The sequence below is a fragment of the Mytilus edulis genome, chromosome 5 (genome assembly GCF_963676685.1).
Source record: "Mytilus edulis chromosome 5, xbMytEdul2.2, whole genome shotgun sequence".
NCBI classification, from domain to species: domain Eukaryota; kingdom Metazoa; phylum Mollusca; class Bivalvia; order Mytilida; family Mytilidae; genus Mytilus; species Mytilus edulis.
This window is the reverse complement of record NC_092348.1, coordinates 66522199-66582033: the sequence shown is the minus strand read 5'-3', so window position 1 is coordinate 66582033 and position 59835 is coordinate 66522199. Positions and strand designations below refer to the sequence as shown.

General features: G+C 31.5%; 5 protein-coding genes across 10 annotated transcripts; all 5 read left to right on the top strand.

Annotated features, from left to right (window-relative positions):
- The first annotated feature begins 5728 nt into the window (after positions 1-5728).
- LOC139525199 (surface protein P113-like) lies at positions 5729-6235 on the top strand. The gene has a single exon (XM_071320389.1). It carries the CDS (start codon positions 5729-5731, stop codon positions 6233-6235), a length of 507 nt encoding a protein of 168 aa, XP_071176490.1.
- A 4771-nt stretch (positions 6236-11006) lies between these two features.
- LOC139525197 (uncharacterized) lies at positions 11007-11564 on the top strand. Its single transcript, XM_071320388.1, has one exon. It carries the CDS (start codon positions 11007-11009, stop codon positions 11562-11564), a length of 558 nt encoding a protein of 185 aa, XP_071176489.1.
- A 6247-nt stretch (positions 11565-17811) lies between these two features.
- LOC139524268 (uncharacterized) lies at positions 17812-27915 on the top strand. Of its 3 annotated transcripts, none has more exons than XM_071319001.1 (6): positions 17812-17951; positions 20657-20885; positions 22952-23011; positions 24102-24188; positions 25098-25238; positions 26385-27500. In XM_071319001.1, the coding sequence occupies exons 1-6, from the start codon at positions 17929-17931 to the stop codon at positions 26499-26501; spliced, it is 657 nt and encodes a 218-aa protein (XP_071175102.1). In that variant the 5' UTR covers positions 17812-17928; the 3' UTR covers positions 26502-27500. The 3 variants fall into 3 exon arrangements, with proteins under 3 accessions (XP_071175102.1, XP_071175104.1, XP_071175103.1); XM_071319003.1 differs by lacking the exon at positions 17812-17951 and adding an exon at positions 17975-18179 and having other exon boundaries at positions 26385-27915; XM_071319002.1 differs by lacking the exon at positions 17812-17951 and adding an exon at positions 18066-18179 and having other exon boundaries at positions 20654-20885; positions 26385-27493.
- A 3959-nt stretch (positions 27916-31874) lies between these two features.
- On the top strand, positions 31875-40821 carry LOC139524267 (uncharacterized). Its single transcript, XM_071319000.1, has 6 exons — positions 31875-32053; positions 32706-32914; positions 35071-35136; positions 36757-36843; positions 38425-38556; positions 39656-40821. The coding sequence occupies exons 2-6, from the start codon at positions 32873-32875 to the stop codon at positions 39863-39865; spliced, it is 537 nt and encodes a 178-aa protein (XP_071175101.1). The 5' UTR covers positions 31875-32053; positions 32706-32872; the 3' UTR covers positions 39866-40821.
- Positions 40822-45748: 4927 nt separating this feature from the next.
- LOC139522487 (uncharacterized) lies at positions 45749-58984 on the top strand. 4 transcript variants are annotated; one of them, XM_071315984.1, is made up of 4 exons: positions 45749-45856; positions 49540-49678; positions 50571-50853; positions 58799-58984. In XM_071315984.1, the coding sequence occupies exons 2-4, from the start codon at positions 49589-49591 to the stop codon at positions 58840-58842; spliced, it is 417 nt and encodes a 138-aa protein (XP_071172085.1). In that variant the 5' UTR covers positions 45749-45856; positions 49540-49588; the 3' UTR covers positions 58843-58984. The 4 variants fall into 4 exon arrangements, with proteins under 4 accessions (XP_071172085.1, XP_071172088.1, XP_071172084.1 ...); XM_071315987.1 differs by lacking the exon at positions 45749-45856 and adding an exon at positions 48432-48500; XM_071315983.1 differs by lacking the exon at positions 45749-45856 and adding an exon at positions 48436-48556.
- Positions 58985-59835: the final 851 nt, after the last annotated feature.

Sequence of the window (59835 nt, the reverse complement as noted above, 5' to 3'; positions counted from 1 at the left end):
ACGGAATTTTGTGAAGTTTAGGTATCCAATACAAACAAGGTAAGTCCTCCGATTTGTTGTTCAATGCAATGTTCATAGAAGCCATGAAGGACTTATGATTCGCCAAAATCTCATCCTTGTCAAATGATATGTTTTTGTATGTGGGATTACCTGAGTGTTCATTTATTCCTAATTCTTTTTTATAAGACACTCGTAGTAATACGATTTACATACAAAGACAATATTATTTGAAGCTTTGTCCGCAGGAACAACAACATACTTATCTTGAAGAGATGATAGACATTTCACAGCCTCTTTGTCACTGAAAATGGACTTAGGTCGATCATTCACACAGTTTTTCAACTTATGAATGCGACGTTTTATCAGAGACCTGATTGTTTTGACCCATTCTGACAAAGTGTCCAGTTGCACTTCTTCTCGCTTTTAGAACTACCTCTACATTGTAAAATGTCTGATCTTACAAAACACGTATAAAAAGCTTTTAAAAAATTACCTGATGCAATACAGTGTCTAGAATCTGGATAATTTTCTTGATCAAATCTTTTGCTGTTCTATATTGGTATGATCGTATCTTTTAATCGTCTACACTTTATTCTTTATATTGTCTCTACATTTCTATCGTACTTACAATGAAGGTGTGCTACGCCGATGTCCACAACGATTTCAAAACAACATAATATGTTTTCTCTAAGTATTTTAAACCTAGGGAAAACATAACCTTAGCAAAACGTTTTTGCATTTTTTTTCTTAAATGCTCTTTACATCTTAATTTTTTAAACCACTTTAATACTTTTAACTCCTGCGTCACTGATGAGTCTCTTGTAATCGAAACGCGGGTCTGAAGTACAAAAAATAAATCCTGGTATCTTAGATAACTTTATGAAAAAATATTTCATGGATATGTTTTATAATTCTAAAAGTTGCACAGTCTACAAATGTTTTGTTATAGATGTCATTACGTTCAAATGATTAATATATATAAGAAGATATATAAAGAAAACCATTATAGGTCAAAGTCTTCAACACGCAGCATTGGCTCACCCTGCATAGAAAAGTATAAAGTACCCCAACAATTACTACACGTATAAACCATTCAAACTGGAAAACCAACGGGCGTATATATATATATATATATAGAGTCTATAAGAATCTACCAACCAGTATTTATCGGTATTGTTACACAATCTTTCAGACTCATATATATATAAAAACTATAACACAAATTCCCATACGTTTCGGCCATTACGGCCTTCTTCATTGGAATAAATTACAACATTGAAACAACAATTACATTGCTTGGATACATTACGTTATAATAACTTCTATGACGTTCATTTGCCGCGTTTTTCGCTTTTTTAATATAAATATTTTTATTATCGTTCATACATTGTGTTGAGTCCTTCAGGTTCTAAAGTTTTTGATGTGAAGGACTCAACACAATGTATGAACGATAATAAAAATATTATGATCAAATAGAATCCACTGACATTAACTATGCCGTATATATGAGTTTATTGTAACAACAAAAGAATAACAACACAGTTATGCTTATCAATTCCAGATTAAATCAGTGATTCGTGTAAAAATATTCTTTCCGAAGTTCGGTGGTTTTATCCGGGTAATACTGTCACTTTCTATAAAAACCGGTCGCTATGATACGGCAAAGTGTGTTGAAATGGTTTTATCATCACACAAGGTAAATCTATATAAACAAAATTGAAAATTTTAAAACACAAAATAAACAATACAGATTGCTGGAACTCAAACATTGGAGTCCATGTCTTTAAGTTTAGGTCTATAATTATGTGATTCATAGCTTGTATATTAAGCGAACATCTAATAATTCGAAATGTACATCAGTTGGAACGACACTCCACGCAGGAACTTTAAAGTTACCATTTTGATCTTTTACGAAGTTTTTATTTAGTTTTCTGTGTTGTGTTTTGTGTACTATTTTTGTCTGTTGGTCCCTTTTTGTTAATTTTGTCATGTCGAAAATACATAGAGATATCCGTTCTTGTCCTATTGTTTACAAGTATTCTTGCGTTTGTTTGTACTTTTTTCCTGTCATATAGTGTCGTCGTTTTTAACCCACCATTTTTTTCTTAAATGTCCTGTTCTATGTCAGGAATATGACTGATGTAATCAAATAGTCCGTTTCTATGTATGTTGGCGTTTAAATTATGCATTATTAAATATTAACAACCAATTTGGATTTTTTCATTGTGGACATATTTGTTTAATTATATCTGATCTGCTCAAAATAACTAATATACAGTTTTGTTGCAGATGATGAAACTGACAATACGACATCTCCTGAATTTCAAGATTCAAATGATAATTCGGGAATGCCATTTCCTATCAAAACAGATGTGAATCTTTCGGGAGAAAAAACTTCGACAGTAGTCACAATACACCAAGATGCAGATGCTAACATTGATGATAACCAAAATGCTTCAAATGATACACATACAATAAATATCAGCACAACAGGTGAGGATTTTGAGAAGATAAAAGACTCTCAAATGATCCATAAGTTAATAGAAACCCAAAACAGAACTAAAATAAGTGTTTTACATCCTATCCAACAAAACAAAAAGAAAAAAGAAAAAAAATAACTCCTTATCGGAGTTTTTGTTCTATCATGCAGATTGGTGTCTTTTTTATGTGGTTTGGTCGATTATTTTGAAACTATGGTAGAAAGAGACAATTTAGAGCGCATAATAACCCATATGCACTATTTACATATAAGTTGATATTTTTGAAATCGTTGTTCATCTCTTCTTTAACAATGCAAATGCACCAGTACACTTGGTACAATCTAAAACCTGATAATAAATTGTTCAAATAAGGCCTTCGAAAATAGTGGAATTATTTACTTTTGGAGTGTCAAAAACTCGTTGGAAGTACTTGATAAATTGCATGCATATATTGGTAATTTTGAATCTGTTCAAAGTTTTGATTTTTCTACCCTATATACCACATTGCCTCACATTCTTATTAAGAAAAAAATCACACACCTAAGTAAATGGGCATTTAAAAAGTCAGAATGTGAATATATATGTACAAACTCTTTTAGGTATTTTTTAGTAGCAATAAACAAAAAAACTATGTCAATTGGACATGCTTTGATACTATATCTGCCCTTGAATTTATACTAGATAGCATTTTTGTTCGCTTTAGAGATTCCGTTTATCGTCAGGTTATCGGAATTCCAATGGAAACTAACTGTGCACAACTTATTGCGGACCTGTTTTTGTATTGCTATGAGTTACAATTTACGACAAAAATCAGCAAAGACTCATCGAAACAACATCTGATACACAAATTAAATAAAACTTTTAGATATTTGGATGATATTTTGGCTCTCAATAATGACGACTTCAGTATGTATACTATAGAAATGTATCCTGTTGAACTTACTTTAAATAATGCTAATACTAACAATGACCACTGCCCTTTCCTCGATCTTGATATCTATATCATTAATGAAAAATAATACTAACATTTATGATAAAAGAGATGATTTCTCATTTCCTATCGTTAATTTTCCATTTTTAGATGGTGACGTTCCCTTATCACCATCTTACGGTATTTATATATCTCAACTTGTACGATTCGCTCGTGTATGTAACAATGTTTTAGATTTTAATGAGAGAAATTTATGCATTACTGAAAAATTATTACACCAGGGTTTTAGATATCATAAACTAGTCAAAACATTTACTAAATTCTATCATCGGTATAAGGACATCATTCGTAAATATAGCTCAACATGCAGACTTCTTATACGTTCAGGTATTTCACATTCAATATTTTATGGAAATATTATTTATAAAGCACAAAAATGTCAGTATTCACCTCAAAAGCTAACGAAACCTTTAAATAGACTTATTAAGAAGGAATATAGTTCAGTGATCAGGTCATTAAAGATTGCATATTTTGGCGTTAATATTGATTCGCTTATAGGGTTTTTGCATAGAACTAAACACATTTATTTAAAAACCAGTTGTTGGCATGATACGGGCTATGTTCTTCTCATATATGTTATGATGGTATGATACTAAACCCCTCACGGGAATGAATGTGCCTTATATTCATATGATGAAGACATCATTTTTCAATCAGTTTAATTGAAGTCTTGAGCTGGCATGTCAGTTAACTGCTAGTAATCTGATGTTATTTATGTATTATTGTCGTTTTGTTTATTTCTTTGGTTACATCTTCTGACATCAGACTTGGACTTCTCTTGTAGTAAATATTAATTTGCGTATGGTTATGCGTTTACTTTTCTGCATTGACTAGAGGTATAGGGGGAGGGTTGAGATCTCATAAACATGTTTAACCCCGCCGCAATTTTTCGCCTGTCCCAATTCAGGCGCCTATGGCCTTTGTTAGTCTTGTATTATTTTAGATTTTAGTTTCTTGTGTACAATTTGGAGTTTAGTATGGCGTTCATTATCACTGAACTAGTATCAGTATTTGTTCAGGGCCCAGCTGAAGGACGCATCCGGGTGCGGGAATTTCTCGCTACATTGAAGACCTGTTCGTGAAATTCTGCTGTTGTCTGCTCTATGGTCGGGTTGTTGTCTCTTTGACACATTCCCCATTTCCATTCTCAACTTACTTTATCATCATAAATACATGTTCAAGGATCAAATTTGTGTATTTGCGCCAGACGCGCGTTTCTTCTACAAAAGACTCATCACTAACGCTCGAATCAAAAAAGGTAAAAAAAACCATTTAACGTAAGAAGGTGAAGAGCATGGAATACCACTATTTCTAGAAGATTTGATACAAATGAATGAAATGATAATTTTTCTTTTTATTCGCGTTTTGTCTTATATCTTGTAAAGTATGATGGATAGATAAAAACTTTAAAAATCTATCATGATCAGCTCGAAATGTTCTGAAATGAGTCAGCATACAAGTATATAAATATATCAGTTTTTTCTTTATAGTTATTAGGACCAGTCAATTGCAATTCTTTTTTTTGGGAAAAAACTTTATAAAAACGTTAAAGCGAAACAGTGATCTGAAAAAGTATCAGCCATAAAATTATACAACAAATAGATTGTACTCATGCATAATATTTTAGTCTATTTATTGGGAGTGTTCATTTTTAAAGATTTATATACGTTTCTGTGTGTGTTACATTTTAATGTTGAGTTTCTGTTGTGTCGAACAGCGGTATACTACTGTAGACTAAATATAAACATTAGGAGCGCCTCGGGTTTTTCATAGTCTCCTTTGACACATACCTTAAACTCTTGTTTTTCGATTTTGAGAACTCGCGATGAGTCTGCAGCATATGCAAGTCATCAATTACAACAAGAAGAAAATTTACACTTATGCATATAAATATACAGGACGTCATCGTGTCGTCATTTGTCTTTTTGCCTGGGCGTTTTTTTGCAACAAATTAATTGATATAAAATATTAACAAACATTTGGAATGTCGATAAAGATATCGTTCTATTATGCAAACAGCATGTTTTTGTTCTCATAAGATATGAACAGTTTTGTTTGTAGATGATAAAACTGACAATGCGACGTCTACTAGATTTCAACAAGATACAAATGATAATTCTGAAGCATCACATATTTTACCAATCAACAGATGAGAATATTTTAGTTAAAAAAAAATCCGCAGAGCCGAATATGCATGCAGAAGCAGGTGCTAAGATTAAAAACGATAATAATGCTTCAGATAGTACCAATATGATTGATGTCAGTGCTAAAAGGTGAGGATTTTGAAACAGATAAAAATGAACCACAGCACAAAAAGCAATCAAAGGAAAACAATGTCCATAGGGAAAAGGATGAGCCCTATATAGAAAATTCTGAAAATAATGTGGATATAAAGAATATAACTGAAGGCCAGAAAGACAATATTAACATGACTAAGGATTCTGTAATCGACGAAGATGAGGATCAAAGCGCAAGTCATGTACTAAAACCAGAAGATATACAGTCAATTGAAAAATCTGATGAGAAGGACGATGAGAAGGAGGATGGTTCTTCACCAAATCTTAGCGGTTTCCACAAAAATCATGGGACAAGTTTGCCAAATGAGTCAGATAGAAAAATAGATAAAAACGAAATCGGAGATAAAATGCACGTTGTACCAACAACAAATGACAGTAACGGTTTAGTTAAAGCAAAGCACTGTTCTGTACAATCTCAACATATTTCTGATGCTAATTCGAATAGTTCACAGCTTAATGATCAATAATAATAATGAATCAGATTCAGAGTATTGACAATAGACAAACGACGTCTTCGTGAAACGCGAATACAGAACCTTTACAAAAGATTTCTGGGTCAGTTGAGAAGAAGAGTGAATTATCAGAGAAAGATCGGCATTCTACAGCTTCTTGTTTGGACGTTACATTTTGTATTTGTTTCTCTTGACTTTTGGTGTATCTTACTGGGCCATTTTAGGCCAATTGTTTGCTAAGAATCATAACATAATGTAGGGCTAAGTCCTTATAATTGAAAACAGAAATAATCATAAAATATTGCATGTTTTCTTATAAATTAATTTATTTTCGTTTGTGTTATGATTTCACTTGGGATTTTCGTACTAAATTATAAATATTTTCTGTATATTTCCAAATCAAATTATTAACATAGTAAACATGAGCTTTGTAGAGTTCTTAACCGACTTGACATTAACAAAACATATACAAAAAGTATAAGCACATTTGACAGAATACTCACCACACATAAACATGAAAAATTAAAGCATGCAAGGTAAATAAAAATATTGAGGAAGAAATCACATTTTACTATAGCTTTCTTAGCGACAAAGCACTTTAAAATAGAAATTTGCTTTACCAGCTTCAGAGTAAATATCATTTCATGCTAGCAACAAGGTGTGTATGAATGTAGGCGATGTAAAAAAAACTAGCAATATGCAATAACTATCTTACAGTAAATTGGCAGCATAATGCTTAAATTTTACTTAATATCTTAAAAACCCTTTGCAGAAATAAGCATTTTGCAGGTTCTATGGACAGGATCAAGAATTGGTGTCTCTCACTTTATGTGGATTGATGAACGAAAAAAGCATATGTGTAGCAATTTTTCCTGATGATAGCGGGAAAGGGGGGATAAGTCAAATGATAACCGGAAGTTGTGATAAATTCGGAAATCCACATGTCTTCTTTTCACTTTCATAGACCATCTTATAAATCTTATATATAGGTATAGCTTGATGTAAGTTGAAGAAAGCGTAACATCTCAATCGATTCTTTGGGACACATATTGTATCATAGAAGTTATTACATGTTCATTCAATATCGTTTTAACACCGAAATTAAAAGCTAAAAACCTCGAGGGTCGTTGCATTTTCAGAGTTAGAATAAAATAATTACAAAAAAAATACTTACCTGGGGTTTAGCTTTCGTTTTTTAGCTCACCTGGCCCAAAGGGCCAAGTGAGCTTTTTTCATCACTTGGCGTCCGGCGTCCGTCGTCGTCCGTCGTCCGTCGTCGTTAACTTTTACAAAAATCTTCTCCTCTGAAACTACTGGACCAAATTAATCCAAACTTGGCCATAATCATCATTGGTGTATTTAGTTTAAAAATTGTGTCCGGTGACCCGGCCAACTAACCAAGATGGCCGCAATGGCTAAAAATAGAACATAGGGGTAAAATGCAGTTTTTGGCTTATCACTCAAAAACCAAAGCATTTAGAGCAAATCTGACATGTGGTAAAATTGTTTTTCAGGTCAATGATCTATCTGCAACAACAAAAGAAAGAGAGTTTTTAACGACCTCAGCTGGCTATACAACCCTTGCACAATCAACTGAATTTTGCAGGAATCATTAATAGGATAGATTGCCCTTATATGATAATTTTTTATTACCTTTTTGTTTTTTTTGGCAAAGTGGGGGGGGGGGGGGGGGGGGGGGGGGTTTGAGCAACAACAAAACTACTTCACAACTTTCTCATTACTTTGCATTTGTTGTTAGATAAATTTTACAAAAATTCTCCCCTGAAACAACTGTCGAATTTAAACAAACTTGGTTTAAATCACCACTGGGATATCCAGGGACCACTGTGTATGATGACCCTGCCTGCCAACATGGCTGAATTAAACATAGGTTTCAAATGCACTTTTTAGTATTATATCTCTGAAACTTAACGACAGTACAACAGTTGCATTAATCATGCAACAATTGTAAATAAAAATATCAGGTGAGCGACACAGGGTCCTTGGACCCTCTAGTTTAAAATGTCATATAATGTTTCGTCCGGTTTCGCGGTGTATATATCCATTTAACGTGTAATTTGGAAGCAAGAGTGACACCCCTTTAACTATATTTCATTTCCAACAGCAAAAAAAGCATCCTTTTATGCAGCACCAAACAGTATTATAAACAACAAAAAACCCAGAAATTGTCATGATTCATATGCTCCACTGATTTGTCTTTGGTTCATACATGTATGTTAACTACATGTATATAACCAGCGTCCCCTCCCAACACACCACCATCCACCCACACACTCAACCCACAAACCACTCAAACTTCAAATTGATGTGTAAATACTTTTTTAAAACTAATTTCATTACCATAAGCTGCTTTAAGATGGAATTAAAGAAAGAAAAAACCAGTGATGACACCTTCAGGATTCAAATTGCTAAGGGGGGATTAATTAAAACACCTATTGGTGATTAACTTTACAATGCATTGCTTGGGGATGTATTTCTTATGAGTAATGATTGGTGATAAACCTGTCCACAAAACAATATAACAGTGGAGAGACTTATGGCTAGAGTTGATTGTCAGATAAAACATGGCCCAAATATCAACATCACAACAATTGAAAACTCTGTTATGTTTAGAAATAATGATACTGTAGATTAGTTAAGTATCCAAACAGAAGAGAAACACACCCAAATCATTGAAGCTGCAAGAAAAGACAGAAAAGTGAATATTAATATTGCTAAGCAGAGAAAAGATGAACTACACGAAAATCGTTGTTTGATTTTAGCACAACGAGCTGATTGTGTAAGAAAGAAAAACGATAAAAGAAACCAAGAACGTGAGGAAAGACTAGAACATATGAGGGAAATTGGCATTTGGAATGATAGCGATAAAATTTATTTAGAACTTGGTAAATTAAATCGAAAAGTGGATAAAATCAGGGCATTGAAAAAGCAAATGAATGCTTTAAAAGAATTGGTCAAAATTGAAAAGGATGCATAATAAATATTTGGTCCAGTTTAGCTCGAAGGGTAAACAACACAATGAAAATATACTAGCAGATCATTTAATACAACTTTTGGAACTTAGGAAACAGCAGGATACTTCAACAGACAACAATACTTTGGCAGAATTTTAAAAAAATCCATCCACTTTTACTTGAAAACTAATTTGTCACAAAAGGTATGACTTGGTTCAAAGGACACATGCAATGTGGAAGGGAAGAATCTTGTCTTACAAGAATGGCTGTTTTGAGGTTAATACAAGGATGAATGGCAGTTCATATTTTGAAAACTAACAGTTATTGTCACTTTAATATATTATCCCACCAAGTCATGATTATCTGTTTTATGAATATTCTTCTTATTTTTGCACTGCTGAAGTTTAAATCCATAAAAACTGTAATCAGCCAAAAGTGCACCACCATGTGGGTTTTTTGTGAGCAAAAACATATGTTTGCAACCATGCATGTACATGTACATGTATTAGAATATTTGTACATTTTATTTACAAATGTAAAGAATTTTACATATATATATCATACTAAAAATGGGTACTGCACTTTTTCAGCTAATTGCATATATAGGAAATATGAACAAATCAGAACTGATAATATTTGGATTGGAAATCTGTGCATGTTCGCCACAAGAATTATACTGCCTATTTCCCCAAAAAATGTTGGACATGGGACCTTTGAACATGTTAAAGTTGCAATAAAACCACCAAGCATGTATTTTTCACGTAATAACATATTTGTTCATCCTTTAAAAAATGCATGACTGATAATTTAAGAAATTTCAATTTATTTAAAATGTATATAATGAAAAGAATAACAAATATTTTTAAAATGAAATTACAAAAAGTACCATGAAGTCATACACATATTTTCTTAATCAACAATATTAAAAATAAAATGAATATCTATGTTTGATTAAATATATTTTACTTAATATTTTTCCAATTCATCATAAAAATTTAATAGATTAAAGAAAGAAGAAAATGAAAGGTATATGACATATGTTTATTTTACTACCTTTTGTGTTTTATTTTATCCATAATCTCAAAATATTTCAATATTTATTAAAATTATAATGATAATTACAGGTCAAATACTGGGACCATGAAGAAGGAGAGGGAGTCTACATATCACCTGCAAAAAGAAGAAATTGTTGTTGATTACAAAGATGGCAGCCTTAAGTTTATAGGTACACATATGTATACAATGGCGGACAAGATAGAAGGTGTTGATTGTCGCTCTTAATTTTTTTTAGTTTAATATGAAACCAAGAAAGAATTCTGAGTTATGACCGTGTACTATCATTAATATATTGGATATTGAACATTTAATTCTACACAAAAAAGCAAGTATGAACAACAGAGCCAAGTAATTAACATATAATGATACATTGAAATTGACCATTGTTTACGATTGTAAACAAAAATGGCGGACCCTGAAAATCGCATTGTAAATAACTCATTAGTGGACACTCCTGTTGGAAATTCAATCGAAAGTGCACGCCAAGTTTTATATGGATAGCATCTAAACTATGTACCTTTCAACACACCAGCAAATCTGCATGGCAACCCACAACAGAAATTGGTTTTCTCCGATCAATCCTCTCCCCAATGTCGAACGCACAAAATACACAAATCTGTCTAGAATCTATATTAAATGACATTTATACAAAACTGTCACATCTTGATGCTTTACCGTCGATTGATTAACGTCTAGGGGGGATCGAAAGCAGATTCTCATCATTAGAGACAGAACTTGCCAAAGGCAAGCAATATATGAAGCAAATAGAAGGCAGAGTAACTGGATCTGAACACGTAGTTAAAAAGATTGAAAACAGATTTTGCTTTATAACGGAGGAATTCGATAATATGAGACAAGAAAATATGGAACTAAAAGAAAAGCTTCTCGAAGTTCAGTCAAGGTCGATGAGGGAAAATCTTCTTTTTGGTGGTATACTCGAAGATCCGAGGGAAAAAGATGACTATGATAATATTGAAACGGAAACAGTCCTTAAGAAATTTATCAAAGAAAAACTTAAGATAAACGAAGAAATCAAATTTCATATTGTTCACCGCCTCCGACCACGCAATGACGCTAAACCAAGAACCATAGTAGCTAAATTTGAAAGTCGAAAGGATAGAAACAAAGTTCTTAGAGCTGCCCCTGCTAAACTGAAAGAAACATCTTTCAGCGTCTTTGAGCAATATCCATACGAAATGGTAGAAAGAAGAAATGTTTTATGGCCTATTTTCAAACGAGAACAACGTCTAGGAAATCATGCACGTCTTAAGGAAGACAAGTTATACGTCAATGGTTACAGAATATATCCATGAGATGTAATTGAAGCTCAGAAAAATGCATCCAATGTACCCAACAACCCTTCGCAAGACAACATGTATCCATCTCAACAAGGCAGTCAATTTCTAAGGGAGCACTTTGGCTCACGAGACGAATCAAGAGCAGGTTTTGGCCGTCCCCGACCATGTAGGACAGGCAAACAAGAGGACAGTTGAATTTTAAACCCAGTATATGTAACAATTCTCACTCATTAAATATTTCTTGCTTAAATGTATGTGGCCTAACAAAATCGATTAATATTTAAAGAATTTACTGATTTGATTGAACTAAATGACATTTTTGTATGTATTGAGTCAAAACTAGATGATTTAGACCAGCTTAACTTGCCTAAGGGATATGATTATTTTACCAAAAATAGAAAAAAATTTGAACGAAAATCTGGAGGTATAACAGTTATTTTTAAAAAATGTTTAAAAAAAATTCTTACATTTATTAACACAGACTCTGAGTTTGTACTTTGGGTTAAAGTAGATATTCCAATGCAATTAACTAAAATTATGTTTGGTTGTATTTATGTACCTCCCGAAAATTCAAGGTACTCCTCCAAGGATGCCTTTGATGAAATTGAAACAGAATTAATTACATTAAAAGATCAAAGCACTGCAACTGCACTACTTTGCGATTTTAATGCCAGAACAGGGTCTCTTTGTGATTATATTATACCAGACGATGAACTTTCAAAAATTTTGAATTATGATGGAATAGATGAGATAGATAGATGTTTATATGACTATTACAATGTTTATATAATGTATCCTTACAAAGATCGTCTGAGGACAAAGGTCGCATCAATGTATATGGTAACAAACTTTTGCAATTATGTAAAAACAATTGTTTATATATTGCCAATGGCAGAATTGGTAACGACAAAAATATGGGCAAAGTAACTAGCAAAGAAACTAGTCTAGTTGATTACTTAATAGTATCAGGAGATTTGTTTCCCTATATTACGGAATTTGAAGTTTTTGATTTTGATTCGCTATTTTCTGATATTCATTGTAGATTGCGATTCAATCTTTCAGCGATGTTACCTGATGATTTGCTTGATAAAAACAATTCACCGAATGTGCCTAGTAAGCATATTCGTTGGATTGGTGACAAAAGAGATCAATTTGTTGACAGCGTTGAAAGTAAATTGACCATTGATAACTTGTCGAACCAGTTAGACACGCTTGATATAACTAATGAAAATTTTCAAACTGACCTTAACGAATTAGTCGAAAGTTTAAATAAAGTGTTTCTTGATTCAGCCATCGAAAATTTCGGAAATAAACCCGCCAAAATTAATCAAAATTCAAAACAACATCAACCGTGGTTTAATGCGCAATGTCGTTTAAAACGAGATAATTTTCATCAAGCAAAGAAAACACATAATTTATTTAAAACAGAGGAAAGTAGATACGATTTGAAAAAAGCTAGTAAGGCATATAAAACAGTAATGAACAATAGTTACGAGGAGTTTCAATTTAAAGCTGAAAACGAGCTGCGTAGTATGGATCAGCATGATCCAAAAAAATTATGGAATGTTTTGAATAATTTTGAAAGACCACAGGATAAAAATACACCAATCGATCTTGATGAACTTCACGCTTATTTTAAAAATCTGAACACAGACGGAGAACGAGATGATTTAGATTTTGAAATACCAGATTGCAATGACGAACGTGTAAATGCAATCTTAAATGGTAAAGTTACAGAAAATGAAATTTTTAAAGCCGTTAAAGATTTAAAAAACGGAAAAGCGCCAGGTTACGATATGGTCATCAATGAATATGTGAAATCTACCATTCAATATATGATGCCCCTTTATCTTAAGTTATTTAATAAAATATTAGACTCTGGAGCCATTCCTGAAGCTTGGACATTGGGTATTATTTTGCCATTTTTCAAAAATAAGGGGGACCCCCTCAATCAAGACTCATACAGAGGAATTACTCTAGTATCTTCTCTGGGAAAATTATTTACTGCCATACTGAATGGGAGACTTTCAAAATATGCAGACTTATTTTAAATAATTTCAAAAGCACAAGCTGGCTTCGGGAAAGGCTATTCAACTCTGGATAACATATTTTGTTTACATGTGCTGATAGAATTATATTTATCATTTGGTAAAAAACTTAATTGTACGTTTATCGACTTTAAGAAAGCGTTTGATACTGTTTCGATATTGGGGTTATGGCAAAAATTGGTAAAAAGTCAAGTTACCGGAAAAATTTTAAGAGTGATTTTTAATATGTATGATAACATTAAATCTTGTGTCAAAAAGGGAAATGATATTTCTGGCTTCTTTTCTAGTGATCTCGGGGTACGCCAAGGAGAAAATTTATCACTTTTTTTTTTTTTTTTTTTTTTTTTTTTTTTTAAATTATACATACTTTATTGAAAACTTTTACATTTGTTAGTTTGATACAGAAAGTACCGGTACCTTATCCCGGCCTCGTTAAACATTAGATTATATATTTAGAAAAATTGTTAGTAATTGTTAGTACTCGAAATTATAAAATATATACAGTATATTATTGTGTATCAATTATTTCAATATTGATTAATAAAGTGAGAATTTTATTTAAGAGAGAATGTGAGAAGAGAAGAGAAAATAATAAATAATTAAAACACAAATGCAAAACAAAAACAAAAAAAATAAAAACTAGGGGAAAAAAAAGAAAAATAAATGATAGGAAGTCCTTGAAATTTGGAATTTGGCAGCAGTATTTTTGTCTTGAGATACAACATTAAATAAGTTTTGCAAAGTTGGTTTTCCATTGTAAATAATTCATACAAACACAAAACAGATATTAGAGAATGTATATGCATTTTTGGCACAAAACAAGAACAAAAGACAATAAACAATAAACAACATATAACAGTATATTATATAAAAACATATATGTTGGTGTGAGAAGGCTAAAATAAAATGCACAATAACATTACATAGGGTAATGCTAATTGAGTTGCTTAAGTGTAAATTATTCTAATAATGGAAGCCAGGGGTCCCAGTAGAGGTTGGCAATGTGAAGAGGCTTTGTTTTAAAAAATATATTCTTTTCTAGTATTAGATTTTCTTTTAGATAGTTTTTCAGCCCTGCAAAATTTACTTGATTTTCACACAGTTTTGTTCTATAGATAAAGAATTTTGATAAAAGTATTATTAAGTTTTTTATTTTATTATTTTCTGTTTTTCCTAAATTTCCGAATAAAATTATATCCATGTTAAATGGAATAATTATTTGTGTTTGGTTATAAATCCAGTCCATGAGTCTTATCCACAGATCTGCTATTTTATGGCATGTCCAAAATATGTGTTCAATATCTTCAGTAACTTCACTGCAGAAAGTACATTTATCGCTTTGTTTTATTTTTATCTTAAATAAAAATTTATTTGTGCTTAATATTCTGTATATTATTCTATATTGGAACCAGTGGAGTTTTGAGCTTTTTGTGGAGTAAAAAGACATATTATGCACAGTTTTCCAATCAAAATTCTTGTTGAGTGTTAAGGACCATTTTTCTTCACATCTAAGTTTAGGACTGCTTTTTTCAAATAAAACATTATACATATCTTTCGAGCCGTTTCTTGATAAAAAAAATATTCTTATATTATTTGGCATAGTTGGTCCTAGTGTTTTATAACAATTGTTTATGGATATATAGTTTTTTAAAGCCTTTTTATATGATTTTATTGATGAAATGACCCCATTATAAGTAAGAAAGTTTGACTTAATTTTATAAATGTTTTGGAATTGTTGAAAAGTCATTAGTTTTCCCTCAGCGTTTAATAAATCATTTATCAAAAAGATCCCTTTATCTATCCAGTCTTTATAGAAAATGGATGTTGTTCCTATTTTTATGTTTTCATTATTCCAGAGCGAATCACCTTTTTTGTTTTCTATTTTTCTTTCGGATCTAGAAGAATTTTTGTGTGAAAATAACATAAATGGACTTGAAACAGTATCAACGCATTGTCAAGAACATATTGGACTATATTTACAAATTTTTATCTTATTTTATGCAGATGACACTATCATACTTGCTGAAACAGCAAGTGATATGCCAATACATTAGATATGTTTGAATAATATTGTACTCAATGGAAACTTTCTGTGAACACAGATAAGACAAAGATTATGATATTTTCAAAAAGAAAAGGCAAAAGAAACCACTTACATGATTTTAAATTATATGGTTCTGATATTGAAATAGTAGATTTTTATCCTTATCTGGGCTTGCTGTTTAATTGTAACGGTAGATTTACAAATGCCAGCAAAAAATTGATAGAACAAGCGGAAAAGGCACTCTATGCTCTCTTCAGAAAAATAAGGAATTTAAATATTCCTATTGATTTGCAACTAAAATTGTTTGATTCTTTGGTTGAACCCATACTGATTTACTCTTGTGAAATATGGGGTTTCGAAAACATAGATGCTTTAGAAAGAGTTCATTTAAAATTTTTGAAAAGAGTTTTTTCATTAAGAAGCAGTACTCCTAATTATATGGTGTACGGTGAAACTGGCACGTATCCCTTGGAAATTAAAGTACGATTACGAATTTTATCATTTTGGTCAAAACTATTGTTAAACAGCACGAAATTATCAGGATTATTATACCAATTTTTGTATAAGATGCATAATTCTGAAAATATTGTTTCTAATGGGATTAATTGTATTAGATCTACATTAGAAGACACAGGTTTAAGCTATGTATGGAACAATCAATGTATTTAAAGAAATGTTGACATCAAAATATATGTTAAGCAAATTTTACAAGATCAGTTTATTCAAAAGTGGTTTAGTGATGCTGAAAACTCTTCTAGAGGTGGATATTATTTACTGTTTAAACACGCTTTTTGCTTAGAAAGTTATTTGGTAAGATTAAAAAAAAGAAAATAGAATATATATTACCAAACTTAGATGCTCAAATATCAAAATTCCACTAGGAACTGGTCGATGGCATAATATTCCAAAAGAGGAAAGACTATGTACTTTGTGCAAAAATAATTGTATTGGAAATCAGTTTCATTACTTATTTGTATGTCAAAATGACGAGGTTAAAAAATTAAGACGTGCATATATCCCAAATTACTATATTGTTAACCCTTCAGAATATAAAATGAAAGGTTGGATGTCTTTATGTAATGTAAAAGTCTTAAATAACTTGTCTATTTTTATCAAAAAACTTATGAAATATCTATAATTCTAATATATTATCACTTACATGTAATCGACTGGCGATCTCAGATCCCATTATTATAGCTTTGAATAATTATCACGTGTTATGTATGTGTATACTTGTGTACAGAGAATTAGGTATAATGAACTATGTATGTATATTTCTTTTTGTAAATTATTACTTGTATTATTTGTCTGCCTCTTGTTACAGTGTAAACTGTCTAGAGTGTTAATAAAAGTTGAAAGTTGAAAGTTGTAGTAGACAATTTTATTTAAAAGTATTTAATCAGTTTTATCCAGTAGGTAACTAGTTAAATTGTATTTAATTCAAATCAATTTACTTTGAAACAAAGTAAGGTTTAAAATTCCATGAAACATGGGTAACATTAAATTGGAATAAGCATATTTGTCACCTCTATTTTAACGAATGTTTGAGTTAAACAGTCACTCTTTATGTATTTGTACATATTTTATTGGTAAGTGTTTTTAAGAAAAAAATCAGCTTATAAATTTGATACAAAATAGCTGTCTTTGTAATGTATTCCATCTTCATCATATTCATACTAGCAATCACTTTCCAATACCACACGCACAATACATGTTTTCAGAAACAAACATGCAAGAGCATCAAAAAGACAAAGATAGATTCCTGGAAAAGCCTTGACAACAATTTTTAAAGCTAATCTCTGCACTGAAAATATAAAACATAGAATATGGCAAGCATGATTAAATCAAGTTTTCTTTTAATTTCAGAAAAATAAAAGAAAAAATATAATTTGTCTTATTTGTTGTTTTTGGGAAAAGACTATATATCGTAAGTAGAATAGGATTATCTGCCCAGAGTGATTTATTGTAAAATATTAAACTAGAGTTATCTTCCTTTAATCACCACCAATGCTACAAACACATTTTTTATTTTCATCAAAATAAACCTTTTTAATATAACAAACGGAAAACTAAGGTCGTTTTATTAAAATACAAGGAGTTATCAAGAAATTTGATTGAATTTTGTGAATAATTATGAAAGTAGATAAACATGCTAAATTATGTGTACATCTCACACGTTTCGAAGTGTCGTCGATTTAAATGTTTGACAAAAATAAAGGACAAATCAATAATACAACAATTACTGTTCCATTTTCAACCATTCATTGTTTACTGGCGTTTCACCTGAATGAATATAAGTGAAATCCGCAGGTAAAATTTGCCCAATTTTGTTTACTTTAAATGTCGGTCAAAAAATATACATAGCCAATAATAATAATAATCAACACACACATTATTTGTCCTAATGATATAGATTCCTATTACTTTAAATTTATATTTTACCAGGAACAATAACAGTGCTTGAATGTTTATCTTAAGGATCATTCCGTTAGTAAAAAAGTGTAGATCGTCACGGTCAGTGATTTAGAAGAAAATACTGTAAGTACACATTTTTTTCCTCAAAAATATAAAATAAAAGTAGTATCTAAAGATATACTGTTTATTTTGATTGTTAATTCCTAGCAATCTTTTTAAATGTTTTGCAAACAGAGAAAACCTTTTAGAACCAGGAAGTTGAAAAAATATAAAAACAGAAACTTAGAAAAAAATCAAAATGTCAAATGAAAAAAAGTGTCTTCTAGAGTTGCACTGTAAGATGTCTTCACATACAAATCGTTACAAAAAATATTTTGATATATAATTGAATAAAAGGAATTATAAAAAAAGATTACACAAGATTACACTAATAATCAACCTCATTATTCAGAGAAAATATATGTATATTAAGGGAAAAAGTGATTGGTAAAAGCAAACAATTTTTTTGGAGTTAAAGTTTTACCCGTGGACAAACATTCTCCTTCACAAATTGACACAATACGTTCAAAAGTAGTTTTTTGGATAACCACTGTTTAGGAATTGATAAAAAGTGTCAATTGTAAAATGGTATGGGAGAGGTATAACAAAAAGTGCTGCAATTATAAAACATTGTTTGAATACTAGGATGTTCACTAAGACTTAAAATGACAGCGTCGTATGCAATTATTTTAGAATGTATATGAGGACTTCTATGGTTTACCACCACTGCTGGTGGCAAAATAGTCCCAACACTTGTCCAGCTTAGAGTCAGTACTACAGTACCCCATGACGTCATCAATCCCTTTTTAATATTCTCATTCAAATTGATCGATTATTAAACAAAATAGGTCGAACTACATTAAGTAGAGTTCGGATAATATAAAAGCTTTTTTGGTCATATACCTATTCAAACTTTTTTGACTCGTATCCATCTGTGGTTTTCAAATACATTTGTACTCACTTCCAGCTATGTTCATGCAAGCAAATCCAGAATAGGACTCCTAACGCATGAAATTTACAGAGTGTTCTTTTAATTTTACAACACTAGGTTGATACCACTGCTGGTGGATCTATAGTTCCGAACGGAATCGTCAACTAAATACTAAGCACGTTGATCCTGACTTGATTCACAATAAAAGAAAATGTAACTGTCCATTTATAAATTTATAAATGATTAAGAAACTCCATACAGAATTGACAATTTTGCTTTAATTTTAAGGTCCTTTTGGTTATATGGCTCTTCGATTTTTTCAGTTCGTATATATGTTTGTTTTTCGAACATTCGGCTTTGATCGTTCATGATAATGGTAAATCAGGAAAACTGCTTCGGACGCCTGACTACTTTAATGTTTTTTTTTTTTGGGTTTTTTTTTTTTCCTTTTTAATAGTATTGGGTCGATACTGTTATTAATGCATTACTTTAAGTCACCGAATGATATTACCAGCTCAGTTGTCAATACTGACATGATTTATAAGGAACCCTTTTTTAACTGTTTTTTTACTAGATTTATAAGGCACTAACTAATTTTAAGCTTCAACTTTCTTAACGAAAGTTGACCACAGATGGCTTTGGCTGCTATTTAAGAGGTTCTTTTAGGTCATTCATCTCCTAAACGGTATTGACCTTTCCTGACAAAAAAAAAACGATACAGATGCATAAAATTCATATCGTGCATATTTCATTTATACTAATAGAATATATTATTTGCCCTATTATTCATGTATAAACACACACATTTTAATATTTGATGTGGAAAATACATAAAATACTGAAGAATAATAACAACTTGTTTTAAGGGGCTCCTGGGTATAAATCAATTTTTTTTCTAATATAGGATTTCGCTATATTTTTTTTAAAATGAACTTTTAAATTATCATATACTTAAAAAAAAAACATGAAAAAATGAAATAAAAAAGGGGGTCACCGTTCATTTTATCTCACAATCTGCCTCCGGAAGAAGCATACATTTTTGTTAATGTCCTTTTTTTCTGTTGAGCTAATAGGAGAAATAGAGGTAATATCGAAATAAATAAATAAATTACGGAAATCGCTTAAATTGTACAATTATTTAATTTATGTACAGCTTATTTGAACACAATAATAAAAAATATAGATCACCGATGAGTTAAAAAAGATATTTCAAATTTAATGCCAAAACTGGCATTTTTGCACCAAAGGGAGATAATTTGGAGCTTTTTCAATGATATAAACATTTTAAAAGTCATCTGGGGTCAAACCGAATGTTTTTTTCTTTTGGGTTGATTTCTGTACCATATCATAAAGTAATAACTAATAATGTAATAAATAATCTGTGTAATGAAAAAATAAAGGTTTAATTTTTTGCTGAAATTTTTGTACCCACGAGCCACCTTAATAGGATAAATTAGAAATACCATCTGTAACTATTGCATCCATCTTTCAATTGATCTATGTCCTTTGTTGTAAGGACATACACAGTGGTCTGATTGTCATTTGTCAGTAAATATAGTTTCAATTTTGTATATAGCTGGTCTTAAGTATTTTTACTATTTAAAACAAAAAGTGATTGTTTTTATAGAAGAATGCAAACTACAAGAAACAACGAGGGGTCGACCGCTGTGATAATACAACCAACAGGAAATCTAGCATCTCAACAAATTATTCATGCCAAGAGATTTAAAATATTGGGTGGTGGACAGATTGGGCTCGGCACAATATTAGTGATCATGAGTATCGTTCAATTAATAATAAGTGCCAGTTCTATACTGATTGTTGTCTATATCTTACCGATACTCATTTGCTCTGGATGGGTAAGTCTGTTAAATTAAATTCATTAGAATATTTTAGGAACGTTGATGGCTGTCTGATATTCATTTTGATATTGTTTTAAATTCAAATGGTATGTTTTCGATTGTAATATAGCGATTATATATACGTTTGTTTTTATTCCAAAAGGTGCTTCAGGAAAAGTTAATAGTTCTGAAACATTACAAAAGTCATTACAAAATACTAGCATCCTTCGTTTGTTTTCGGATCTCCTTTGTTTGCCTGTTTGCCTTAAAGAACATTGATGCGAAATGTTTTTTTTAAATTTGTAATTTGTGCTTTTACGATGGTGCAGGAATATGCGAAGTTTATAAATAAAATTTCACCACTAAACCCACTTATCATTTTATCTGCTCAAATTGAAGACACATCCGTTTGTGTGATTCAAATTTGCACTTCTCCTGAAAACCTGACAATTTGAACTCGGTTTATAAAAAACCATTAAAAAAGTCTCAAAATGTATTTGTAAGCGTCACTTGAATCTCGGAAACGTTTATTATCCTTTTATACAATTACTATTTGACTTAAAGATCAATGTAAGAAAAGGAAATTTTGTTATTAATTTAGATATCAACGATGTTGTGCCATAAGACAATACACAATTATTTCCCAAAAATCAAAATTACACCGATAATATTAAATCGTCGTTTAGCCTTCATCATCGAGCAAAATCAATTCCGTAAGCTAGACATGTTATGAAAGGTCGTCGATAAACATTTCGAACAATACCAACGAAAGGTGGGTTGCTTGGTTTATAGTCATGACAACAACGTGACTAAATAATAACATTTGTTTTTCTATGATGGATGCGAAAAACAACGTTTAAACCAATTTTAACAAAAATAGTTTTGTTTTGTTAAGTTGGATGCTTTCTATTAATATGATAATGGTATATAGTAACATATATAAGGCATGCCACTCTGATTCAAACAAAACATTCTCTGAAATCGATATTATCAAGATGCTTGATTTCTTGATTGACAACATATTTGTAACGTTCGGAGGACGTGTTTTTCAACAGACTGTCGGCATCCCAATGGGAACAAACTGTGCCCCTCTACTTGCCGACTTGTTTCTTTATTATTATGAGGCTGACTTCATGCAGGAACTTCTTAGGAAGAAAGATAAGAAGTTAGCAATATCCTTTCACTCTACTTTCCGCTATATAGATGACGTTCTTTCACTAAACAATTCAAAATTTGGTGACTATGTGGAACGCATCTATTCCATCGAATTGGAGATAAAGGATACTACAGATACAGTTAAGTCGGCTTCATATCTTGACTTACATCTAGAAATTGACAATGAGGGTCGGTTGAAAACAAAACTTTACGACAAAAGAGATGATTTCAGCTTTCCAATTGTGAACTTTCCATTTCTAAGCAGCAACATTCCAGCAGCACCTGCATACGGGGTATATATCTCCCAATTGATACGATATTCCCGTGCTTGCATTTCCTATCATGATTTTCTTGATAGAGGGTTACTGCTCACAAAGAAGCTATTAAACCAAGAGTTCCAAATGGTGAAGTTGAAATCACCCCTTCGTAAATTTTACGGACGCCATCACGAGTTGGTTGACCGTTATGGAATAACCGTTTCACAAATGATATCGGATATGTTCCTTTCGTCGTAACTACAATCCCCTTCCCTTTCATGAATGTGACTTACCGAATTAGTCTATTTACCGGATTTGTAATCTCATAAGCAACACGACGGGTGCCACATGTGGAGCACGATCTGCTTACCCCTTCCGGAGCACCTGAGATCACCCCTAGTTTTTGGTGGGGTTCGTGTTGTTTATTCTTTAGTTTTCTATGTTGTGTCATGTGTACTATTGTTTTTCTGTTTGTCTTTTTCATTTTTAGCCATGGCGTTGTCAGTTTGTTTTTGATTTATGAGTTTGACTGTCCCTTTGGTATCTTTCGTCCCTCTTTTAGACTTAATACTATGACAAAACAATAATTTGTCATCTATATGATGCAGTGTATGCTAAATATTTGCAATTTTTGGTAATATAACAAAACAAATAATAACAAATCAATTATAGTTTATTATGACTGGATGCCTACCACTGAACATATCAAAGAATACAGAGTCAAAATGCAAGGTGTGTATAATTAGAATCTGGCCCGAGAACACAGTTATTTCGTAGTGCATTTCTTTTAGACAATAAATTCAAATTAAAAAAATCGCACCTGCTCTTTCTTAAAAAGATTTTTACAGTGTAGTGTACTACCAGTGAGACAAATAATATCAAAATTATAGAAACTTCTACCAGCTCTAACTCAAAATATTGACAATTCTGTGTTAAGGGGGTGTAAAAGTCAGTTTGACAGCTTCAGACGTGATGAAATTGACCTTTTTGCACTGGACCAAATCACTACTAAACATAAAGATTCAGCACCCAAATTTTTTTAACATGTAATTACATCCCCCTACTTAATATTTCATGCATTGAATATCAAGAAATAAATTGGGAAAGTGTATCAAATAAAACATGCAAGTTATACACTGTTTACACTAGGGACTATATTCGTAGACAACGAAAATCAAAGGACGATAACTGTGTCCTTGGACCATCTTGCAAAGGAAACATATTCTCTTAACAATTTTCCTTTCAGATTTAATCCACCATTTTAATATAAGTGAATGTGTGAACACAAGTCAGGAATATGACAGTTTTCCATTGGTTTGATGTGTTTGCGCTTTTTGAAAACAGACTTTCCAATTAAAATTTTCCGTGAAAATCTGTATTTTGTGGTTTTAACTTTTTACATGGTTCTTTCAGAAAAAAAAGTTAAAAAAACAATTCAGAGAAAATGACTTTAAAGCACACGATGAAAACACCATACATCAGGTTATAAAGAACACTTTGATTAAATAAAAGAAAATAAGGCTTATTATATTAGTTTGTGATATTGTTACGCAGGTGGCGGGCAAATTGACTGTAAACTAATATAGATGCAGAAAAAGGCAAACAAAGGAAATGAATCAAAGAACCATCTTGAATATGACAAAAGTAAAAGCTACAAGCCAAGAAACGATCATCAGAAGTCCATATAACATTGCAAAGAAATGAAATTTTGACACGGAAACTATTAAAACTGGAATTAAAACAACAATAAAATGTTGTTTTTATTTTGAAAAAAAAAATCTTCTAATATATCAGTTCAAATTTATATTGTTTCTTCTTTTAGAAAATAGGTTTTATGGTGTGCAGTATTATTGGGGCAGTGGTTTTTGTTCCAATTATGTGTAGTTTAACTTTTATTGTTGGAGTATTAGTAAGTAATAATATTATTAATTCGGATTCATTATTCTAGTTATAAATGTTGCTGACTTTTAGGCAAAACATTTAAATTACGATACAACAGAAAGCGAAGCTGGCGTTTGCAATACAGAACTTTGACATTTAATTGATTCTTTACCTTAACAATTTAGGAAGTATTTAGTAGTCATTTATATAAATAAAGTATTATACTATTAAATCAAATTACACCATGATATTCGTTTTATAATACAGGCGATCATAATCACACTTAACTATCGTTTTGTTTGACAGAAATACAGCTACATTTAAGGTATTTCAATGTTAAATACATACTTTTTTTTCGATTTTGATAATGACGGTTAAAGAAGCAGTTCCCTACGTGTGTGTAGAAAGAAACTACATGTCTTTGTTAGTCTTGTATTATTTTAATTTTAGTTTCTTGTGTACAATTTGGAAATTAGTATGGCGTTCATTATCACTGGACTAGTATATATTTGTTTAGGGGCCAGCTGAAGGACGCCTCCGGGTGCGGGAATTTCTCGCTACATTTAAGACCTGTTGGTGACCCTCTGCTGTTGATTTTTATTTGGTCGGGTTGTTGTCTCTTTGACACATTCCCCATTTCCATTCTCAATTTTACATGTATCAATTTATCACAAAAGCACTTTTACGCTAGTTTTGCATTAAACATACGCATACTATAACGCCTCTTATAACCAGGAAAATTTGAACTTTTAGTTGTCAATCTAAATTATGATACTGACTAGTGTCCAAGTCGAAAGTTTAAAATAACCGATTGAGTAAGTGTCTTTAATTTCCTTGTGTCGCGTCTATTTCAATTTCTTTTTAAACATGAAAACGAATGAAAGGTTCTATTTATATAGTCAATATTGTTTTTAAAGATCATAGATATTTATTTTAGCATTTATTTGACGAGTACCAAAACGACGGGTATATTGTATCATATTGCATAGCCGGACTATCCTTCGTTGAAGCAATAGTTGCAGTAATTTCAGCATCATACTGTTGCTGCTGTTCGCCTTGGCAAACATCTAGTCAACAGGTATCTAAGTAGTTATCATGTTACATGCAAGATTACTTTATTGTATTATAAGTGTAGGTAGCACGCAGTACCGATGATGATTGCTTTTAACAATAGATCTAAATATATATATATAATTAAAAAACAACCTTTAACATAAAGTGATACAGCTATACCGTAAACGGATATCTAGCATATTGAGGAATAAGAAAACTCTAACACAATGTATAATGCATAGAATTAATGGTTTCTTCCGCAAAAATATCAGGAAAATGATTCATAATAAAACTATATAAGAACCTTCCTACTAATGGTTTATCTTAAATACAGTACAATATCACAGTTTAATTTATAGGCCGACATGGTTAAAAATACAAAAAAAACTTTAGGGTTAAAGTATCTATCACTAAACGTGGGGGAGGGGGGAGCATATGATACGTAATAAAATAGGGAAGGGAAACGGGAAACATGCCAAAGCATCAACAACCCGACCTTATAGACGCAAATAGCCAAAGGTTACCAGTGAGTCTCAATAGTTATCAAAGGTACCAGGATTATAATTTAGTACGCCAGACGCGCGTTTCGTCTACATAAGACTCATCAGTGACGCTCATATCAAAATATTTATAAAGCCAAACAGGTACAAAGTTGAAGAGCATTGAGGATCCAAAATTCCAAAAAGTTGTGCCAAATACATATATTTCACACCCAATCTGTTTTTTTTTTAAATTTCATATTGCTCTTGACCTTTAATTATCCATGTTGTATATCGAATTAGCAATACAAAAAAATATACACAAAATTGAGAATGGAAATCAAGAATGTGCCAAAGAGACAACAACCCGACCATAGAGAAGACAACAGCAGAAGGTCACCGACAGGTCTTCAATGTAGCGAGACATTCCCGCACCCTGAGGCGTCCTTCAGCTGGCCCCTAAACAAATATATATACTAGTTCAGTGATAATGAACGCTATTGAAATACTTCTTTTTGATGAATATTCCTAAAGTAATGAACTAGAGAAGTTCTCGCGCGGACACACACTCCATAATCTAGTATATTATAAGAGCATAAACCTGAAGTACAATATTTATTTGATAGGAGTTTGTATATACGTAAACTTTTTCTAACAATAGTTTACAATAAACATCCTTTAAATCTCAACAGATGGCTGTGTTTATGAATCCCTTACCGTCTGGAATGAATTTAAATGGAAATCAAATTCAAGATACACATATCAGGTCATTGGTGGTTACGACCGGAAAATACAGAACTGCATCCTAGAGTTTTACAGAATAACTTTGCTGGTGGAACAAACAAAGGGACTAGTTATTCACACAATCTAAATGTGATCTACACTTATCTACCACTGTTAAATTAATGACAAAAGTAGATATAAACTCTCCTCCCAATGTATTTTATGTGCTTCTTTTCTTTTTATATCGAGGCATAGACAATTTATTACATAATTGCATATGTAAGCTAACATATATATTTAATGTCCAGAAAAAACGGACTATCTTTAATGAACACAATTTTCCCTTGAAGTTTAGCAGGCGTTAATTACTGGATTCATCAAACAATTAATCAAGAAAACCTGAACAATAACAAATATTTAACAAAATAGTTCATGGTTAAGAAATTGTTCTTACTTAGTTAAAAATGTTTGTCTTTTTGTGTATAGCGATAACAATCTTGGTTATCCGTCGTTATAAAAAAATTATTTCATGGTTTTGAAAATGTAACATCACCAATGGTTCATAATTTGGTAAAGTATCAGGGATGAAAAACAGTCACTTGCGTGATATAACTTATTAACTTGTTTTATAGGAGTAGCACGAGGGATGTTGGATAGGATCTTTTCACACTTCCACTGCACCTTAGATTCACCTCGTTTCTTTCTTGAAGGTGTTTGTGTTGCTTGTTTTTATTTACTATTGTATGTTTAGTATATTTTTTTCATTGATATTAACCTCAGATGTACCAAGTTTTAGATTAGTGTTATTGATATACAAGAACTATCTGGGTATTCCTAAACGGAAGAGTATATACAAACAAGAAGAAGAAGTATACTTCATTTACCTGTGTATAATATGACGTAACTTTTTTTCCAAAGTTTATGTTTTTCTAAACATTGCTTAACATTTCACAACGGTTTTCAACTTTTACCTTTACACCCTGTTATTTACGTTTTGCCTTAATTATTCATCCCTTATTTTTTGTATGAACTAAGTACTTACATTGTACCACAGATGAAATATATTCGTTCATTGTGTGTTTATATGTGTTACTACTTTTTGAGCCTTCCAATTGATAATTTTAGTATGTTTTTCTATGTTGTGACGCTATACTATTGTTTCAGAAAAGGGAAAAGGTTTGGTACTATACAATTGTTTACTTCTATAATTTTTACTTGGATTGAGAGTTGTCTCATTGGCACTCATACCACATCTTCCTATATCTATAGATCGTTTGTATTCTGGTCTATTTCTTTTCTTTTGCTTTGGTATTCGATTTGTGAATTTGAATGTCCTTTCACAATTATAATTTGTGTCATATTCACAAATAATACGCGATAGTCTTGAAATATAGATACTTGGTACTAACGCTGTTTATCATCTAAATAACTTTAAATTATTAAGATTAAAACACAATGTTGACTGCTGTACCCCTATTTGTTTTAAATATCTATATACAATGTCTGTTTGTTTTGTTTACATATCGTTCTCAATGTTATGGAATTGTATGCGACCAGGTTTAATACATCATTTTCTACATAAGAAAATGCCTGTATCAAGTCAGAAATATGACAGGTGTTATCAATTCGTTTGATGTGTTTGAGCTTTTAATTTTATCATTTGATATTATATTATAGGATGATTGGCATGCAGAATGTAGAACTTACAAGGAGGGTGGCTGAAATTTCCATTTGTAGTTCGATTACCACCAAAGTTTGCTTAAGTGTAATCCTAGGTATAAGTCTAGTTTCCGTAAATACTACTACTACTCGAACTACTACTACAATCGTTTGTTGTGCGAAATATGTTATGTGTTTTTCAATATATTCGAAAGCTGCATATTTTGTATAAATAGTTTAGTAGGTCCTAGACCACAATTATTTCGTAGTGCATTTCTTTTAGAAGATAAATGAAAATTAAAAAAATCCCACCTGCGCTTTCTCAATGAAATTTTTACAGTGTGTTTTACTACTTTTGGGACAAATTATATCAAAATTATAGAAAACGTCATCGGCTCTAACTCAAAATATGGACAATTTTATGTTTAGGCGTCTTAAAATCTTTTGACAGCTTCCGAAGTGCTAATTTTCAACCTTTTTTCAGCTGGACCAAATCACTACTTTCCTTTAAAATTCTGAACCCAAATTTTTTACAGTGTAATTTCACCCCCCCCCCCCTTCTTGCAATTTGTGGCATTAAACATGGATAAATAAATTTGGAAAGGGTATAAAGATTAATGGCAAGTAACCCACTGTCAACACTAGGGACTTTATTTGTGAACAACGAAAATCAAGAGAGGACAATTGTGGTCTCGGACAAGTACATGTACATGTGTTAGCCAAAATTTATACCTGTGAAAATAATTCCAGTGAAACCTTTATCACAGGAAATATGTTCTGGGAGATATTTTTTAACCGATAATATCTATATAATTTGTTCCACCTCCATTAAATAAGTTCCACACTTTACTAATTTGTGATATACGTTCTGGATAGGTGAAATTTATTCCTTACCTAGTGTAATAAGTTCCGGGTTAGTGAGAATTGTTCCTTACCTTGTTAAATATATTGCTTGTCCGTGAAATATTTTCCACTGGTTAGCCGAGTTATATTTTATACTGACCATTGGTCATCAGTAAGTTTAAAGTAATCATTCAAGTACATTATACACATGTATTATATTAATAAGGTAATGCATAAAAAGTGTAAACATGCAATTTGGACTTAAATGTGAAGTAGAGCAAATGTTTGATTATTCACTCCATGAAAAATATTAAAATGACACTTAAAACCCAGAGAAACAGTTGAATAAGAAAAATCATTCAGAAAAAAAGTATAGATAAAAATGAACATTTGTACTAGTTTATAAAGGACAGAGTGACTGATCAGTTATATTAAAAGCATTTAGAAACAAAAGATACGTTGTTTTGAAAGTTTCAAAATGAGTAATGATCTAAGTACATGAATAACTAGAACATCAATAACAGTGAACAGGAAACAAGAGGAATACTGCATAAACCATAAATACAAATTATGATGCACTGCAATTGCCTTTATTTCTTCTATTCACCCCATAATTACATTTATGCCTTCAATTGTAAATGTACCGCTTGCAAGCCCGGTACGGCTTCGAACTTGCACCAATGTTTAAGGGCAACATGAAAATGTCTTGCAAAGTTCCTTATTTTCTGTGAAATATTTTTCAGTGGAACTTATATGTTGATTTCTATGAAATATGCTCGTTCAAAACTAATATCACAGGAACTTGTTTCACTTTTTTAAAACATTTATTATTGAAACAAAATTCCTGAAGCTGTGATTTTAGTTCGGAACAAATTTTACACCCTGGAATATATTTTTTAAGAAATAATTCAGATGGAACATATTTCCTACTAAATTTGTTCAGGTGGCACACATGTTACGCCGAAACATTTTTTTTTGTTTCACATGCACCAGTCCTATATCGTTGAAAAAACCTCGGCACTAGCACGTTTTTAAACAAGGCAGGTCGAAACCAATTTGTTTTGTTCTTTTCCTGTTACGGATATGTAGATATATGAAGATGTGGCACAAATGCCCATGAGACAACTTTCCATCCAAGTCACGATTTGTTAAGGTAAACCATTGTAGGTCAAACTAAATACACGTATTGGCACTCATTACACATCTTCCTAGTTCAATAAACATTTACACACGTATTGAACGGTGGTTTTTTGTATGCTGTTTTATGCGACTTCAATGTATCGTATAATGGTATGTCGTTGTCGTTGTCCAAATACCTTTTGGTTCTCCGACAGTAACTCGAGTATTAGCTAATGGATATCTATAACATACCACAGAAGGATTGATCATGTTAGTAATTGTCTCAACTGTTTAGGAAGTGTTGGATAAAAACTGTTTTAACAAACATTCGTCTTGTTTTTGGACAATAACATGTTTTCAAGTGTATTGATCGCTATGAAATTGTACCATCAGGTTCCGTACAGCAGCAGATAAGCTTGGATTATGGCCAAAATTGTTTCAAAATTATGTGCAAATAAGGGATAGAAAAACTATGATTTTCTGGTTTCTGGACAATAACAACTGGAGGCCATGGATCTCCAAGCTATTGTAACGAGAGGTTCCATACCAAAAAGAAAGGACTTGGAATTAAAAAAAAAATTAAAAAAAGGAGCTACAGATGATATTCGTCTCAAACTATGAGTTAATTGCTTTTAAAATTCTTATATTTTGGCCACGAGCATCACTGAAGAGACATGTGTTGTCGAAATGCGCATCTAGTGCAAGAAAACTGGTACTGTTAATTTTATTAATCATTCGCAATAGGTTTCAATAAAAAGTCGTGCATTCTTCGTTCTCTTCGATATACAATGTTCTTCAAACTTACTTTCACAAAATATATATTTTCCGTCATAAAATAAATCCAAATGAAAGTAATATTCTGTAATATTAGTTCCAATGGAAACAAATATAACGGCATTTGTTTCTAATAAAACGAGAGAAATAGAATATATGTTCAAACAAGAACATGTATTATGGCAGGGAAGCCTCTGTGAGCTGAAACAATCGTCTATTTTTCCTTTTTATTGTGTCTCCCGTTGATACCAGTTCCCAAATTCTGTATGAATTTATAGAAAAAGGAATTATTTGGCTTCTTTGATATGCTGAAACTTACCGAAACTTAAAAGGTTTAATTATAAACCCTGTTTTTTATTACTCTACATTGATGTTAAAGTGATCTAAAATTTATCTTTATTTAAACTTGTGTGACACACAAATAGGTAATCAATTAATATATCATTGAACTGCTGTGACCAATGATTACGATTTGCTAGCATATTTGTATTATTTAACAAAGATTCTACATTAATAAAAGATAGTTTGATAACAGTTTTAAACAAAAAAGAATTAAAGATATATAGAGCTTTATTTCCTCCTGATTACTATAACTACTGCTGCGCATTTCATGTTCAAGATGGTGTAAATCTTGTGAATATCTCCTTTGATCTTACGTGATTTGATTTTCAATAACTTTATACATCAAACGAAACATACATTGGTGTCAAATCAGAATGGTATACAAATAAAACGAGAAAACTAACGCCCTGCTCAATGTACAACAAATTACTTTGGTTTGTCTTTTCCATCGATTTATGACATTTGAACATCGAAAAACTACTATTGCTTTAATTTATAGATATGTATTTTTCCACTAGCTTGCATCGAACATTTCAGAATGACATATGTCTTCTATAATTCTCATTATTTAAGATATAGAGTAGTAAATTCATTAAAAAAATGGTATAATTTGATATCTGCATGTAATAAGATAAATGTATTCCAATAAATTATATAAAAAAAAAGGATCAATAGACAATAAATCTATAATAAATCTCACTAGTTTGCATATGTTAATCTACCATTATTTACTATGTGTTAGCCTTTTATATTTGGCAATGTGTAATAAATTCAATTAACATAAATTTGATTTTCTAAAGACTTGTAACAGTTTTTAATTTTTATTTTTTTTGTGCATTCCGCTATAAAGAAGTCTGAAAGCTGTTGATCATTTTGGTTCGTAAAAAAAAGACTTTATTCTGTAAGTACACATTTCTGTTCTACATACTTAATTTATATCTTTTATATATGTGTGAGGAATATTTGTTTTAATTATAAAGTGACTTTAAATAAGCACCTAAAGCGTATGCAAACCCTCTAAACATTTCAATATAGGAGAGTCTTGATGGGGTTTACAAAAAAATAACAAATACATTGTAAGGAAATATAAAAAGAAGATGTGGTATGATTGTTATATTCTTTGTGACAAGACTTTTGGGGTACTGTGGAACATCTTCTAACAAAACTTAATTTCAAAACCCAAATATCTGTAAAACATATAGTGTTTGGATACAAAATATAAAATCAAGGATATTATGGTTTTAACTTTTCTTTTTACAGTTTTAGGTTTTCGCATTTACAAGTCATCATAGAAATTGAGCATATCTTACATATGTTTGTACTGTTTATGTATGAATTATTAAGGATAATGAATAACAGAAAAATGATTTTTGAAATTGTGATTGTCATAAATTTAAAGAAATTAATTAAATAGAATATGTTATGTTGTTTTATTATATTCTGAGCACTTGAACATTGTAACAGACAAAAATAGAATTTTTGTTGTTAAAAATGTTTTATCGATTCTACTTGCTAAACTTATCTGCTTCATCTCGATTTTTTGTCATATTAAGTGAAGATGCAGACCATAACTAACAATGCTGAGCCAACACGAAGGGGGAATCTTCAACCTCAACAAATAGCCCATGTGAATACATTCAAGAATTTGGGTACTCTACAGATTGTGCTCGGCGGAATATTAGCATTCCTTACTGTAGTGGATTGAATAGGAGTGGGTGCCATGTTCGTATATCTCTTACCAACATTAATCTGCTCTGGATGGGTAAATATGTTTATTTTGTAAGAGAATTAAAAACATGTATAACTGCATTCGACTCTTTTGAAAATTATTAAAGTACAAATTCTTTCTCTATGATTGTAGTATTAGCTCGATTGACCCAATAGGTCAAATGAACTTTTCTTATCACTGGGTGCCCGTCGTCCGTGTCAGTTACTCGTCGTTAGTCGACCTCCATCGTCTGTTAACTTCTATAATTCTTGAATATTATTATCGATAGGAATAAACTGTAACGGCAATAATGTTCAGAAAAGTAAGATCTACTAGCAAGTCAATATGAACAAAAAAATGCAATTTCACCCTTGAGAGTTATTGCCCTTTCTAGCCAATTTGTCGCACGTTTTTGTTATCTTTTACAAAGTTTTCTCGTCTCAATGTACTGGGCCATTAAAGAGTAATGCCAGGATTGAAGCTTCACGTTTTTTTCTGGAAAATATTGATGAACGTTTTAGAAATAACATATATCGCCAGGTTACAAACATTCTGATAAACATCAAATGAAGACTTGTCCCTGTATTGTTCTTAATCACACACACAGAAACTAAGTAAAATAACAGTTTAAATTTATTTTATTGTCTTATTTAATAAAAAATCCGTGTTTGTGTTTTAACTTAAATTATCCAGAATTCTTGCAATATATTGCCATTAAGTATCCAAATAAACTTACGTAAAACAAATCAAATAGCAAATATGGTCTTTTCCTAGTTAAAACATTCAATTCTATGTTCTCTATTGTTATTTTCCTAATTCGAAAGATAATGATCACGTTGCCTAATTTAACAGTGATTGTATATCACACTTTGTTTGCAATGCCCGTGTTGTAGCGCAGTTTTAGATTTGAATGAATATAACCTGGTAAATATTCAGTCAAATTTTTTTGTAGCAACGAACTACTAAAATCATAACCTAGATACGAATTCGATCAAAAGATTTGGAACCCGCCGAAGACAAATTGTTATAAACAGAATATCATATGCAAACATGTTCAGTGATTATGTTAAGCAAGCTTGTAAAATATGGAAACAATCTGTGTAAACTTACGATTCATTTTAATAAATGTCTTTTACCAGATTATAAACTCAACACTGTAAATTTCAATATTGTTTTAAAGGTACTATATTTTTTTTTATGAATAAATTAAAACCTACATGTACGGAGTAGATAAAACTAATGGTTAAACTATCACGATCCTACATTATATCAATACCTATATTTGGACATTGAAAAATATCATTTATTTATCTCAAAGTTTTTTGACGTCCTAATTAAATATCCATTACATGTGTACTGATTGGTATTTTAGTCTATACTACATGTTTTTCCTAATTACAATCAAAGACGCACAAACGGTCTTCTCATTTTCAGCTATCACATGCCTCTAACGCTCACTTTGAAAACGTTCAAACATACTCGTGATATCAATTCACTCTTTAAGGAGTGCATCTATCTTATGCCGTCAGAAGTCATCAGATTTTCCAACAAAATTGTCATTTCCACTGTATGTGGTTTGCTTTTTTTAATCAAACTTTTAAGAACTGCAATTATTACTCTCAGATTAGAATTTTGTGTCAAAGAAGGACGGCATAGTCTGCATATTATTTAATATTGTAAATGCCAATATTCATATGGAAATAAAAGCTTACCTATAAATAAAAAAAGTGCCAACCAATTGACAATCTAAAAATATTAGGCACATTTACACCCTTCCCCAAATCTTAACACCAAGGACATGTCGCTGTAACTGAATTCAAAAAACAGTGAATGCTACATATACTTTATTGGCGATTATTGCACAGTACAGTACAGAAACACAACCATATTGTTTTATATTTACTTCATATATATTCTGAATGATAAGTCTACGTTATACACTGACGTCAACCATAGATACAATAGGTAAAACGTGACGTCTTAATTCCCGCAGTATTCTTAACATTAGCCAATCCGGTAGCTGCATTTGAAATTCCGCGAAGAATAATGACACTTGCAGTCAAATAGTTGTACCGAGGTCCTGCAAACTTTTGACCAGTCCAATAGTTTAACGCTTGCAATTTGAAAATATAGTAAAACTCTTGTGCTCTTATTCTACATAGAAAATGAAGACTGATGTATAATATCTGTTTATATATATATGATTATAGTTTGTAATGACTGGATGCTTACCCATCTGCATGTCAGAGAATACGGAGTCAAGCTTAAAATTCAGGGTAAATATAATCTATGTATCTGCTACCACTATCTCGAAACTATGAACAAATATGTGATGACACTGTTGTTTAAAATGTAAAATAACAAAACTGACAAACTCCAAGGAAATTTCAAACCGGAAAGTGATATTATCATATGGTACAATCAAAAGCTCAAATACATCAAACGAATGGAAAACAACTGCTATATTTCTTATGTCGAATGTATGTACATTCTCAATACATTGTATACTCAGTACAAAGTTACAGTTCTCACAACTTAGTTTTGACATGCAAAATGCTGACTTAGTGCTAAGAAATAGCATATTTGAGATGATTTCTTTGAATGAAGAGTAACAAACGTTATGTTGAAATATATATATGTAAATTCAATGCAAGTTGGAATCGAGAAAAAAAAAGTTTTTACTGATACTAGTTATCAGAGGTACCAGGATTATAAGTTAGTACGCCAGACGCGCGTTTCGTCTACATAGACTCATCAGTGACGCTAATATCAAAATAGTTATAAACCAAACAAAATACAAAGTTGAAGAGCATTGAGGATCCAAAATTCCAAAATGTTGTGCCAAATACGGCTAAGGTAATCTATGCCTGGGATAAGAAAATCCTTAGTTTTTCGAAAAATTCAAAGTTTGAAAACAGGAAATTTGTAAAAATGATCACATAATTGATATTCATGTCAACACCGAAATCGAAGTGCTGACTACTGGGCTGGTGATACCCTCGGGGACGAAACGTCCACCAGCAGAGGCATCGACCCAGTGGTGTAAATAGTTATCAGAGGTACCAGGATTATAATTTATTACGCCAGATGCGCGTTTCGTCTACATAGACTCATCAGTGACGCTTATATCAAAATAGTTATAAACCAAACAAATACAAAGTTGAAGAGCATTGAGGATCCAAAATTCCAAAATGTTGTGCCAAATACGACTAACAGGTAATTTGGAACTGTGAATTGTGCGATTGGATGCTAAAACCTGATAATTGAATATTAGAAATGTAACATTAAGACAACACAATGTTGAAAAATTGCCAATGAGGCAACAACTGAACAATGCAAATCCATTAAAAGTATATCACAAAAAAGTAATCACTCTGGAAAATATCAAATTCACCTCCAAGAAAAGACACCTTAACGATATGCTTAACAGATACATCACGTACACTTTAATTATTCGAAAGTATGCATGAGATTGAAGCCTTTATGAATATTTATGATATTTCCCTCCAATATTAACATGATAAAGATGAGGGATTGTAGACAATAACAAAAAAGTGGACATCCACCTGGATATTTTTGAATAGCGATGCTTCTCTTTGTGAAGTGAGGAAAAATGGATGCTTATAGCTTGTTATAACCCTGAACCTTATAAAAAGTATTAGTTTGCTAAAAGGGAAAAACATGTTTACGAAAAAACAAAAAAACAAAGACACAATAATAAAAAACTATCAATACAATTACCATCACAATTATTTCGAAAATGTACAGTCCACAAATCATTCATAGAAAATGTTATAATGGCCGGAATCTGCATGCATTCCATCAAAACATGGTGAAAAGATAACAAAAAAACAAAAGATATTCGTTCCTTATAGGACGATTATTTCTTACTTCAGAAATCCGCTTTTATGGTGTGTAGTGTTATTGGAGCAGTTATTGTTGGCCCGACCATGTGTATGTTATCATTTTTTTCAGGAAATTTTGTAAGTAGCAATAATTTGTAGTCGAAGTAGTGATCAAAGTTTCATTAGCAGATCTGTACGCATCGCAAACATTTTTGTCAACTTTAACATTTCTCGTCTGTAGTTTGCTGCACCGTAACAAGGGTAAGGTCTATTTTTCAAGGTGAATTAACTGAATGCACCACTCTTATACTGTAAAATATAAGTACACAATCGGTTGTGTTCTGTGCTTGAATCTGTAAATGTAAAGAACGATTTGCAATGAATGTATAAGAAGGTTTGTTTTAAGACAGAAAATTGATTGTGTTATCTACATATTTAGACTGATAATCATAAACTTAACATTTGATTTATGTTCTGAAAAATTATTCAACTTTAATAAGTGAAGGAAAAATATTATTCGTAATCGCCACATTATACATTATCTTAAATCATGTATTCTTTCTCTCTCCGATTTTCAAAAGAGGGGCGAATTTAAACCAGAGGAACAGTCGATCTCATAGATCGAAAATAAACTGGCAACGGCATAGCTAAAAATAAATAGACAAACAGACAAATAAAAGTACACAAGACACAAAACTAAAGACTAAACTACACGAACCCCACCAAAACTTGGGGTGACCGCATGTGCTCCAAAAGGGAAGGAAATCCTGCTCCATTTATGGTACCCGTTGTGTTGCTCATGTTTTTATAAATCCGGTAAATATTATTATCAACATCGCATCACATATCATATATTTGTTACTAAACGATTGGCTTTTTCATCTTTACCTAACCTTGAGGACTTCCAACAAAATCTCAATTACAGATTCATATCAGCTCTGGTGTGCAATATACATACTAAGTTTCTACAGGTGTGACTCGTGTACAATATTTGAGACTTATTAGAAAAGAAAAGCCCTCTATAAATGAACACAACAAAATGAATTAAACTTACCTTTCTCATTTAAGGAAGTGTCCTATAATTATTAGAGAAAAACCTTGTTGATTAGCGGAGAACAGAAAATGATCAAATTTCTTACGTCAAGTTTGTGATGAATAGGTGACTATATGACACTTTCCATATCGGCCCCATATATATCTTTCGATCAATGTCGATAACATGGGAGTAAACCATCGGTCTGATCTACTGTCTGGAACTGCTGAGATTGACTAACTACAAAATGCAATGTAATATTGAAAATAGTAGGATATTAACTTATTCTACATTAGAAAATGCCTGTACCAAGTCAGGAATATGACAGTTGTTATCCATTCGTTTGATGTGCTTGGACTTTTGATTTTGCCTTTTGATTTTTGATTTTCCTTTTTGAATTTTCCTCGGAGTTCAGTATTTTTGTGTTTTTACTTTTTATGACTAACAAACAGGGACACTTCAATTGAATACTGGACTAATGATGTATATTGTTAACATCAGAAAACGCAATTTGTTGTTGAATAAAAAGAAAAAACAAAAAACAAACTTATGATCTAATGAACTAACCAAATACATCCTCGTCATAAATGAAGAAAGAAATAGCATTGTACCAATTAATACACATATTTGTTTTACTGAGTGTATCATTATTGATTTACACACACACGTTAATATATACATTTCAGCTGTACACTTATAACTTGAAAGGGTGGTTTATTTTATCATTTGCCATAAGCGCATTGTCTGTACCTGCCATAATAGTTGCCATTGTGTCAGCTTCCTATTGTTGTTGTTGTTGGGGGACACAAAGTCAGCAGGTAGGGTTTATATATGTGGTCAAAATGTTTTCTACCTTGTATTATTGATATTTGCACGGAAATTATCTGTTTTATATTGCTTAAATTATATCTCAAGAAGCTAATCTATAGAATTGTGAGTGACAAAACAAAATCTACAAATTAAAATAAGAAAATAAGCAGATCACGTATAAAGACTATTGAAATAAGACAAGTGTATAAATAAAAGCTTATATATATTCGAAAATATAAGCAATTGAATTGCATCTTGTGATCTTCACCAAGAAAAAAAATACATATTTCGTAAGCTTAAGGTATCATATGAACACAAACATGTTTAATTAAATGAAGAAAGATAATACAAATGGTTATGGTTTCAATTTAAAACGCCCAGTAGCAAATACTTAATGTGTACATATTTCATATAAGAATACGAAAATGTTATATGATTGCCAGGTACAGCACCGTCCACAAAAAAACCAAATGACACAAAAATCAACAATTTAAGTAAACCGTACAGCCTTCAACAATCAGCAACGCCCATACCATTTAGTCAGCCATAAAATGCCCCGAAATGAAAAATGTTAAACAATTCATACACGAAAACTAATCGCCTAACTTATGTACAAAATATTAAACAAAAAACAAATATGCACCGCAACAAATGACAACTACTGCATTACAGGCTTCTGAATTCGGACAGAAACATACATAATGTGAAGGGGTTTGAAAGAGGGTATTGTACCAATTCATCCCCCTTACCTGCGACAGTGATGAAACAGTATAACATAAGAACAAACTATAAAAATCAGTTGACAAAGGCTTAACTCATCAGATGGATACAAACATAAAAAATAAAATTACATATCTTGCGAAAAACTTCTACATTAAAACAGCAGAATGACATTTTATACAGTTTGTTCAAACTTCATAACATTTAAGGAAAAAATCATGCATTTTAGTCATTCACGATATTGACATGTATTGTCAAACAAAGGGCCAAGTACATTTTGTAGGCTACCTAACGTTGGTGTTTTTCTTTTACACATACATAGTACACATTCCCCATTTCCATTCTCAATTTTATTATAACTATATATTTTTTTTTAATCTTTTACAGATGTTTCCTGGGGTGAGCCCTTCACAACCTGCACCTACAAATCAAATTCAGGCAGCAAACATGTTGTCATTAATAAATACGACCGGAAAAACAGTACCGGATTCTGAAGCTCAACAGTACAATTCTGTTGGCGGAACTGATCAAGAGTTTGGTTATCCACAGAATCCAAACGTCTCTAACTCTTATCCACCAACATATATAAACGCCTAATAATGTAGATTTCAAACGCTAATCAGTGTAGTTAAAGTAGTTGTTATCTTTGATATATTAAAGCAATGAATCGCTAGACAAATGAGCCTCATCAGGCGCCATCCAGTTGAAAGCAGAAGAGAATAAAAAAATGTTTACAGCTTCTTTTTTTGTCTCTTTGACACTTTTAGCTCATCCTGTCTTGTAGACGGATCTCATTATTTGAGAGTTTCTTTATCTGCTATACAATGATCTTTGGTTATTTAGTTTGATGTTAAATTTGGTTTTTGTTTCACCGACATTAATAAGTGTTTCTATACATGATTTGATATGTTGTAAAAGGTGAGAGATGTACGGAATCATTTTTCTTAAATTATTAGTTGTAACTTCAATATGAGATGGCAGTTATCTAACGTGTGGTATATAGTTGTAATTTACGAATGTTTTGAGGGAACCATAGGATATACTATAGCTCTTCCAGGATTCACTTCTATCGATCATCTGTGCACGTTTCATCTAGGGGTAGGTAATAGTACGCATCCTTATCAGTTTGTTTACTTTTCCTCTCTGAGAGGATACCATGGCTGATATCTTTTGTTTGATCACAATTTAGTTTGAGCAACACATGTGGAGCAGGATCTGCTTATTCACCCTAGTTTATGGTGGGGTTCGTCTTCCTAAGTCTTAATTTTTCTATTTTGTCTGTTTGTCGTTTTCTTTTTAATCCATGGCGTTGTCATTTGATTTTCGATTTATAAGTTTGAATGTCGATTTATGAGTTTGAATGTCCCTCTGGTATATTTCACTCCTCTTATAGATGTTTATTTATATTTTTTCACCTTACAAATTTATAGCGCATAAAAAATGTTTTGAACGCAGATTATTAAACATGTTTCACTTACTTATTTAGCTTTATATATAACGAACATGTATGTGAAAAGTCAGAGACAATTAGATACCATTTCTGTGGTAGGCGTCTATCCTTTTGTTACAAATGAAAGAAGTGCTGGATATCAATATCTTTTACATACATGCCTTATCATTAAATTTGACGTCTGATATATGGATTTTTTTTACTTGATTTATTTTCATATTTCAAGAGGCCTGCGTTGTCGAGTGGTCATAGTAAACCATTTACAGTGACCATTAAACTGTCAAAGCTCAAAGTACATACTATAACTATTAAAAAGAGGGAAGAAAGATACCAGAGGGACAGTCAAAGTTATAAATCGGAAATAAACTGACCACGCCATGGCTAAAAATGATAAGGACAAACAGACAAACAATAGTACACATGACACAACATACAGAATAAACAACACGAACCCCACCAAAAACTAGGGGTGATCTCAGGTGCTTCGGAAGGGTAAGCAGATCCTGTTCCATATGTGGCATCCGTCGTGTTGCTTATGAGATAACAAATCCGGTAAATAGTCTAATTCGGTAGGTCACATTTATGAAAGGAAAGGGGATTGTAGTTACGACGTAAGGAACATATCCGATATCATTTGTGAAACGGTTTTTCCATAACGGTCAACCAACTCGTAATGGCGTCTGTAAAATTTACGAAGAGATGATTTCAACTTCACCATTTGGAACTCTTGATTTAATAGCTTCCTTGTGAGCAAAAACCCTGTATCAAGACAATCATGATAGGAAATGCACGGGTATATCGTATCAATTGGGAGATATATACACCATATACAGGTGCTGCTGGAATGTTGCTACTTAGAAATAGAAAGTTGACAATTGGAAACCTGAAATCATCTCTTTTGTCGTAAAGTTTTGTTTTTAATTGACCCTCATTGTCACTTTCTAGATGTAAGTTAAGATATGAGGCCGACTTAACTTTATCTGTTGTATCCTTTATCTCTAGTTCAATGGGATAGATGCGTTCCACATAGTCACCAATTTTTGAATTATTTAGTGAAAGAACATCTTCATCTATATAGCGGAAAGTAGAGTTAAAGGATATTGCTAACTTCTTATCTTTCTTATCTATTAAAATATGTGTTTGTTTTTATAGTGATTAAGACTATAGCACAATGACTAATGTGCCATTATTCACAAATTGTTGTCAATATAATGGAATTAAAGTTAACTGTCATACAAGTGAGAGGTTTAGCTAGCTTTAAAACTAGGTTAATTCCACCATTTTCTACCAAGTCAGGAATATGACAGTTGTTTTCCATTCGTTTGAAGTGTTTCAGCTTTTGATTTTGCTATTTGATTAGGGACTTTCCGTTTAGAGTTTTCCTCAGAGTTCTGAGTTTTTTTTCCTTGTTCACATGGTTTTATTTTAAATGATATTCCTAGTTTGTCAAAGCATTCAATTTGGTTTTGATCCTATAAAGATTTGAAGGAGACGGCAATTCAAATGCTGCAATACGAATGGTATGAATTGTTTTTATACGCCTGTCAAAATTTTGACGGGACGTATTATGGTATACAAATGTCCGGTGTCCGTCCGTCCGGCCGTCTGTCTGTCTGTCCGTCTGTCTGTCTGTCCGGCGTAAACATGTCGCACCGTAACTTGAGAACGACTTATCCAAATTTCATTAAACTTAATATAGTTGTTTCTTATGATGGTCAAATGATCTGTAAACTTTTTTGGTGAAAATAAGATTTAAACTTAAAGGTTTCACATGTCCCGCCGTGTCTCAAAAACAATAAATGGTTATTGCTTAAAACTTCCTCAGAAACTATTTATGATTATTGCATAAAACTTCCACACAAGACGTCGGGCGTATCATGCGCTCATGGCGCAGCTGTTTATTTATTATATGTTTATTGTAGATGGCTATTTCGTATAATGCTTCAACATTGAATGCATACACATGACGAATTATGTTAATGTGATATGGAGTTTAATCCTGCTTTGTACTAGATAGACGCTCATAGTCTGAATTTAAACATGCATATTTACAATAGCCAATATAGAATCTGAAATTAAAAAACAGGCTATAAAACGGGTAAGATACTACAAAAGGAAAGACTCAATAAAGTAAACATGGTTTACCCTAGTTCAGACCCCCAAAGAATCTAAAAGGATTTGTTGAATAAATTGCTCAGTATTATACACTTTTATAAATGATTTCATAGAAACAACCAATTAAGTGTACTTTTTAAAGCAATTGAGTTCATAAAAACTTTAATCTTTAATGTGTAATACCACTGAAACATAAAGGTCACAACCGGTTGTATACGAAAAAGGGTAGAACAAAATAATTCATTGAGTGTGATAGTTGTAGGAAACTAGTCCTTTATTTCATTGCAGTAAATAAATCCAACAGTAGTATACCGCTGTTTGAAGTTATTAACCGATTGTGAAAAACGGGTTACAAACTAAAACCGAGGGAAACACATCAACAGTATGAGGAAAACAACGAAATAACAAAAAAGTGCAAAAAATAACCAACGACAATGCAACACTCACAGAAACGAACTATAAGATATCAACTGCCATTTTCTGATTTGGTATAGAACATTTTATGAAAGAAAATGGTGGATTGAACCAGGTTTTGTGCCTAGCCAAACCTGGCGCTTTAATGACAATGTTAAATATAACCATAAAATGAGCATTGCATGTCAGGAATACAGTACAAAAAAGTGCCAGAACATTCATGACAGAGAAATAAACAAATAAACAATACAATAGTACATTTCTAACCACAGATTAAAAACGAACACGTGAAACAAAATAGATCAACACACAAAAACAGCACAACAGAACCACGAACTGTGTCACACTCCTGGGTCAACGCCAAAAATAGACGTCACAGATAAATTACAAACAACTTGATATAATTAAAGAACATATGTAGGTTTGTAATTATGTAACTGATGTATTTCATGACAATTACAAAAATATTAGTATAGAATTATATAATTAATTGTATTACCTAGCTATGTCGGTATGTCTTCTAAATCAAACTGTAAAACAAATAAATGGTGTACATATAGTTGCATTAATCTAAAAACTTATAAATGAATTATGTGATTAATCATCTTTACTTATACATACGAATAGAAAATAAAAAAAATAGAAATTACAACTACAAACGATAAAACAATCAACAATATCTGATCAGAATTACAAATACAACATAATAACTTAGTACATGAATGTTGGATAAACAAATATCGTGACACGTCTTATAGCAATGCGAATTCACACTCAGCAAAACAGTCATATTCGGTAATAGGTCATTTAAGAGTCATAAACATATGTCTTGGGAGATTCATCTTTCTTTTTTGTTTGCTGCGTCTATGAAATATTTGGGAATCTTGAGGTTACATGGTTATTAAAGCTTGTACGAGAGAGAAGGGGGAACATTTGACTGATTAACTGCCAGCGATGGTTATTATTTTATATACAAATAAATGTTACGTTAAGTTTTGTCTGTAGTGTCGGACAGGATAAAACTTAACGCATGCCAAATATTTATGTATTTAAAACAAAGATAAATACTGGACAAGGTTGTGAAAAGTGCAAATTTAGCAAAGTTTATAGAAAAACAATGGTGGTATTACACCTTTAGGTTAAGGAGTCATACTCATGATAAAAGGTTTAAATACAAATTATAAGAATAATCTAAATATGATACAATTATGTGTTCAATACTTAAAATTCCTGGATCAATTGTTTTTTTAAACGTCGAGTGGTAAAACGGACTTGCTTTTCAAAGTGTATAAACCGGGATTAAGTGTTATAAATCCAACATGTGACTGTAAATACCTGCACGATGGATATAGAGAGGTAATATATTTGCAATTAACAAGCCATCTGTGAAAAATCACAAAAATTACAAGAAATATATAACGTGCAGAGAAGTGACATTCTCTATAACAGAAATATTTAATACATGTATAACGTTCACATTTCGAACAAAAATGACTGTGTGTTCGTTTTAATCCCATTCTCAACCAAAGCTACATGTATATGGTAACCTCTGCATGTGGTCTGCTGAATAGCTGCTGTTCAGATGATCCCATTCAATATCATAGGAGACCGTGTATTTTGATTTTGAAAGAACTGATCATTACATCTTTGTTTTCTTGTCATAAGTTCTGTTTTGTTAAACAAAAAATGAATAACAAAAATGCCGAACTCCAAGGAAAATTCCGAACGGAAAGTCTGTAAACAAATGACAAAATCAAAATCTCAAACACAACAGACGAATGGATAACAACTGCTATATTTCTGACGCTCATCTTCAAGATATAAATGTCTTTAAATCAGAAAAAAAAATAGTTTCATTTACTAGTATCCATTGGTTGGAAAACCTTGTAGCACAGAAAATTTGGTAAAGAAGTATATTTTCTGATGAAACTATATCAAAGGATTTTTTAAGATGGAAATAAGCTGCAAATACCTTTTTATTTTATTGTTTATAAATAATGGTTAACTACTGGTTTCAGTGTAAATAAAATGTATGTGATCAGCAGTGCGACTAATTTTTTTAACCAATCTGTGTTTTTTTTTTTTTTTATCTAGTTTTTACTTTAAATGAAATTCATTATTCTGTTATAGATAACTTAATAAACAGCTTGTCAATGTTGGAACTAATAGATACATGTATGCTCTCTAGTTTCATGGGGCAAATGTGTTCCACTTTTTATTGAGAAGAACTATAAAACTTTCATTGCAGGTCTTTCAAAAGTTTGTTTAAGTACTATATATACCATGGTTCTTACGAGTTATGATATTTAAACAAACGAATCTGAAGGATGAGTTTGTTTAAATATGTTAATGAGTAAGACACATGGTATATAAAACTTGTAATATAAATAAAATGATTGACAGCTTCAAGACCTTGAACCAATATTGGAAGTTGATCACGTTACAGTTTTATCCAATGAAATGGAAGCTCGCGCAAGTCACTTTTGTGCCTCATGTATGATCTTCTGTGTATTTTATTGAATAGAAACCCAGAATTTGCAGAAAAAAAGAAAATGTCGGATATTCCAGATTTTTTTAGTGTTGCGCCCCGTGTATGATCGTATACGCAGGTAATTTCATAATGTTATCAGAAAGTTAACAAAAATTTCGGATTCCAGCGACAAGTATTTATAATTTAAATGATTATTCTAATGACGGTAAGAATTTGGTTTTTTTTTGGTTTTTTAAGGTATCATACAAATTAATCATATTCTATAGGTTATTCATCTCATTGAAAAATGCATGTTCATACATTTGTAGTTTTCGTACAAACTACTTTTCTTCCGTTATTTTATTAATTCGATTATTAGATTATTTATCAAAACACATTTTTAATGATAAAACACTGTAGACAATGGCGGATCCAGGGAGCGTAGATAGTGTACGTCCTATCCCCCCTAATTGATCGCAAAAAAAAAAATCATCTTTTTTCACAGATTTTTGTAGCCGATATTTCTTCCTTTTTCTAGAGTAACCCCCTTTTTTTAATCGTAATTCAATTGAATTTTCGCAAAAGAAATGATAGTATTACATTTTATTTTTTTCAAAACTGAAAGAAGAAACATTTAGTAATTTTTCCAAAATTAAGGGAACTCGTAACAATCCTATATAGTTTGAGAAGAGTTTCTTAAGATGTGGTACAAATATTTTATTGCTTTTTGTTATAAAATGAAAACAAATGAAGATCTTGACCTTTTAGTACATTTTTCAGTTTCCTAAATATTTAAAAGGCGGATACCTTTTAACAAAAAGGTGGAGCTTCAGCCATGGAACTACATGAAAATGAATATGTTGTACCATAGCTAAGCTCCGCCTTTTTTTCCTTTTGGATTCTAGTTGAGTTGCATTTTTAATTAGTAAAGTATGGTACAACATCAATTTGCATATAATATACCATGGTTTTCCCTCACCACACTTTTTAAGCAAATTATTTCATTAAAACATCAAAGGAAAAAATCAAATTAATGTTACAAATAAAATTAAATATTTTATAAGATGGTTTAATTTATAATACTGTTACAACTTTTTCAAAACTTTATTTGAGATCGTATCAGCAGATAACCTCTTATCATTACGATTGTATGATTTTAAATTTTAGTTTCTTGTGTATAATTCGTAGTTTAGTATGACGTCCATTATCACTGAACTAGTGTACATTTTTTTAAGGGGCCAGCTGAAGGACGCCTCCGGGTGCAGGAGTTTCTCGCTACATTGAAGACCCATTGGTGGCCTTCGGCTGTTGTCTGCTCTAGGGTCGGGTTGTTGTCGCTTTGACACAATCCCCATTTCTTTTCCTAATTTTATCTTACCATTACGAAGCAATTTGATAGCTGTAACTATTTCGTCTGGACTTACCTCAGTCTGTATTTAGTTCATCTGATTTAACGTTTGATTCAAATCAGCTTTCAGTGATTCTTATTTTAGAACTACATTGATTTGGTAATAATTTTACTCATGATCAGATTCATAAAGATTTTTATAAAATTTAATAAAAAAAAAAATCGAAGACATAACATGATCATATTTAAATTTCTTTCGAACTTCATACATAGTTTAATCAAAGTCTTCCAGAAAACCTTGGGTTCTTACCACAAATGTCACTGAGTTAAGACCATATTTGTTTTCATGGTATTTTTTCATTTTTACAAAGAAGTCTGAAATTTTGACCGAATGGAATAAAAGGCTTTCTTGTACTCAGCATTTTCAGGAAATTCATTTACACTTTTTAACTAATTTAGCTGAATTTTGAGCATTTCCATAGAGAATAGAGTAAAACATCTTTAAAATCTTTTGTAGATATTCTTCAATTTTATTTTTTTGACGTGTTGTGCTAATACTTTGTTGACTGTAAATGTCAGTTGCATTTTTCGACCAAATAAATATATTAGGGAGAGGATCCTCCTGATATTGGGTAATACTTCTTTTAAAAAATAGTTAATAAAGTATAACAGTTACTGATCATACAATTATTTGACAGTAAAATAATTATATTAGATGTATGTTTCATTATAATACGTTATTCTGATTGGCCAACTGCACATCATGTGTTATTCCTTAAGCAATTGCATTACTCAATAAAACTTATCATTCATGATAACACGAGGTACCACAATAAAGTACACAGGTGAATTAAATAAAAAATTGATAAAATTCGTGTTTTCATGATCCTAGCTAAAAAAATGTAATTATAAGTATTGAATGCTTCTTTTTGTAACTTCATAGGGTTGTAAAAGCGTTGACCGTGCGCACATTTTTAGAATCCGCGCTTCATACAAGATGTACTTCGGTCAACGCTTTTACTCCCCAATGAAGTTACAAAAAGAAGCATTCAATTCTTAATAAAAACCCATGCACATCAAATAGGTCTATTTGACCATTTGGTGTAACCAATATAGGAGAGGTTAGATAATAGCCTAATTTCTACTTTAAAGGCCATAGCTAGGTATTTATACCACTTAAACTAATAATGAAATACAACCCTACGTGTTGTTTTTTTAATTTGTAAAAGTGGCAGTTAACATTCAAATGAAATGCAGTTAAACATATTAAATAGTAAGGATTCTCTTGGCTTTATACTTCCACAACATCCTTCTATTTATAGATATAATCATTAACATGTAAACATAATTATACTAGTTCTGTAGCACTTGACCCTGAAGTACTTCATACTTCTTAATGCATGAGGAAATGAGAAGGGGAAAACCCGAATCAAAAGTGTTTAGACTTAAATCTTGTTAATGATTATGGAATTTGGACTGCCATCAATTGAGGTAAATATGGGTAGCTTTTATACTGGTAAATCGAGATTCAGAGACAAACAAGGTAGGAACTATTACCAAGGTATATATAATTATATATAAACAAAAATATACTTTATTCTAATGAAAGGATATTGCCAAATTGAATGTAATTAAGGTTCTAAAATTCAATGTAAGAAATCTTGAATGTCCATTCAAACTATTTTTATTAAAAACAAAAAGGAGTTCTACCAAAACAAAGTGCCGATGGAAGAAATCTTGAATGTCCATTCAAACTATTGTTTATTAAAACAAAAAGGAGTTCTACCAGAAAAAAGTGCCAACTCATTGAACAACTAAAATATATTCATAGGAGAAACTTAAGGATAAAGATGTAATTTGTATACCACATGTTTAAGTTCAATAGTATAATTTATATTTGTTATATATTTTTTTAATCATCCGAACACAGTGAAATACTTGCTACTGGTCTTTGTGGCCCAAATGATAAGTAATTATTTGAAATTAAGGAATATATATACAAAGCCCTATTTTCGCTATACTTGTTTATTCATTTTGATTTTAAAGCATGTATTGGAATTTTAAAGTGTTTCGGCCTAGAGCAGCACTGGAGGTACATTTATTGTTGAAATGCGCATCGGGTTCAGAAAAATTGTACCTTTAATTCTATTCATATACTATTAATGTAAAATATAACGTGTGTAGTTTTAAAACTACAAGTAAAAAACGTTCAGCGAAATAAAAAAAAACAACTTGTATTTGTTTTCCATTCTAAAGATGTCCCGTAATAACTAACTAACTTTTTTTATAACTCGCAGCAGTGTATTGTTAAGTAAATTGAATAAGTTCAATTTAAACAACATGTGTCTTTCGGGAGTTACTATACTTAATATTTAAAATCATGTGACCAGCATTATTTGAGAAAATGTAGAAAGCGATAGCAAAAACATTGTACAAGTATACTCAATAAACATACATAAATATATTTATTTCAGTCAAATATATTACCTTTCGTTGTTGGAAAGTTCGTAAGCGGCAATCAAAATGAAACTTACACTGGCAGTCATTGTTGTGTTGATTGGAATGGTTTTGGCTGATGATTTAGTACCAAACCTTATAGTGCAGTCAGTAAAGGTAGGCAAATATCTGTCTTTGTTAATGAATATTCTCAAAGTTATTTTCTCATTGCGTTGTTTTGATGTATAGAACTAAACTCATCAAAGATGCTAGGATTTGAATTTTGCATTTATTCAGGCAAATTTAAAAAATATAATTCTTTTTAAACGGATAGGATATTGGTAATCATAGTTCCTTTAGACGTATTTGAGAAAAAAATCTCTTACATTTTTAACGCAGATTTTGAAAGACAGTAAAACGGAAATGCAACGTAAACCGCAAAAGAAAAATGAGATGCACAAGATCATGATCGAATTGAAGTATTGAAATGTTTTTTATTTTGATGGCTTGCATTTTAAAAACGGTTATCAATTTCAACTACGTTTGAGAGTAAATCGTATATGTTGCAGTTCAAATGCTGTAATTTGATTTCTTTTCTTTCTAAAATGTATTTGATTATATATTTTACTTTAAAAATCTGTTCTGTGGCGCCTTGCTTATTATTTATGCTTTCATTCTCTTTTTATGTTAAAATAAAAGCTATCTTAAGCCTCTAGTTTGATAGAAACTTTCTCTTCTTTAAAAAACATGTTTGACATATTTCAAATATAGTTTGATGAACGAAGAACCTTCTGGCTTTTGTACTGTAGAAATATAAACACGGTTTATTTCTTATAATCTTATACAAATATAAACGACAGACAAAATATACCAATGGGACAATCAAACTCGTAAGTAGAAAATAAACTGACAACACAATGGTTTAGAAAGAAAAAGATAAACAGACAAACAAAAGTACACAAAACCCAACATAGGAAACTTAAGATTGAGCAACTTGAACCCCACCAAAAACTCAGGGTGATCTCAGATGTACCACAGGAGTGAACAAATATATACTAATCTATTTTAGATGATGCATCAGAATCTCAGTAAAAGGTCTAGAATACCATGCATGGAGAATTCGATGAAGAGGGTATTTAACATGACAGACAAAAACCACGATGGACATATAACAGTGGACGAATTGATACAATTTATAAAGAAAACCAGAGGGTTTACCATTAATCAGACGATACAATTTGTAAACAAAACCATCGGGTTAACTATTGATCAGACGACCAGAGGAGGCAACAATATGGTGTTTGGAAATCCCACATATGACCTCAATGAAAATGGGACTATTGAATTAAATGGTATGTATGCATTCCTACTGACGAGTACACTCAGATATGTTTTGTCCACTACTCTAACTGCACTGCTATAACTACTACTACTACTACTACTACTACTACTACTACTACTACTACTTTTTCTTGTGTCACCAGTAAACATGCATTTTCGATGAGACATGCGATTTTTATGTCCCGTAGCGGAGGGGGCATTAAGTTTTACCATTGTCCGTCTGTACGTACGTACGTCTGTAAGTTCCAAAATTGGCTTCCTGTCTTTAACTAGAGTTTGCCTCTAATAAATGTTGTGAAACTTTTACACAATGCTTTTTATCATAAAATACAGATCAATTTAAATTTGGTAGCATCACTTTAACCGTTCTAGAGTTATGCCCCTTTATAAACAAACATTTCTAAGATCAAACAAGATGTCGATACCGATATCGACGAATGAAAATAACAGGAAAATACATAATGTCGATATCCTCGTTATCGACAATAACAACACGATATCGAATCGATATCGAAAATTTCTGAATTAGAAAAGTCTGCACAGACAAGACGTCGATAATGTTAAACCTCTCCCCGATGATATATGGTATATGGATATACATTGAAGGAGTAAAAAGACATAATTTTAAAAGAAGTGTTGACAGCCCAGAACTATATAAGGAGAAGGGCAAGTAGAGGACAAAAGACAAACCCGGTAACAAATAAGACATACAAGGACAAACAACAACAATTGACATTGAAACTAAAAACAAATGAAAAACGCAGACCGAGAAATACTTGGGCGACTCTACCATTATTTTTTATTGCGTTAACATTTATGTATGGATGAATGTAATGCTAAGATATTTTACATGATCTTTTAAATGCATTGACAACATAGACAAAAATCAAATGTAAACTGTTTTAACAAAGAAAATTTACGGATTAGCTGTGTGGCACCGTTAAAGTCCACAATTCCTCTAAAGTCCACAACACCGCTAAAGTCCACAACAAATTTCCGCTAAAGTCCACAACGCCGCTAAAGTCCACAAAATTTCCGCTAAAGTCCACAAAATTACCTCCGCTAAAGTCCACAAGAAAACGCCGTTAAAGTCCACAATAACAAGTTCCGCTAAAGTCCACAAAAAAGCACCGTTAAAGTCCACACCAATTTTTTTATTGTTAAAAACATATTATTCGTTATTTTTATCCCGTTAGTACAATACGAAGCATTGGCCTTTCTTCTCGGTAGTATTTTTTTTATCAGTTGGATACATGAAAAAAGTACAGTATCGGTATATGGTTTTGTTCTATCAATTTTGATCTTGATGGCCAATTAGGACATCATTTCTAAAAAGTGTGTAAATTCGTTATTTATTATTACTGCATTCAACAAGTAATTTTTTTCTTTTATTCTTTGCATATAATCACTTTTTGACATAATTAATGTACATCTAGCAAATGTGCCTCCTAATCTATAACATTTGAACGACATGCAACAATCTTGATTATATCATTAAACAAAAAAATACTAAGTTTATGAATTCCCAAAGGTCTCCTGTCGCAAAACTTTTAACCAACGTTTAACGTTATTAATTTCTGTTATGATTTTCAGAACGGAAAAATGAAGCCAGTATGATAAATTCCAAATAAAAAAGAAAATATTCTATGCTTTAAGTTATATTTTTATCGATTAGTATCAGATATCGATGCGTTGAATGGGTTTCTACCAAAATGTCACAACAAAACCTGATTTGATCGATATAGGAAGATGTGGTATGAGTCACAGTGCCAATAAGACAACTCTCTATCCAAGTTAAAATTTATAAAAGACCATTATAGGTCAAGGTACGGCCTTCAACACGGAACCTTGGCTCACACGGAACAGCCAGTTATAAAAGTCCCCAACAATTAAAAGTGTTAAACCATTCAAATGGAAAAACCAATGCCCATAAATGGGGCTTAAGAAAATATACATACACTAGTTGTTTATCTTGGTAAAGTGTTTTAATCACATGTAAAATTACTCACAAGATTAATTTCTATAAACTCACAAAACGCTAAATCTGTTCTACAGTATTAAACCAATAAAATTGTATTGAAAAGAACAGAAACATTCTTTGATATTATAGAATCATATTCAAAACAGTGTAGCTGTGGCCATTGATTGACGACCTTAAATTATCCCATTGACTGGGGCAGATTAGGTGAACGTGTGTCTGTAAAGACAACTGCTCACTATGTACTTGTTAAACTGTGGGGTCACAAAAGGTTCTCAACACCTAAATAAAGAAATTAGAAAAACTAATCAGGAATAACAGGATGTTTTGATTTATATCAATAATATAAATCAAAACATAAAGTTATTCCTGATTAACTTTTCGGATTATTTTAATATTAAAGGCGTTTAGAACCTTTGGTGACCCCACAGTTTAAATTCTATAATAAGTAAGTAGTGAGCAGTTGTTGTTACAGACACACGTTCACCTAATCTGCCCCAGTCAATGGGATAATTTAAGGTTGTCAATCAATGACCACAGCTACACTGTTTTGAATATGATTCTATAATTCGTAAAAGTTTCAGATTAAAACTTCATACTAGTCTTCCATTTAGACTTTTCAAAATACTAAAAAAAGTATCTTTAAAAGAGAATAAAGAAACGAAATTAACTCTGAAAGCGATACCGTGAACTTTGATGTGACGTACATTTAATCAATCAATATGACTATAAGATAGTTCAACAATTGTTGGTGTTCGGGTTCAATGCAAGATGAACGTTCCTATCGCCTTTATTCTATATCCACATCCTGTCTTTATCCTATTCCCACACACCCCAATGCTCATAGACACTTATTTTTTATTAGTTCTGGATTTCTCAACACACAAATACGTCAGCTAGGTTTTTTTTTATTTTGGTCATACTTTTCTTCGGTTAGTTTTGTTTTTCATTTTTGGTGTAAATCAAATTTTTGGATAAGATATAAACTTTGTGTTATATCATCAGAAATTGAGAATTAACACTTCAAAATAGATAAATTACCAAATAAACAAATAAACCTATGAGAGGTCTGCTTCTATTGGTACTAATTTTGATTAAAATCTTACATGAAATAGTTCCTAATATTTGTTATGAAAAATACCCGTAGGTTTCATGATATATGTATAACAACTAATTATAGGTGACAAATACTCCTGACCATTTTACTTTACTAGATTATCGGTTTTTGAAGTACAACGTTCCTAAATGTTCTAAAAACTTATCTTCCAAAATATACATGTATGTACTTCCATAACTTCAATTGCAATTTGAGCATTTGAACTTAATTTAATACTAAAAAATGTAGCGTCACTTTTTAGCTCACCTGGCCCGAAGGGCCAAGTGAGCTTTTCTCATCACTTTGCGTTCGGCGTCGTCCGGCGTCGTCGTCGTCATCGTTAACTTGTACAGAAATTTTCCCCTCTGAAATTACTTAAACAAAGTGTAACTTAACTTATCCACAATCATCATAAGAGTATATAGTTTTAAAAATGTGTCCAATGACCCTGCCCGCGAACGAAGATGGCATACATGGCTAAAAATAGTACATACGGTAAAATCAGGTTTTGGTTTATATCTCTGAAACTGAAGCATTTAGAGCAAATCTGACGGTGGCAAAAATTTTCATCAGATTTAGATATATCTGCCCTGAAATTTTCAGACAACCAGTTGTTTGGTTGCTGCCCCTGAGTTCTTTGCTATTATCTTAGATATTATTATAGTATCTAATGATATCTTATACTATACATTATGATTTAAACCTTATTTTAAATGATTTCCAAAGGATCAGTAAATACAGGTGAGCGACACAGGCTCTTTAGAGACTCTAGTTTATTTGGTAAAAGTTTTTATTTCATTTTCTGACTCTTGATAAATTTGACAAATGCACATGTATGGTCGACCTCATACTAAACCATACGAGTATACTCATACGGTACGAGTATACGTTCAGGTATACTTATATGGTCCACATTGTACGCGTAAGGGTTCAAATCAGATATACTCATATTGTCTGGAACATATATATACATGTAGCATTGTTGAAAAAACTTATACTTGTACTCATCATGGATAATACACAATACAGAACCACATCCGCGTATAATTTATTCAATTCATCTTTCATTCTGAAACAAATTCATTTTCCTTTTTGAAAACAAAACAAACAGTTGTTTATAATGTCTGTGTCATTTTGGTCTCTTGTGGACAGTTGTCTCATTGGCAATCATACTATATCTTCTTTTTTATTTGCAAACCAAAGAGTGATGGAAATCTGCTGAGCACCACAAAATGCATGAATGTGTGGTATTCTTTATCTTTATTTTGATTTCAAAAAAGAGCATGATGGATCCAAGTCTATTTTTGAGATTTACGGACCGTTTTGGCTGCTGTGGAACCTAACAGACACTGAATGGAAATCTTACTTATGTTTTATAGATATTGCAAAGGAAATTTAAATATCAAATATAGGCTCCAAATTATGTCTCCAGCATATACATAAAGAGAACGCTATGTTGGAGTTTCTTGTGGATGAACAAATATTTACTAAAAAATAAAAAGAGTATAATAGTTAGATAACTTTTCAGAAATGTTGTCTGTTTGATTGATAGAAAATCGCATAAAAATCGATAAAGCAAATACTATAATTTTTTCATTCATCAAAAATATAATTTATGCTGACAAGAAATACTTTCTAAGAACAAAAGTCCGTGCTTTTAATTAGATCTATAATATCGGGTGTAAAAAACAGAAAATTGTCTTTTGATAATGAAAAAAAAATGTTTGGACTTTAACGGTGCTTTTTTGTGGACTTTAGCGGAACTTGTTGTTGTGGACTTTAACGGTGTTTTCTTGTGGACTTAAGCGGAGGTCATTTTGTGGACTTTAGCGGAAATTTTGTGGACTTTAGCGGCGTTGTGGACTTTAGCGGAAAATTGTTGTGGACTTTAGCGGTGTTGTGGACTTTAGAGAAATTGTGGACTTTAACGGTGCCACATAGCTGCAACCGGAGGAAAAATATAGACGCACTTTCGAATGATACAACCAATAATCAAATTACCCTCGTGCATTATCAAATGAAGATCTTCATATTGATAAATATCTGAAACGATGTAGTTGTATTACTTAATAATCAACATAGAAATTTACATAAAACAACATCATAGACAAAATGTCATTTGTGTCAAATTGTCAATTCATTTTAAAATATTTACTTTGCTCGTTTAGCGTTTTTCATCATTTCATCTTCATTGTACAATGTATATATCACATATTGTAACATGAAAAAAAGATTTAAACTTCCATGTCATATGTTTTGTTGAATGATTGAATTTTGAAATAAAATTATTTAATATTTGTTCGCAGGCTTCGGTATTTTAGGAATTGAAAGCTGCAACTTTGCGAGGATTAACATTTTGTTTGCACCATTTATCTAAATAATATGGTTTTTAAAGTGCATTTTGTCTACCACCATAATCAACGTTGCTAAGAACTTCCGGCGATTGTTTTATGTCTTCTGTTTACATTGACATTCTATATAAACCAATAAAGAGATTATAGGCCGTTGTTTAAGTAAGGGATGTTGGTCGATATCGACGATATCGACAACCAAGACAGAGGTTTAAGGCCTGTTTTTCCAGTTATGGATTGTTTGTCGATATCGATTTGATATCGTCAATATCATCAATATCGACAACAAAGACAGAGGTTTCGTGCTGTTGATCCAGTTATGGAATGTTTGTCGATATCGATTCGATATCGTCGGTTTAGGGATATGGAATGCTTGTCGATATCGATTCGATATCAACATTAAGGACAGAGGATTCAGGCCATGTGGACATAACAACATGCATACGAAAAGTCGTGTATCGATATCGAATCGATATCATCGATATTGTCGTTATCGACACAACATGTCTTGGACATACCTCTTTATCAATGACAAAACTGCAATTTTTTTAGTTTCCATTTTTTGACTTAAGTTTGTCTCAACAAAATATTATGAAACTTATACACAATGCTTATTACCACAACATACACATCAAATTTGAATTTTGGTTGCGTCACTATAACCGTTCTAGAATTATGCCCCTTTATCAAAAGACAAATTACAAAAAGTTTCCGTTCTCTAACTTAAGTTGCCTTATCCAAATGATATGAAATTTATGCACAATCCTTTTAACCTCAAAACAAAGATCGACTTGAATTTTGGTGGCGTCACTTTAATCATTATCGAGTTATGCTACTTTATATAAAATCGATGATTTGCAAACTTTTAAGTTTCCGTTCTCTAACTTAAGTTTGTCCCAATCAAACATTATGAAACCTATACACACTACTTATTATCCGAAAACTCAGATCAAGTACAAATTTGAGTAGCATCACTTTTCCTCTAAGTTCAGTATTTTTGTGATTTTACTTTTTATTGTTCTAAAGTTATGTCCCTTTGCAATGTTGTATGCAAGCAGGCGAATCATCTGTGTCCATTGGGACACATTCTCTATTTATTTTTAAGTGGCTTCCAGGCAAAACAGTATATGTTTGATTTGTGGTTTCATGGATGGTTTATATAATTAGAACATATGTATGGCAAGCCGTTCTCGTCAAAACTATGTTTAAACCATTTTTCGAAAAATTTACACACTGAGAATTACAACAAAGCACACTGAGATTTAAAAACTTCAAAACGCACACTGAGAATTGAAAATTACACACTGAGAATTGAAAATTACACACTGAGAATTAAAAATTACACACTGAGATTTCATAAAGACGCACTGAGATTACAAAAATGCAAAACGCACACTGAGAATTGAAAATTACACTGAGAATTGAAAATTACACACTGAGAATTGAAAATTACACACTGAGATTTCAAAAAAGACACACTGAGAATAAATAAACTGAAAACACACACTGAGAATTTGAAATTACACACTGAGAATTTAAAATTACACACTGAGATTTGTGCGCACTTTTTATGCGCACATATCTAATTAGCATACTTAATCTGAATCTATTACAAGCTTAAAACAACAAGGGGACATAACTCATTAGTCCTTCGATTTGGTTCCAAATTATTAATAAAAAACCTTTAAAAATACAAGAACAAAAAGTCAAGAAAAATACCCACTTACTCTTATTACAAAATATAACCAAATGGTGAAAAACTTTATTAAAATTATAAGTAAAACATTGGGACAATCTGCAAAAGAATGCAGTGAAATTTTTACTCAAGTGTCTATTATAGCATATAAACGTAACAAAAATATAAAAGATTAACTAGCGAAATCAGGGAAACAGTTGGGAAGACTTTTGAAAAGGGACACATGTTTAATTACTGGTAGTAATGATCTGAATTATAGGCAGCAAACTTATGAATATGAGCGATGTTAAGTCTTGAAATTTATTACGAATGTTGGTTGAAGGAATCGCATTTCATTATAATGACAAGAGTTCTTGAGATCAAGATATTAATCTGTTGAATTATTCATCTCATGAATATTCATAAGTAATTTGCATATTAATCTCAGTGTGTATTTTTGAAATCTCAGTGTGTAATTAACAATTCTCAGTGTGTGTTTTTCAATTTATTTCATCTCAGTGTGTCTTTTTAAAATCTCAGTGTGTAATTTCGATTTCTCAGTGTGTTATTTTAGGTTTTTAAATCTCAGTGTGTATTTTTTTCGAAAAAAGGGTTTAAACATAGTTTTGACGAGAACGGCTTGGCATACATATGGTCGTATTAAACTAAATAGCATATTTGATCTTATGCATTAATTCACATATTGAACAACGATATAATTTTTGCTGATTTTTGTAACAATCTGTGATAATCAAAATTAATGTCTTTAACGCAAAGCTATCATTTTCCAGTTATGTGCAGGTATACATGAATATTATAAATTTATGTGTTCTATGAAATTACTTTTTTTCTACAGAATATGCTGGATTTATGAGAAAGGCAATGGGAATGAGAAAATAGAACGACAAATTGTATCAACCTGCGAAGACTGGAACTATACAACTTCAATTATAACCAAACTGATAATTATTTTGTCTTCATAAAGTCTTGAAGGAATTTCTCCTTATTTAACTTGATATAAACAAAAGATATACATATCTAATATACGTCTTAGTTACATTAATATATAGATGGTATGATTGATTGCTAATGAGACATTTCTTCGCAAGAGACCAAATAACTTATATTATAAATTCAAAATCGTATAGGTCACTTTTCCACCTTCAACAATGAGCAAAATCCATACCGCATGGGCCATGAAAAGTGTTGATATCGTCGTTGTATATACTTGAAACTGCTTTTATATTTCATTGCCTATTTATACGACCGCAAATAATTTACGGCCGTATAATAGTATGACGATGTCAATGTCGTCGTCGACTCGTCTCCGAAGACATTTGATTTCCAGACAATAACTTGAGTATAAGTGTATGAATCTCTTTTTACAATTTTTTTTTATCCCCTGCACAACGCATTGCACATGCAGTTCTTGTCAGATTTTTATGAAACTTATATCATAGGTTTATATCAGCAATGTCTTGGACGAGTTTGAAAGTCAGTGCCGATCATTTATTTTTAAAAGAGTTATGCTCCTTGGAAACATTAATGATATGGAAAATTGCATTGTTAGCGCTCTCATATGTACTATTTCTGCCAGATTTTATGAACTTATATCACAGGTTTATACTGGCAATGTCTAAGACGAGTTTGAAAATCAGTACCGATCAATTTATTTTTAAAAGATCAATAATTATACGCAAATACAGCAGATCCACTAGCCTGTAATTCAGTGGTTGTCGTTTGTTTATGCGTTACATATTTGTTTTTCGTTCATCTTTTGTACATAAATAAGGCCTTTAGTTTTCTCGTTTGAATTGTTTTACATTGTCATTTCGGGGCCTTTTATAGCTGACTATGCGGTATGGGCTTTGCTCATTGTAGAAGGCCGTACGG

Bases quoted from the DNA above. Each gene is read 5' to 3' on its own strand.
- LOC139525197 (XM_071320388.1), top strand. From the start codon at position 11,007: ATGAAGCAAATAGAAGGCAGAGTAACTGGATCTGAACACGTAGTTAAA.
- LOC139522487 (XM_071315984.1), top strand. From the start codon at position 49,589: ATGAAACTTACACTGGCAGTCATTGTTGTGTTGATTGGAATGGTTTTG. The intron at 49,679-50,570 runs GTAGGCAAATAT...AATCTATTTTAG, and splicing joins TTATAGTGCAGTCAGTAAAG to ATGATGCATCAGAATCTCAG. The intron at 50,854-58,798 runs GTATGTATGCAT...TTTTTTCTACAG, and splicing joins TGGGACTATTGAATTAAATG to AATATGCTGGATTTATGAGA.
- LOC139524267 (XM_071319000.1), top strand. From the start codon at position 32,873: ATGTTCGTATATCTCTTACCAACATTAATCTGCTCTGGATGG. The intron at 36,844-38,424 runs GTAAGTAGCAAT...TATACATTTCAG, and splicing joins CATTTTTTTCAGGAAATTTT to CTGTACACTTATAACTTGAA. The intron at 38,557-39,655 runs GTAGGGTTTATA...AATCTTTTACAG, and splicing joins GGGGGACACAAAGTCAGCAG to ATGTTTCCTGGGGTGAGCCC.
- LOC139524268 (XM_071319001.1), top strand. From the start codon at position 17,929: ATGAATATAAGTGAAATCCGCAG. The intron at 17,952-20,656 runs GTAAAATTTGCC...TTTTTATAGAAG, and splicing joins AATATAAGTGAAATCCGCAG to AATGCAAACTACAAGAAACA. The intron at 20,886-22,951 runs GTAAGTCTGTTA...AATCAATTATAG, and splicing joins TACTCATTTGCTCTGGATGG to TTTATTATGACTGGATGCCT.
- LOC139525199 (XM_071320389.1), top strand. From the start codon at position 5,729: ATGTCAGTGCTAAAAGGTGAGGATTTTGAAACAGATAAAAATGAACCA.